The following is a 72,089-nucleotide window of genomic DNA, read 5'->3' as shown; positions in this document are numbered from 1 at the left end:
GAGGGGCAGAGAGAGAGAGAGAGAGAGAGAGAGAGAGAGAGAATCCCAAGCAGGCTCTGTGCCATCAGCGCAAAGACCCATGAGGTGCTCGAACTCACGAACCGTGAGATCACGACCTGAGCTGAAGTTGGATGCTTAACTGACTGAGCTACCAAGGTGCCCCTAAATTACTTTTTAGTGGTCAGTTTTTAAAAAAGTAATCTACAGGGTTTAAAAAATTCTCAAGGTATAAAATTTTTGTTTGTTTAATTTTCAGATGCAAATAGAGTCAGCCAGAGGGTATCTAAAACTCTCGCTTATATGCTCTGATATGCTTTTTGGAAGGAAATTTCAGGGGATTTTAAATTATTTTTACAAAGTTATGGGGAGAGTAATTCACATATTTATAATACAAGGCAATTTTAAAAGGATTTCTGTTTTTCTTATTTTATTGAAACCTCACTGTGTCCCTAAGAATTATTTCTATTTTGTATAAGGAAGTCTAAGTGACTTGTCTAAGAGTATATAAAACAATTCTGGAGGAGCCAGAAATCGAGATCAATCAAGATCCTTTGACTTTAAAACCAGGCATTTTCCAATAGAATTCTTGGTGCCTCTGCTAACGAAACTTTAAGCAGCAAGCATAAAGTTATCACTAGGATAAGAAAGCTCAGAGAAAGAGAGGATTGGTGTCTCTGAATTCATATGCCAAGTTAGGTACGTTTGTTGGTTTCTTTTAGTTGTGGTTAAAAACACATAACATAAAATGTACCACCTTAGCCATTTTTAAGCACACAGTACAGTAGACAATGCATGCACACTGCTGTGCAACAGATCTCTAGAATATTTGCATCTTGCAAGATAGGAACTCTATATCCATGGAGGGACAACTCTCTGTTGTCCCCCTCACCTGCTCCCGGCAACCACAATTCTATTTTCTGTTTCTAAGAGTTTGATGACTTCTTATAAGTGGAATCATGAAGTATTTGTCTATTTGTGACTGGCTTATTTCACTTCATGTGAGGTCCTCAAGTTTCCTTCATGATGCAGTAAATGGAAGGATTTCCTTCCTTCTCATGGATGAATAATATTTCATTGCGTGTGTGTGTGTGTGTGTGTGTGTGTGTGTGTGTGTGTGTATCCATTCACCCATGGATAAACACTTGGGTTGCTTCTATATATCCTGGCTATCATGATCACTGCTGCAATGAACCTAGGAGTGCAAATATCTCTACGAGATCTGGTTTTCAATTATTTTATATATATATGCCCAGAATTGGGACTGCTGGATCATGTGGTAATTATATTTTTCATTTTTTTGAGGAAGCTCCATTACTGTCTTCCATAAAAGCTTCATTGTTTTACATTTCTGCCAGTAATACACAAAGTGTACAATTTCTACATCCTAGCAAACACTTTGTTAGTTTTTTCTTTGATAGCGGCCATCTATTTTCCATTTTTTGATAGTGAGGTAATATCTAATTATGGTTTTTATTTGCATTTCCCTGGTAATTAGTGATTCTGAGCATCTTCTCATATGCTTGTTGGCCATTTCTATATCTTCTTTGGAGACATGTTTATTTAGTCTATTACTCATTTGTCAATAGAATATTTGGGTTTTTTGATGAGCTGTAGGAGCTCTTAATATACTGTAGAAACTAACCCAATATCAGATATATGGCTTGCAAATATTTTCTTCCACTATGCAGGTTGCCTTTCCACTCTTTTGATTGTTTTGTAGGCTGCATAGAAGTTTTTAAGTTTGATGTAATCTCCGTTATTTTTCTTGTCTGTGTGTGTCATTTTCAATAACCCATTGCCAAATCCAATGTCATGCAGATTCTCCCCTATGTTTTCTTCTATGAGTTTTATATTTTTCAGGTTTTACCTTTACATCTATATTCCATTTTGAGTTGAATTGTATATATGGTTTAGGGTAAAAATCCAGCTTCATTCTTTTGCATGTTAATATCCAGTTTTCTTAACACACTTATTAACAGAAAATTATTTCCCCATTGTATCCCTTGGCCTCCTTGTCAAAGACCACTCGACCATGTATATGAAAGTTTATTTCGAAATCAGAACGTGTGAGGCCTCCAGCATTGATGTTCTTTCTCAAGATTGTTTTGGCTATTTTGGGGTCCTTTGTGACCCCATATGAATTTTAGGACTTTTTCTCTATTTCTAAAATAATGTCAATAAGATTTTGATAAGGATTTCGTTGAACCTACAGATCACTTTGGGGAGTATGCATATTTTAATAATGTTAAGCTTTCCAATCCATAAACATGGGATGCATTTTCATTTATTTGTTTTTTTTTCACTATCTTGCAGAAATGCTTTGCAGCTTTCAACGCACAAGGTTTTTGAATCCTTAGTTAAGTTTGTTTCTAAATATTTTATTCTTTTTGATGCTATTGTAAATGGAATTGTCTTCTTTTTTTTTTTAATTTTTTTTTACCTTTTATTTATTTTTGAGACAGAGAGAGACAGAGCATGAACGGGGGAGGGGCAGAGAGAGAGGAGACACAGAATCGGAAGCAGGCTCCAGGCTCTGAGCCATCAGCCCAGAGCCCGACGCGGGGCTCGAACTTACGGACCGCGAGATCGTGACTTGAGCTGAAGTCGGCCGTTTAACCGACTGAGCCACCCAGGCACCCCTGGAATTGTCTTCTTAATGTCCTTTTTTTGGATTGTTCGTTATTAGTGTATAAAAACACAACTGATAACGTGTGTCAATTCTGTCTCCTGCAACTTTGCTTAATTTATTAGCTCTAGCAGGTTTTTTTTGGTGGAATCTCCAGGGTTTCCTACCTATATCGTCTAGTAGAGATAGTTTTACTTCTTCATTCTCAACTTGGATACCTTTTATTTATTGTTCTTGCCTAATTGTTCTGGCTAGGACTTCAAGTACCATGTTTAATAGAATAGTAGAAGTGTTCATCCATGCCTTGTCCCTGACGTTAGAGGGAAAATTTATAGTTTTTCACCATTGAGTATAATATTAAATGTGGGCTTTTCATGTATGGCTTTTATTTTCCTGAGGTAATGTTCTGCTACTCCTAGTTTCTTGAGTGTTTTTATTATGAAAAGGTGTTGAATTCTGTCAATTTCTCTTTCTATATTAACTGAAATATGGATGCTATGGGTTTTAGTCTTATTCTGTTAATATGGCATATCACATTGACTGATTCTCATATTTTGAAATATTGTTGCATTCCAGAAATAAATCTCATTTGGTTATGGTTCATGACCCTCTAAAAGTGCTATTGAGTTCACTTTGCTAGTATTTGTTGAGGATTTTTGCACCAGTATTCAACAGGGACATTGGTCTGTAGTTTTCTTTCCTTGTAGTATCTTTGTCTGATTTTGGTATCAGGGTAATTCTGGCCTCAGAATGAGTTTGGAAGTGTTCGTTCTCTCCTCTTCAATTTTTTGGAAGAGCTTGAAAGAGATTAGTGTTAATTCTTCCTTAAATATTTGGTAGAATTCTCTAGTGAAGCCATCTGGTCTTGGATTTTCTTTATTGGGAGCTTTTTGATTACTGATTCAATCCTATTATGAGTCATATATCTGTTCAGATTCTTTATTTCTTCTTGATTAAGTCTTGGTAGATTGTATGTTTCTAAAATTTATCCATTTTTTTCAGGTTATTCAATTTGTCGGCATATAAATGTTCATAGTAGTCTCATGATCCTTTTTTTTCCTATGGCATCAATTTTAATGTAATTTCTTATATATTTTTTTATTTTATTTACTTAAATCTTCTTTTTCTTAGTCTAGCTAAGGGGTTTGTCAATTTTGTTAGTCCTTACCAGAAAAAAAAGCTACTCTTAATTTCATTGATTTTTCTACTATTCTGTTTTCTATCCCATTTATTTCTGCTTTAATAGTTATTTTATTCCTTCTGTTAATTTTGGGCTTAGTTTGTCCTTCTAGCTCCTTAAGGAAAGTTAGGTTACTTTTTTATTCAGTTATAATTACCACCATCAACTTTGCTCTTTATACTTTTTTGCCACAGCACATAAGTTTTGGTATGTTGTATTTTTGTTTTCATCTCTCTCAAGGTATTTTTTTATTTCTCTTGTGATTTCTTTTCTTACCTATCGTTTGTTCAAGAGTGTGTTGTCTAATTTCCACATATTTGCAAATTTTCCAGGTTTCCTTTTGCTGTTGATGTCTAGTTTCACTCCACTCTGGCCAGAAAATACACTTGGTATGATTTTAGTTTTAAATTTACTTGTTTTGTGGGATATACCCAGAGAAATATTCCATGTGCACTTGACAGACTGTGTATTCGGCTGTTGAATGGAGTATTCTGTGTAAGTATGTTGGTCTACGGTCTACCAGTTCTTGACTTAAAAGTCTATTTTGTCTGATAGAATTCTGGCCATTCCTGCTGTCTTTGGGTTACCATTTGCATCAACTATCTTTTACTATCTGTTTACTTTCAGCCTATTTTGTCTCTGTATCTAAAGTGAGTCTTTTGTAAATAATACATAGTATATGTCTGTTGTTGTTGTTATTGTCTTAATGCATCCAAACCACTCTGTTTTTTGATTGGAGAATTTAATCTATTTATATTCAAACTAGGGAAGGACTTAATGCCATTTGTTTATGACTTCCTCATGTCTTGCAGTTATTTTGTCCCTGTTTTGCTCTCTTATTGCTTTCCTGTGTGTGTGTGTGTGTGTGTGTGTGTGTGTGTGTGTGTGTGTGTAGCAGCATGCTTTGATTCATTCATTTTCTTATGTGTATCTTCTGTAAATGTTTTCTTTATGGTTACCATTGGGGATTTCATAAAACATAGTTACAAACATATATTTCTAACTGATAAAAACTTAACTTTGATCATATACAAACACTTTCCACCTTTATATCTCCACCCACATTGTGTTATCAATGTCACAGATTAAATCTTTCACGTTTCATAGCAATCTACATAGTTTTATAGTTACAGTTATCTTTATGCTTTTACCTTTTATATTCTATATCTGAATTACAAGTGATTTACATAGTGCTATTACAGTATTACATGACTTTGTAACTGTCTATATATTAACCTATACCAAAGAGCTTCATACTTTTGTATGTTTTCATGTTGCTGTGCAGCGTACTTCTGTCTGAGCTTGAAGGATTCCCTTTGTCAATTCTTTTAAGGCAGATATAGTGGTGATAAATTCCCCTAGGACTTGATTATCTGGGAAAGCCTGTATTTCTCCTCATTTTTGAAGACCAGTCCTGGGTTAACTGTTCTTTTCTTTTAGAACTTTGAATATAATATCCCATTCTCCTCTGGCCTGTAATCTTTCTGCTAGGAAATCCACTGGTAATCTTATGAAATCTCTTTTTTTAAACTTTTTAATCATTTATTTTGAGAGAGAGCAAATGCACAAGCAGAGGTGGGGGCAGAGAGAGAGGGAGGGAGAGAGAGAGAGAGTGAGAGAGAGAGAAAGAGAGAATCCCAAGCAGCATCCATGGTGTCAGCACAGAGCCCGATGTGGGGCTCAAATTCATGAACCATGAGATCATGACCTGAGTGGAAACCAAGAGTTGGACACTTAACCAACTGAGCCACTCGGTATCCCTTATGAAAACTCTTTTGTACATGAAGAGACACTTTCCCTTCCTTCTTTCAAGATGCTGTCTGTCTTTGGCTTTTGATAGTTGGATTAGGTTACAATGTGTCATGGTGCGGGCCTCTGGGTTCATTCTATTGGGAGGCCTGTAAACTTTTTATTTACATATTTTAAATAAAATTTTATGTATTTTTATGTGTCCTGCATGATGATTTGAAATACATATACACAGTAAAATGATTGCTACAGTCAAGTTAACTAGCATATCATCTCATGACATAGTTAACTTCTGTGTGTCTATGAAGAAGAACCTGAAAGCTACTCTCAGAACATTTTCAGTATCCAATACAGTATTATTAATGATTTTCATCATGCCTGCACTTTAGATCTCTAGTACTCTCTTATGATCCTTTGTATTTCTATTACATCAGTTCTAATATCTCCTCTTCCATTTCTGTTTTTATTCATTTAAATCTCATCACTTTTCTCTTGGTTTACCTGAAGGTGTGTTATTTTTTTTTTATCTTTTCAAAAAGCCAACTCTTAGTTTCACTGATCTTTTCTACTGTTTTTCTAGTCTCTATTTCTTTTCTGCTCTTTATTATGTCCTTCCTTCGTCTAACTTTGGACTTAATGCATTCTTTTCTAGTTCCCTGAGGTGAAAAGTTGCTTATTTGAGATCTTTCCTTTTTCTTATTGTAGGTATTTATCACTAGAAAATTTTCTCTTAAAATAGCTTTTGTTGCATCCCAGAAGTTTTATATCTTGTTTTTCCATTTTCATTTGTCTCAAGATATTTTTTGATTTCCTTGTGATTTCTTCTTTAACCCACTGGTTATTATTTTCCTGATTTTGTCCTCTGCCTTTATATGTTCTCTTGTAGCTCACTGAGTTTCATTCGCATGATTATTTTTAAATCTTTGTCAGGCAGTTCATAGATCTCCATTTCTTTATGGTCAGTTACTGGTAGTTCATTTGTTCCTTTGGTGGTATCATGTCTCCTTGATTATTTATGATCTTTGTGGCCTTGAGTTGATGTCTGTGCATTGGGGTATGCCAGGAGCCTTGGTGCATATGATTCAGACTGGGGTCAAAGGGGCTGAGCTGGTGCTGGATCAGGCTGTCAACTTGGGGGCATGGTAGCCAGTCTAGAACCTGAGACTTCAGGAGCTGCCCTGGGATGTTTTAAGCCTGGAGCCTGGAACCACAGTGGTAGTCTGCTGGGGTCAGCCTGAAGACAAGGCCCAGGGGTGTTTGGCACTGGTATTTACTGGGGTGGGCCTGGTGCTCACTTCACTCTTCTTCCCTCATGGGGAGCATCTTTCTCCACACTGGGCTGCCTGCCCAGGCAGGGGTCGCCAGGGGTAATGTGAAATTGTCCTTCCTACCCTCTTCAATAGATCTATTCTTATTTGTATTTTCCACTCAGGTGCTGCAATCTCTCACCTGGAATCTTTGGCTATTGAGAAAGGTTTTTTTTGTGTGTGGAAAGAGTTGTTAAAATTGATGTTGCTGTGAAGGGACAAGTGCTAGAAACTCCTATAATGTCATCTTGGTGATGTCACTCCTTTGAACATAAGGGACCATGAGTCCCTTAGGCTTTCTTCACTTTTCCTCATTCCTTTTTTATTTTTCTCTGACTCAATCACTCTAAATGACTTGTCTTTGAGTTTGTTGATTCTTTCTTCCACTTGATTATGTCTGACATCGAACCTCTCTGGTGAATTTTTTAACTCAGTTCTTCAATTCTTCAACTTCAGAATGTTTGCTTCTTTTCTATACTTCCTACTTGACATGTTCATTTGGTTGTCACGTTTATTTTGTCCATGCATCTTTTTCCTGATTTTGTGTAGTTGTCTATCTGTGTTCTCTCCTAGTGCATTGAGATTTTCAAGGTGATTATTTTGAATTCTTATTTCATAGATCTTTTTTTTTTTCTTTAGCCTCAGTTTCTAGAGATTTATTTTGCTCCTTTGATTGGGCCATGTTTCTGTTTCTTTGTGTGCCTTGTTATTTATTTGTTGTGATTTGTGGATTTGTAAAAAGAGCCAGTCTTTCTCCCAGTCTTTGTGGACTGGCATCCTACAAGGGAAGACTTTCACCAACCATCTGGCTGGAGATTCCTAGAGCCTTTCAAATCTTTTACGAGGAGTATGGGGTTGTATCTTTCTGGGCTTGTGAGTATAATTTCCCTATTTAAGAGGTTGCTGGTTAGTTTTCAGAAATTTATCAGCTCTTGCTGATTCTAGTATCTGTCTGTGGTCTCTGGGGCTCAAGGGCCAATAAGCTCTCTTTTCTCTTCTGTGACCCCCAAGCATCCAAAGTATGCCAGCTGAAGCAGCATCTGAGTCAGGTGGGACAGAAACTAAGTCTTCAAGAAGTTCCCTGAAAGCTGGACTGTGGGACATACATATTGCAGTCTTCTCTTTTCGTCCTGAGGTAGAAGCCGCACTGGGCAACTTTTCCTAATCCCTTTGAACTGTGCTAGCTTCTATCTGAAGTGGTTGGAGGCACTCTGATGCTGCAACAGGCCAATGAGCTCTCTTGTTCTCAACTGTCCCTAACCATCCAAAGTACACTGGTTCCCTCTCAGCATTCTAACCTCAGGTACGCAGAAACCAATCCTTGTGAAGCTGCCCAAAAGCCAGAATACTGGATAAATTTTACTCTCTTTCCCTCTCAAGAAAGAAGTTGTACATTGGGGTTTTTTTCTCCTGACTGTCCTGTGCTTTGCCAGCTTGAGGGAACGGCTGACGTGGTTTTGAATTAAAATGGTTTTTCTTACCAGTTTCAGTGCAATTGTTCATGGTTTTGAGCCTGCCTGAAGTATCGAGATTTCTTAACTGGTTTCTGGAATTCTAATAAGAACTTGTGTACCATGTATTGTTGTCAAGTCAGTATCCCTGTGGGGGAATGACATCTGGGGTGTCTTATTCCTCTATCTTGCAGATGTCACGCCCCAGCTTGCTGGTTTTTTAAAAGAGCATATCATTTTAGTTTTTAAAAATAACTTAATTTTTTGAGGTGCCTGGGTGGCTCAGTCGGTTAAGCGTCTGACTTCAGCTCAGGTCATGATCTTGCGGTTTGTGAGTTCGAGCCCCACATCGGGCTCTGTGCTGACAGCTCAGAGCCCGGAGCCTCCTTCAGATTCTGTGTCTCCCTCTCTCTCTGCCCCTCCCCCACTCACACTCTGTCTCTCTCTCCTTCAAAACTAAATAAACATTAAAAAAATTTAAAAATAACTTAAATTTTAATTTATTGTCTTAAAAGATGGATGTGATTTCACATAGTATATACTCCCTGGTCTCAGAGAATATAATTCTGTCTCACCTTCTATCCAGAAGGAAATCAGATCAACCCATTTTTCAGATATAAACATATGACTGATCAACAGAAATCCAATTTAATAGACTCACCTCACCTAGACGAGAACAAATGTGGGAGTGAAAGAGGAATACGGTCCTATTCTAAATAATCACAGAAGACTCCAGTCACTATGAATTCAATCAAACTCCACTTTAGCTTTTGTGTACCCTAAGAGAACACTTGCTTTGCCACTTACTGTGTGACCTTACACAAGTTATTTCACCTTTCCTAATCTCCATTGTCTTATCCATAAAATGAAGACGGTAGCAGTATCCACCTCAAAAGTGTATTGTGAAGATTAACTAAGATAATGAATGAGTAGGAAGTAATGAGTGTTCAAAAATATTACCTATTATTATTAAATGTGCTATATAAATATGAGTATCTTCATTACCAGATGCCACCACTTACGCCACATGATAAGAATAATTTCTAATAGACCAATTCTCCTCCTTTCTACTAACCTGCACGGTCATGTGTGTCCTGTCTCAGAATTATGCTAATTAACACATGTTTACCCAAATGATTCTCCCGGTAATTCTGCTCACTAAAGCCTCGACCTTTGAAAATGTTTTCTGTGTGTTTTAATACTCAAATATGTTTTATTCCAAAAATATGAGTGACGTTACATCTCTTTTAACACCCCTTTAAGTAGTCTTTGCTAGTATTGCTAAAACAAACAAAACAAAACAAACAAACAAAAAAAAAACCACTTCTGCTTTTGTTCTAAATTAACAAAACAAAGGAAAAGAAATGAATTCTGGATTATGTAGCCTCTGTACATAAGCCATAAGAAAGTAAAGCAGGGAATTTGGCTATCAGTAAGTTAACTTAATCAACGAAGACAGCGAAACTGAGTAGCATTAAAAAGAGCATTTTCTTTGAAGCCGAGTAATCTAGCTTATCTAAATTGATTAAATTATCTGGAGATCTTGCCTATTCTTCCTTTATGGGCCAGGTGGAAGCAAACACAGTGAGTTTCTTGGAAAAGAGATGTATTTGTTATTCTACATAACATATACTAATCATCTTACCCCTGGATAAAAAATTACCCCAGAATTTAGCAGCTTTAAATGACAAATACTTATCGCACAACTTCTGCTGGTCAGGAGTTCAGGCACAGTTTAGCTGGAATAAGTCACAAGGCTACAATCCAGGTGCTGACTGCCCTGTAGTCATCTCAATGCTTGACAGGTGGTAGGATACGTTCTCCGCCTTCCCCATGAGATTGTTAATAAGTCCCAAGTCTTTTCCCGCTGTTGACCAGAGATCCCAATTCCTTGTTATGTCAGCCTCTCCACAGGGCAGCTCAGAATGCAGCAGCTGGCTGATTCTTTAGGGCCCCAAAGAAGGAGAGAGGGTGCTTCAGTTGGAAACCACAGGTCTTTTGCAACCTAATCTTAGAAGTGACATCCCATCACTTTTGCCACATGCTCTCCACTGGAAAAAAAGTCACGAGATCCAGTGCCTACGCAAGGGTAGGTAAGTACCCAAGGGTGTTGACACCAGGAGGCCAGATCACTGGGGACTTTTTAAGAGGCTCTCACACATAGATCAATAGGAAATGAGCAGGAAGGAGTCTTTGAAAATACTGAGTAAGGTAAATTGGGATCTTTGCTTTCTGGATCTTTTACTCCTAATGCTGGCCAGAGAGTAAGAGAATATGAATTGTTTTCAAGTGAAGAGTTTCCACTGCCTTTTATGATGCCAAGTTTAGAAGTGCAGGATTTTAAGAGGGATTCTTCAAGAGGAACAGCTCAGCACCAGCCGAGGCTAATGAGCGAACACCATGATACTATTTCTAGAAATGTCACTTTTCTGGTGATCTTTTTCTTTAAAATGCCCCCGGAGGTCTGCATTTATGTCCTTTGACTAGGGAATGTGCAGTAGCTCACTGCAGAAAGATGGGGTCCCACAGGAGGAAAACTTCTACAAGATATTATTTATTCTCTTCCTCCCTACTTATTCAAAAAGGAAGGGAAATTGAAATCGAGGAAGCTTTTGAACACAGCATGAATGCAGAGCTTGTAACTGTCGTGTTACTTTTAGTTTAAACTTAAGCCTCTCTTAATTCTTCCAGAAGACCCTTTGAAACTGCTGCTGTCAATGCAGAGGAGACCACGTTATTTTGGAGTGACTACTTTTCAAGCAAACACTGCCTCTAACTTAATTAAAATGCCTACGTTGTTTTCCTTCTCAAACCTTAACAGCTTTGAGGAAAAAGCAGACAATTCAACTGCCAGGGGGCAAAAAGTAAAGTCAAACAAATTGACAAAAAAATCATGGGCTGAATGTAATCATCACCACATCCTTCAAATTGTACATTTCTTTTACTGGGCCATTGTTTTCAACTTGTTCCTTCTGTAGCATTCTGATGACCAACCAGCCTATTTACCTCTGGGTTTTAATGATCACGTCGTTATCAATTACAATGCTTTGGGGCTCACTTCCTTTCTAGGAGGCCACTGGGCTGCTGCTGGGAACTCTGTTGGGTCCAGAAGTGAGAAGAGTGAGCCCTACCAGCTAGCCCCATGCATCGGCAGAGCACAGGGTCACAGGATGTCATAGAAGCAAAGCAACCTATTAAAGTATTTAAATTCATAGTGTTGAAAGTGTTAAATTCATATAGTCAGGACTCTTCTTTGCTGTTGGCTAGTCCCTTCTTTGCAAACACTGTAGAGAGAGATGAACTCATATAGATACAGGTAATTTGATGTGAAGTCACTAATCAGGTTGATTTTCTTTGGCATTGGAATGACAAAGAAAATAAAAGATCACAGACCAATTATAGAGACTGTACTACAATCCCATTTCTCTCTCCTCTTCCTTTACCCCCTCAGGACAACCAGTAAGAGTCTATTAGACATGATAATATGGTAACATAGCAACCACGGGTGGTTCAAATCTGTGCTGGAAGCTGAACTGTTCTCACCTGTGACAATTAGTTTTATGTGTCAATCCGGATCGGCTGTAGTCCTCAATTACTTTTTCAGACACTAATCTAGGTATTGCTATACAAGTATTTCGGTGATGGAATTAACATCTACAGTCAACTGACTGTACATAAAGGAGATTATACTGGATACTGGGCGGGCCTCATCCAATCGGCTGAAAGGATACAAAAGCAAAAACTAACATTTCCCAGAAAAGAAATTCTACCTTGAGATTGCAGCATAAAGACAGGGGAAAAAGTATGTGTGTGTATATATATATATTTTGGAAATCTTTCTTCTCTTTCATTCCCTTATCCAATCCAATCAGCTCTGCTTCATAAATATTTCTGAAATGACGGTAACAGGAAGGTAGAAAGAAGTGACAGAGTTTGAGTCTACAACATGTGGTCACCAACAAAATGTGTTAAATGGGGGAAAAGGAGCAGAGGATGAGTCCCAGGTTGTTCTATTAGATAACTGAATTTACAGAAATGTCTCTCGTTGAGACAAAAAAGATAGAGGAAAATAGTTTTTCAGAAAAGGTGGGTTTAATTGTGAAACTCTGATTTTGAGATATCTGTTGAGACTGTCAGGAGAAAAGGCATGAGAATGGCTAGACTTAGGAGCTCAGTGCTCGGAGTACTCTTGGTCAGGAATAGAGAGATAGGAGCCCATCAGCCTGTGTGCTCACCCAGGAAATTCAAGAGGCAAAAAAATGATGATGGGATGCTAGGAAACAAGAAAACACGGTGTCAAGATGATCAGAAGACCTATAAGAAATCAAGAAGGAACAGTTCAGAGAACCTAGAAAGTCATTTATTTTCTCCCTTCTCCCCACAAAAAGGCTCAATGCTGACGAGAAGAAAAAGTAAGGTAAAGGTTTTAAAAGGGTCCGTTAGTATCAAAAACTAGGAAGCTATTTGGTGACCTGACCAAGAGCAACTTCAATGGAATAGAAGCCAGAAGGCAGCTGACTGAGCAAGAGATTGAAGCGTGGGTGACTAGAGAAAGTGAGTATACGGCTGAAGGGAAGAAGCGAAATGGAGTAGTAGGTGACCGATAACGAGTGTGGAGAGAGGAAGGCATTTTTTAACTACGCAAGACTCTAAAGCATTCAAATTAGGGGATAGTTTTGCGTTGTCTGTTTTAACTAAGGGAGAGTCTCTCTAGAATATATTTACATACTGATGAAAAAAGAAGAAACAGAACAGGTGTTCTTAACTTGAGAAGTGCCTGATGGTCTGAAGAAGATCCATAAATCCCAGAACCTATAGACAAAGACTGTGTATATACTAATCTGTGCAAGTCAGTTTCGCTGTGGATAAGATGGACACCCAGCTCTCGAGGTCTCTTGAAAATATACACATTTAAAAAACCGGTTGAAGGAACCAAGAGAGAAGCTAATAAGTATTTTATACTGAAATATTTCCATTAAAAACATAGAAGCTTTCAAAGATCCTAAAGTATACCACACGGGATATGTCCAGGCAATTCTCACATTAGCTGTGAGATGGCTAAGCTACAGGGGAGAACGGCCAAAACAAATCTGGTTTTCTGGTATATTTTCCAGCACCTAAAGTACTAGACAAACTATGCATCCCTTGAAGACAGCCCTTTATTTTTGACAAATAGAACTTTATTAATACTATTGATTTCTAACCCTTCCTCTCTCTTTTCTTATACATAACTCCGTATGCCAACCAAAAGTCTTTTGTTAAACAAACATTAAATAAATATTCTTGCTCCAGGAATGGTTTGAGAGAGGGCAGCTCAGCTTAGCTCATTGTTAGGGCTCAGTCTCTGAGAAGGTCAGGAGCAGAGGAGACGAGCTGCGCTTACTTTGAAAGAAATGCTCACAAGTATTTCTTTTAATGAGAGTCTGGAGAAATAGCTGAGGAGATACCCAAATGGGAGGTGTTCCGTCTTGGAAGGTTAACATAGAAGCAGGTGCTAAACCAAACAAACCACAAATATTTAAACTGTAAAATGAAAGGAAAGAAATACATATTCTAAATCTGTATTAAAAGTAATGCCACGTAGCTGTATAAAACTCTAGCAAGGGTTGCGGAATGAATCTTTAATGGCATCATTTATGCTTGTCCCAGCGCACTATGTTCACAATGAGAACAGCCTACAAATCTTGATGTCCCATTTTATTGCACAGAAAACTGGCCACCATCTCACAGAACAGCAATTGTAAATTAGAAATATATTCTGTTTGGTTTGAGCCAACAACACATTTGGAAATTTATGAAGTTACATAAAAGTACACAAAAGCATTTCTGAGACAGTTGTGGCTTTCTTCTGGTCTTGGGATTCGGAGAAGGGGAGTTGGGGGCTACTGCTTTATCAGGAGGCTCAGAGTGGCTCTACCTGAGTGTGGCCCCCTCCCACGTCCTCCAAATCCAGCTGGTAATGATCCCTGTCCTCCCCTGTCCTCACCCTGGAGCCCAGCAGAGACTACTCAATGACCATGAACATGTCTGAATTCTGAGAAACAGTAACTTACACTGCATGAGCATGGTTGGGTATGCCCCTGTCCCTCATGTTATTTGGTTACATTGTAAGTAAACAAGACCTTGTTGTAGATATCGAATACATGTCATGACAATTTCAGACATTAAGAAACTGCTAGATCCAAGTTTTCCTGACCAAAAACAAAACAACAAAAAACAAACAAACAAAACCATACTAGTATAAAAACTTACCACATTTTCAGTGATGTTTTTAACGTTTATTTTATTTTCTTACTTATTTTTGAGACAGAGAGAGACAGAGCACGAGCGGGGGAGGGGCAGAGGGAAAAGGAGATACAGAATCTGAAACAGGCTCCAGGCCTCTGAGCTGGCAGCACAGAGCCCCATGTGGGGCTCAAACCCACAAACAGAGATCATGACCTGACCCGAAGTTGGATACTTAACCGACTAAGCCACCCAGGGGCCCCTTCAGTGATTTTTTTTTAATGTTTATTTTAGTTTTGAGAGACAGCACCTGTGAGCGGGGGAGGGGCAGAGAGAGAAGGGGACAAAGGATCCAAAGCAGTCTGGGTACTGACAGCAGAGAGCCCAATGAGGGGCTCAAACCATCAGATGACTTGAGCCCAAGTCGGATGCTTAACCAACTGAGCCACGCGGCTTCCCTTCTTTTTTTTTTCCTGTTTTATCAAAGTATTAAAGGTATTTTTAAATATAATTTTTAAGCTTATTTATTTATTTTGAGAGAGACAGAGCTAGTGGGGGAGGGCAGACAGAGAGGGAGACAGAGTATCCCAAGCAGGCTCCACAGTGCAGGGGCCTGACCTGGGGCTGGAACTCACTAAACGGTGAGATCGTGACCTGAGCCACAACCAAGAGTCAGATGCTTAACTGACTGAGGCACCCAGGTGCCCCAAAGGTGTTTTTAAAAAATTAGAAAACAAGTGATTCCTCCTTCCCTTGTTCCATTTCGTTGGGACTGCTGCTGGATCCCAGATTAAATATTGATAAAAATCCTAAAAAATAGGTCTAACTTTCATTTCATCTTTTGAATATTCTTTGGGTTGATACTGTTCTATACCAAAATAGAATGCCAAATTTAGCCATTCAATTTCCAGATGTATGTTGATCACATGAACTCAGTTTCCAGAAGACAGGGAGTACTAGGTAAATAGGAATGATGGCTACATTTTGTTTTTACTAAGTTAAATCCAAATTCTCAAGGAAAGATATATCTATATTTAAATAGATTCAAGCCCTCACTTTCTTGTAATAGAAAACAGTTTTAAATAAATAATTAGAAACTGGTAGAGGACAGAAAAATTCTTAGCAATGATGAGAATGTCAAATAATTTAAAGGTAGGATTGGAAACATAAAAAGAGTACGTTATAACAGATATTTACAGTGGTCTGGAAGAATTCATTTCTACATATAGCCTGTACTAATTTGAGAGCCAGTAAGGACATAGTGCAGAAAACATAAGCTGAATGTTAACCAAAAAATATGCTAATAATTTCTTCTTCTATATAGACAAAATAGGTATCCTTGTTAATAATACAACCAAAATATGCCTGGCTATTACGGTGACCTTACTGAAACAAAGGAGAATTATTCATCAAATAATATCTCAGGAGGAAGTTGCTTATAGTGATCTGATGAAACATATTTGAATATAATACAACATAGCATAGGTAACATTAAAACATTATTGAAGTCTTGAGAACTCTGAAGATTTCCACTGCCAGAACTCTAGTAAAGATAGATGTCTGAACAAAATTGCAGATATGTTTTGGATATCATACTAAATAATGGCTGACAAAGCAGGCTTTGTTTGTAACATATGATAAACACTCTTGTCCTATTATACTGATTTCTCTCCTGAAGGATGATCCATCTTCAAAATACAAGATTTGGGGCTATCACACATTTATTCATCATTGTCTATTCCTTCAGAATTACTATGGTCACTCAGTCCCTTGTGCAGAAGTGCAAAGAATATTTATTTTCGAGCAATGTTACTGTAAATCGAGAAATTATTTAAGAATGGAAAAGACAAGGAATCTCTTTGTTTTCCGGGGATTGAAAAACAGGGAAAGAAAAGGGAAAACTGATTGAAAGCGGTCGTAAGATGAAGTTAGATGACATACAAAATTTCCAATGACTTTAGTGGATATGTTTTAAAATACCCAAATCCTTATGTTACATATTTTATCTCGAATAAAACCTCCAGAGTAAACAGACTTGATTTTCTCTACAAATAAAGCCTCATTTAACATTATTTCAAGGAAAATCATGGGATCTTTCTCCTGATTGTACTTGGCAAAAATGTCTCATACATCCAAATGAGTTGTTGAATTCGATAATCTACTTCTCAAAGGCTTCAATTAGCTTTAATAAACAAAATAATCAAAGGATCATTAATTTTTTGATAGTGTTGAAAAAAAATTTGTTAGCATAAAAAGCCCAAATAAGTGGCTGCTTTAAAATGTATTACATATCTTCTGTGGTACAACTTCTAAGATGGCCTCCTTGACTCCTGTAGGTCCTGTGTCATCCTTGTCCTTTTTACGTGGACTGGACATAGTGACTCCTGTCCAATACACAGAATACAACAAAAGTGGTATGAGACATTTCTGCCATTAATTTTCAAAAGGTCGGTGGCTTCTGTCTTGTTTGCCCTCCCTTACTGTCTTGCTGTCTTGCTCTCAGGCAAGCCAGCCGCCATGTGACCACTTTCTGGAGAGGCCCACGTGGCAAGGAAGCGGCCCACAACCAGTGACGACCTGTGCCTGAAGTAGCCACTGAGTGAATACGGAAGCAGATCTTTCCCCACACGCGCCTTGACAGGACTGCAGCCGGGTCAACACCCGTGAGAAAACCTGAACCATAGACACCACATGTACCTACATTCGTGGGCCACAGAAACTCTGAAATAACGAATCTTTGTCATTTTAAGCCATTAAGCTTTGATATCATTTGTTACGCAGCAATACGTAACTAATGCATCATCTAAAATTTCACCCAATTCTGGCGCATGCTTAGGACGTTTTGGTATCTGGACGAAATTATATTTTGTATCCTTAGTGGAAACATTTCTACAAAATATCTGTGTACAAGTCACACCAGGATAAAGTCATAATCAAAGAAATTCTTTTTTTTGTAATTTTTTTTAATGCTTATTTTTGAGAGAGACAGAGTGCAAGTAGGGGAGGGGCAGAGAGAAAGGGAGACACAGAATCTGAAGCTGTCAGCATAGAGCCCATCCTGGGGCTCGAACCCACGAATTGTGAGATCATGACCTGAAGTCAGATGCTTAGTGAACTGAGCCACCCAGGCACCTCTCAAAGATATTCTTAGGAAAAATAATATACAAAAGGGTCATTTAAAAAAATTATTTTAATAATTGTCAACATCATTTGGCAATCATTTTATTTTTACCGTTTTTAAGTACTCAGACTTTTTTCTAATTAAGTGATATTTTAGTATTACATGGGAAGTTTTGAAGGAAAATTATATTGATGTCTTTAATCATTAATAAATAAATAAAAATTTCTAGAAAATATTTTTTTAATGTTTATTTATTTCTGAGACAGAGAGAGACAGAGCATGAGTGAGGGAGGGGCAGAGAGAGAGGGAGACACAGAATCAGAAGCAGGCTCCAGGCTCTGAGCTGTCAGCACAGAGCCCGACGCGGGGCTTGAACTCACAAACCATGAGATCATGACCTGAGCCGAAGTCGGTCTCTCAACCAACTGAGCCACCCAGGCGACCCTCTAGAAAATATTTTTTAAAATTCATGTAATTCAAGCAATACCACTGTTGACTTCTCTCTTGGAAACTCCTCCCTCAAAAGACCTTTCCATTTGGTCCAAATCACGTTTCCTCATCAATTTTTCCTCTTCTCTGTTAGAGATATTTTTTAAATTTTTTAAAGTTTTATTTATCTATTTGGGGAGAGAAACACAAGCAGGGGAGTGGCAGAGAGAAAGGGAGAGAGCAAATCCCAAGCTGGTTCCACACTATCAGCATAGAGCCAGATGCGGGGCTCAAACTCACGAACCTTGAGATCATGACCTGCATTGAAACCAAGGGTCAGACGCTTCACTGACTGAGCCACCCAGGCAGCCCTCTGTTGGAGATTTAACAGGAAATGAAAAGGGAAGGCAATCTGATCCGTGGGATAACTGAGGTAGCAGACCTAACAGTCAAAGGGCTCCCCAGTCTCAGTACCACATACTACCCCCGAGCTCGCTATGTTACGGTGCTTCCCATGAATGAATGTTTCTGCATATTCATAACCTCTTCTTTTTCTTACGCAAGATGTTGGTTATAATCTTCCCATTGTAAGTAAGCAAAGACAGATGTGTTTTAATTTGTATGCCAAGTGCCAAGTATCAGTTACTGGTATTGCCTGTGTTAAGGAATCTAAAGCTCAACGAGAAAGAACGTGAAGATCTTATTAATAGCTGCGTTTCCCTAGGAGGGAACAGTGGGCATACATTTTCACCAAATTGTTATCTCTAATGTGTGCTGTCCCCCCCTAAAGTTTTCTAGTGATGCAAGCACAATAAATGTTCCAATCCTGTCTGATGATGTTTGCATGTCACATACAGAGAAATTACAATTAATCTTTTTAATTAAAACAATTTTTTTTTTGATGTTTGCTTATTTTTGAGAGAGAGAGAGACAGAGCGTGAGCCGGGGGAGGGGCAGAGAGAGAGGGAGAGACAGAATCGGAAGCAGGAAGCAGGCTCCAGGCTCTGAGATAACAGCAGCAAGCCAGACCTGGACTTAACTGACTGAGCCACCTAGGTGGTGCCCCAATTATAACTAATTTTTAAGGGCTGAAGTCACTTCTACCTTTGCTGGTCCAAATGGATGCCTTTTTGGTTTTTTACCTTGGTAAAGTAGATCTAATCATTTAATCCAGATACAACAACAACAAAGTGTATTACACTAAGAAGGACTTCATTCATGACTCACTAATGTGAGGTCTAAGTGGGAGGGGAAAAACTTGAAACTTAAAATGTAGGTAAATCGCAATTGCAGGATGAACCAAAATTTTGTGTCAGGAAAATAACTCCTTCCATTTTCACCTTTCTGTGCTTTTAATATAAGTTTAACATGAAAATCTCCAGACATGAAATAAGATAGATAAAGTGAACAGGGCAGTGGGCACTTCAAAATTTCCAATATCTAACTGAAAAATCTTTGTCTTAATTAGCTACCTGCTATTATATGGCAGAGATTCATAGGATATAATAATGACCCTGCATCTTTTCACTCCTTATACTCTAGCCTCATATTGTCCCATTAGAGGGAGAGAAGCTGCTTAAGGGCTCTTAACAGCCAGGTATGCCCGATCTGGAGAAGCATCTATTAATTCTAGTGTCATTTATATTAAAACACCAAGTAAAAGGAATCTGATAGATTGGAACTAATGGATCCTGAATCCTCTGTTTCCCTAAAATATGTCAATATGCCCTGCATTTCCAAAATAAATGTTCAAAAGTATTTTTTAATTCATATTGAATATATCATATTGCATATAGAAAGAAATTTAAGAAAACTTTCTCAAAATACACAATTCTCACAAAATTCACAGAATCCCTGGCATTTTAAACTTCAAGTTAATTAAATATCTGCTACCGCAGAGCCTGATTTTACTTTTTTACTTTTTTCCCATATCGCAAAGTTCATACAACTCCTTCTCACTATGATTTCCTGGATTATTCATTTATTTACTTAAATTTTTTTTTGCACTGAAGACTTTCTGTTGACTCATAGTCTCACAGGGTCTCTTCAGAGATTCAGAATAAATGGGCATTTTTATAAGGAAAGCTTTGGAAATCTTCCATTATTTTTGTAATGCAACATGGATGAGAGACAAAACTTCATAATCTTCAAGAACACTTCTCCAGCCCCACCTCCAATCTCAAAGTTCTGGAGCTTTAGATCCACATCTCACCATCCCATTCCACGGTGACCTTCAACAAGCAACCCCAGAGCCAGAGTGCCCCTTCTCCCCTCTCAAAAGAAAGGAGAGCTTTTTCCTTCACTTGTATGCAACTGGAAGGAGGTAGTGATTAAGACTAAACTCTTAGAAGTCCAAAGAAAAAGATTTTCTAAAAAAGTAATAATACTACTCAGAGAGAAGGAACTATGAAGATCGTATGTGTGCTGTGTCTTTCCTTTGAGATGCATCTCTGGATGGGACAGACTTGTACCTGATTAAAACAGGCACTTAAAGTTCTCACAGACTCATAAGTTAGAGGAAAGACTTATTCAGGAGACAAAATAATTCCTCAGTTTATAAAAATAATAATAATAATAAAACTGTAAGTCCCTTTAAGTATTTGTTTGCCGATTATTAAGAACTTCATATAGTGATAAACTCAATGCTGAATTGTTTCAAGTGACTCTTAAATATCAGAAAGTATAAAGAAAATTAAAAATTATAGTAATAAAATAACACATGTTCAATTTCAGTTTTAGTTTTTAATTTAGTAGGCAATTAAAAGCCTACTTATCAAACTGCTGACTCCTCCTGTTTACCTTCCATGGCCTTGCCCTTCGTCACCATGACAATCATTTCCTCTTTAATAGATGGATAGATGGATAGATGGATAGATGGATGAATGGGTGGATGGATGATAGATCTTTCTCCGTGTATCTTTCCTTCATTTCTATACCACCTACCTAGTCCAAGCTTCATCATTTCCCTCTGACCTCCTTCTGCCATGGCCTCAGAACAAACCCTTCTAACTTTTCTCCAAAACACCCTTTCCACACTCATCACATACCATGCTCATCAATTTTCTTGCTCTCTATGCTCCATCCATACTCTCCTCCCTGCATTTCTATCAATTCCCCATGGTTACTGCCAATATAGAACCTATACATTTCTCTTCCCACTATCTCTCATGCTATTTCCAGTTTCTTTTCTTATTTAGTACCAATTCTTTCTTTACTTCACCAATCCCCAAAAGTGTTTTATTGTACCCACATCAGTAAAATTTTTGCACTTGCAGCCTAATTAAAGTGTGTACAGACACACACACACAGGGACACACTCATGAACACACACACACATTATATATGGTTATAAATATGCTATGTATGTGAAAAAATGTACATGAAAATAGAAAATGTAAAGGATATTCCAAGGATAAAATTTAAAAATTGTTTTTCAATAGTACTTACTAAAGACACTAAGAAGCTCCTTAGTTCAATATTATTGAAAACTAAAAAATGTCTTCAATGATATTTTTATGAGAAATGAAATTAAATATGCTGTGACTTGAAAGTCTGCTGCTTCTACATTCTGTTCATTTTATATACATAGAGTTATTATATATAGTGTCAAACAAATTAAAGTATATATATTTTATCTATAGAAATATATATTTATCTATTATATATAATATATATACACATATGTATACATGTACATATACATATACATATATATATAATAGCTGAAAAAAGGTACCTCACAAAAGTATATAGACAGAATTCAATAATTGTCTCTAGAATCAGACTGACCAGAGTAGCTTGGCCTATGTTCCAGTGTTATGATCTTCAGGAGGTTTATGAACTTCTCTATGCCTCAGTTTCCTAAGCTGAGAAAAGACACTGTAACTGTATCACCCTCCAAGAGTTTTGATGACTAAATGAGTTAATATGGAAGTCACTAAAGAATAGACTCTGGCTCAGGGGAAGTTTGTATTAATGCCATCTAACATTATCGTTGTATTTATAAACCCAGAGATTTACCATAGCGTTTTGCATACTTCTGACTTCAACTCCTCTGCTATGAATTATCACAGAATGAAAAAAAAATTTAGGTTATTTATTTATTTATTTTGAGAGAGACAGAGTGCACGTGTGAGTGGGGGAAGGGCAGAGAGGGAGAGAGAGAATCTCTAGCTCAGTCTCACAAACTGTGAGATCATGATCTGTGCCAAAATCAAGAGCTGACACTTAACCAACTGAGCCACCCGGGTGCCTGGAATGAAAATATTTTAAATGTGCTGCTAACTCTGTGCCTTTGCTCCATAATCGGTCATAAATGTCAGCCAAGCTGCCACTATATAAGAGTTTATACCTACATAATTTGTCTGTAAAATGTCTGCATTTAAGTATAAGTCCAGTACATCTTTTTCTTTAGTCAAGTGGCTCACAAAAATAATTACTTTTATATTTCATTATTAAAACAAAATCTTGCAGATACCATAAGCTCAGGCGTGTTAGAAACATCTGTTCCTTCAACCAACTGCACAGCAAACCTCCCACATTGTGAATTTGTTCTAATACTTGCTTCTTCAAATATTAAACAGTATTTTCTCTGTGCCAGTATTTACTGCCAAAGGGATGTATTTTAGTTTCTATCGTACAGTTCTCTATTCTAGTTTCAGCCATTTTTATTATACTATGAAAACCAAGTGGCATTTTGAATTCTGTTAATAGACAGGACATCTCAGAGGTTTTCAAACATGTGTCTTTATGCTTAGTGAAGACACAGAGTGCTGCATTAGGTATCACAAAAATGTTAAGCATAATTGAAAACGTTATAGAACTTTGTCCTCCTCTTTTAGTGTCCTAGGCTTCCTAGTAACATCAGCTAATTTCCCAAGGCATTCTGTGAACTCTCTGAGTAGATCGTAATTGCTTTACTTCACAATGTGTCCTAGGAAGGGCTCAAACCAGGAATGGGAGACTCAGCTCTGCCATTTTCTTGTTCACTCTCCTTGCATTATTATTAGTGTGTTCTTCAGTTGGGACCTCCATATGGTCACTATTTTTTCAAACAATCTGTTCATTTGGTGACAATTGACGTGGTTGACAATATAATCTTATACAATATGACCTGTGCAAAAGTGTATTGTGATATATCTCCATATACGTTGAACCAACAGAAGAGTGAACATTGGCTGCCTCTCAGTAGAGAACTTCCACTCCTGAACATGGCTCAGGTCTGACCATAGAGATCAATTTAGGGTACCCATGTGTGTCCACATACTATTAAATAATGGTCAAATGTGCTTTCTTTCTAATTTGTAGATAAATACACATATGTAACATCTATTACTATCTTAGTGCTCCACAAATGGAATGTTTTGTACATTGGTGCTTCAGGGTATGTCATCTCTACTTTGTTTTGGGGGGATTTTGTGTGTGGGGTGATGTGGGGGAGAGTTACTTTTGTGCTGTTGTTGTTTTTGTTTTTGTTTTTCTATTGCCATTCTGATTTTGTTTGTTTATGTATTTATTTGAGTATAGTTGACACATGTCATCTTCACTTTGGAGGCTACTTCATTAGCTCTTTTCTCAATCATCACTTCTTCAGGAGAGCATGTCAGGGCCATGAGTGACTGAGGAGAAGTGATAGCCTTATCTATTGACTCCCTATGGCAATATATCTTTTCAAGGGGTCATCATGTTGCTTTGATACTCTCGACAAAAACAAAGTCAACATGAAGATTGTGTGGACTGGTCTAACAATGTACCTTATTCCATATGGTAAAGGGAAAAAAATACATTGGTTTTAATACGTCATTCTGGCCACTCATCAGTACAAATACTCCCTGAGTTTGATTTTGTGGCAACATACATCATTTATTTTTATTTTCTTTTTTAATAGGCTTTGATGTTTTCCAAATTATATCTCTTGGCTTCATTTTGAGTCTCTTATTCTAAAATTCACAAGTTCCTCTCATATTGAATTGGAAGATGCCAGGAAAACTGGGTCTGAAAAGAGATGGTCACAGAACATAAAACCTAGAAATGAAAATTAAAAATAATTCAGCAAAGAAGAAAAATTACATAAACGGGTTTCATTTATGAATCCCTCAAAGAGAAGTGACTATACGCGCGCGCGCACACACACACACACACACACACACACACACACACATATAATCATTGGCTAAGTAGTAATTAAGGTCGACAGACCTGAGAACTTCTACAAATGTTGTAAGGCATGCACATTAAGGAGTGAGAAAATTTTTCAAGCAGAATTCAAAGCATGAAATTAATAGATGGTAAAATGCATGCTTTTTGGAAATACTTTTCACAGTAGAGACTTTTCAAATAAGAAGTAAAGGTCCCTAAACCCTCAAGAAAGTAGGGATAGAAGGAACATGCCTCAACATCATAAAAGCCATATAGGAAAGCCCCACAGCTAATATCATCCTCAATGGGGGAAAAACTAACATCTTTCCCCCTAAGGTCAGGAATATAACAGGGATGTCCACTCTCACCACTGTTGTTCAACATAGCACCGGAAGTCCTAGCCTCAGCAATCAGACAAGAAGAAATAAAAGGCATACAAATTGGCAAAGAAGTCAAACTTTCACTCTTCACAGATGATGTGATACTCTACATGGAAAACCCGAAAGACTCCACCAACAATCTGCTAGAACTGATATAGGAATTCAGCAAAGTCGCAGGATATAAAATCAATGTACAGAAATAAGTTGCATTTCTATATACCAATAATGAAACAGCAGAAAGAGAAATCAAGGAATCGATCCTGTTTACATTTGCACAAAAACCGTAAGATACTTAGGAATAAACCTAACCAAAGAGATAAAAGATCTGTATGCTGAAAATTATAGAAAGCTTATGAAAGAAATTGAAGAAGACACAAAGAAATGGAAAAACATTCCATGCTCATGGATGAGAAGAACAAATATTGTTAAAATGTCGATACTACCCAAAGCAATCTACACATGCAATGCAACCCCTATCAAAATAACACCAGCATTCTCCACAGAGCTAGAACAAATAATCCTAAAATTTGTATGGAACCAAAAAGGCCCTAAATAGACAAAGAAATGTTGAAAAAGAAAAGCAAAGCTGTAGGCATCACAATTCCAGACTTTAAGCTATATCACAAAGCTGTAATCATCAGGACAGTATGGTACTGGCACAAAAACAGACACATAGATCAATGGGACAGAATAGAGAACCTAGAAATGGACCCAAAAATGTATGGCCAACTAATACTTGACAAAGAAGCAAAGAGTATCCAATGGAAAAAAGACAAGTCTCTTTAGCAAAGAGCGCTGGGAAAACTGGACAGCAACATGCAGAAGAATGAAACTGGACTACTGTCTCACACCATACACAAAAACTCAAAATGGGTCAAAGTCCTAAATGTGAGACAGGAAACCATCAAAATCCTAGAGGGGAGAACAGGCAACAACTCCATTTCTTCACTGGATTTGACCTTACCCCCACTGCAACAACTTCTTACTAGACATGTCTCTGGAGGCAAGGGAAACAAAAGCAAAACTGAACTATTGGGACCTCATCAAGATAAAAAGCTTCTTCACCAAAAAAATACACAACCAACAAAACTAAAAGGCAATTGACAGAATGGAAGAAGATGTTTGCAAATGACATATTGGATAAAGGGTTAGTATCCAAACTCTATAAAGAACCTATCAAACTCATCACCCAAAAAAACAAATAATCCAGTGAAGAAATGGGTAGAAGACATGAATAGACACTTTACCAAAGAAGACATCAAGATGGCAAACAGACACATGAAAAGATGCTCAACATCACTTATCATCAGGGAAATAGATTTCAAAACCACAGTGAGATACCACCTCACAGCAGACAGAATGGCTAACATTAACAACTCAGGCAAAAACAGATGTTGGCAAGGATAACGAGAAAGGGGAACACTTTTGCACTGTTGGTGGGAATGTAAACTGGTGCAGCTACTTTGGAGAATAGTATGGAGGTTCCTCAAAAAAATTAAAAATAGAACTATCCCATGAGTCAGCAATTGCACCTCCAAGGTATATATCCAAGATACAAAAGTGCTGATTCAAAGGGGCACATGCATCCCAGTGTTTGTGGGAGCACTATAAACAATAGCTAAATTATGGAAAGAACTAAATGTCCATAGACAGATGGATGGATAAAAAAGATGTGGTATATATATAAGGAATACTACTGGCCAATCCAAAAGAATGAAATCTTGCCCTCTTGCCATTTGCAACAACGTGGATGGAACTAGACTGTATTATGCTAAACGGACTTAAGTCAATCAGAGAGAGACAAATAAATGATTTCACTCGTGTGAAGTTTAAGAAACAAAAAAGATAAAGATTGGGGAAGGGAAAGAAAAATAAGATAAAAACACAGAGAGAGGCAAACCATTAGAGACTCTTAAATACACAGAACAATCTGTGGGTTCCTGGAGTGAGGTGAGTGGGAAGATGAGCCAAATGGGTGATGGGCATTAAGGAGGGCGCTTGTTGGAATGAGCACTGGGTGTTATGTGTAAGTGATGAATTACTGGGTTCTACTCATGAAACCAATACTACACTGTATGTTAATTAACTTGAAGTTAAATAAATACTTAAAAATAAAAATAAAATTCTTAAAATTTGAAAAAAAAAGGGAAAAGAAAGAGTTTTCTCAAGGAAAAAGGTAAAGAAATAATAATCACCTGTTGCTCCTAACCACATAGGAAAAACATTCCTGAGGGTATGCAGTGAAGAAAAGTTCTGAAACGCCAAAACAAGCTATTGAATTGGTTGAATTACTAGATTTTTCCACATCTGATTTTTCAAATTCAATTTCCTACCAGCTTTTCTACTTTGCCATCTGTTTCTAAAGGAAAACTTAACACAAGTCTGTGGAGGATGAGGTTTGTTTTATTTCTTTTCAATCTAAGTTTTAGTGAATCATGTCTAGGCTAAATTCCAGGTTGAATGGATCATCAAAATCCAGCATCATACCCACATGTTTTCTTAAATTCAGGGCAGAGCATGTTGTCTTTCTCGATACATTACATTTGAACCACAGAAATAGATTTATTATGCTAAAAAGCATCCAAAGAGCACGTGCAGTAAAGAGATAGTTAACAAGCATTTCAGTACTGTTCATCTCTACTGAGAACCTAATTCTTCACTGTTCTTAATGCAGTCTTAAACTCTGTTTATTTTAAATCTGATAGTTCCTATGCTAATGAATTTTACATACACTGTGTAGGATAATCTGGCACATGCTGACACGTAAGGATCAACAACCTTCACACATTTACCATTCTGATTATGTTCTAGATGATCCTGAGTTCAAATTTATCCCACTGGAGTATAAGAATTCATGATCACATCACAATAAATTTCCAGACAACAGCAATTCTTTCTGTGGATAAAGAATGCATTTGCCCTTGAAGTTTGGAAGAAAATAAATTGAAAACACTGTGCATAAACAAAGACCAAAAATCTATGCCAATATAGCAATCTCTAATAACCGGGGCAAAAATAATATGAAGCTCGATTGAGAAACAATACATGAGAAATGGTTGGTATATACAAGTTACTCAATAAATATAAGTTGTTATTATTACTAGACTTAAAACAACTCTATAACACCCTGATTTTTAGTTTCTAAAGGAATACACGAGGCAATGAATTGCTGTTCTTTTGCACACTAAAATCATGACATATTCAGGAAAAAAGAAAATCCATTTCCAGGCTAACAGTAACCCAATTGCATACTCTTATATCGAATATAAGGACTTAACACAGAAGTGTGTGCAAGAAATAACAGGTATGCACTGAGGTGTAGAAAAAGATCCTTGGGTGTCAATTCTGTTTTTACTGAAGTGCCACTCAAGTGCTGAGCAAATTGTTTAACTGGTGTACGTAGATGAGACCTGAGAGTTTGCAGGTACAAAAGAAGTTTTGCTAGAAGAGGAAAACACTCCTACAAACCACCTCGCAAAAATGTGAACTCAGCTGATTACCATTAAAACCTGCATCCTTTCCGGTACTGAATTTGCTCCACTTCAAAGTATTTGTGTATGACTAAGTTGTTGATTTCTAGAAATGCATTCTGAAATTTTAAATGGAAATTGGTGCCCTTTAATAGATTATAGACTTCTTAAGGGCAGGGGGAATTTCCTTGACCTTCTTTGTTAAATACAAATGGTTGATGACCTTACAGATTTTATTTTTCATAACTGTAATGACAATGTTCAAAATAAGATAGATGGGGGAAAATAATGCGATTTAATATCATTTTAGGCCCTGAATCTTTATTTTGTTTTTAACAGCTTTACTGAGAGTTGACACACAATGCACACATGAAACTGAACAATTTGGTAAGATTTAACCATGTACACACCACCCATAAAACTATCATGGCAATCAAGATAATTAGCATATCCATGCCCCTAAGTGTCTCTCCATGCTGCAATCCCTCCCTCTGCCCTCTCTTCACTGCCCCCTCCCTGTCCACCCAGGCAGTGGATCTTTCTTCCGCTAATACTAATTAAATTGCATTTACAAAAATTTTATAGAAATGGATTCATATAGGAAGTAAACTTTTCTGCCCCTTTTACATTTCATACTGAGTAATACAGTAATCATACTGAGATTCCTCTTCATCGTATACAGTTCATGCCTGAGTAATATTTCATAAATTCAGTATACCACAATTCGATAATCCTTTCACCTGTTGATGGTTGGTTGAGTTGTTTCCATTCTTTAGCTATTACAAACAAAGCAACTGTGAACATTTATGTGCATGTCTTTATATGGACATATGCTATCGCTTCTTTTGGACAAATACCTAGGAGTGGAATGGGTGCGTCAAACATCGGATGAATGTTCAGCTTTAAAGAAACTATCGAACCATTATCCAAAGTGTTTGCATCTTTTACATTCCCAGCAGCAGGGTATGAGCTTTAGTTGTTTCATACCCTCACCACTTTATATGGTCAGGGTGTTTATTTGCTTTTTTTTTTTTATTTTTAGCCATTCTTAAGAGAGGTATAGGGATACTTCATTAAGTTTTAACCTTTCATTTCCCTAATAACTAGCAAGGTAGAAAATATTTTCATATTTTCTATTTGTCATCTGTATCTCTTTCTTGCTGAAGTGGCCATTAAAATTTGTTGCCCATTTTTATTGGACTATTTTCTTATTATTGGCTTTCAATGTTATTTATATATATTTGACATACAAGTCATTTTACCAGATAAATGATTTTCAAATACTTTCCCATGCCTATAGTTTTTTTTTTGTTATTTTATCATTGCCTTTTGAAAAGTAGAACTATTAATTTTAATGAGGTTCGATTTATCAATTTATTCTTTACTGTATCATGTTCGAAGGGTTTTATCTAAGAAATCTTACTTAACCTAAGGTTACAAGATTTTCTTCTATGTTTCTCCTAAAACATTTATAGTTTGAGAATTTACATTTAGGCCTGTGTTATTTTTATACACAGTGTAAGTTATGTGGAGAGGTTAATTTTTTGCATATAGATGTTTAATTTTTATAGCTCCATTTGTTGTAAAAAATAATTCTCTCTATTGAATTGCCTTTTGTCAGGAATCAATGACCATATATACGTGGCTGTGTTTCAGGACTCTCCATTTTGTTGTGTTAATTTATTTGTCTCTGTTGACATGAACACCACACTTTATTGGATACTGTAGCCTTAGAGTAAGTCATAAAATCATGTACCATTAGTCCTACTGTTTTGTTCTTTTTCAATGTTGTTTTACTTATTCCATGCACTCAAATATGAATTTTAGAATTCATTTGTAAATTTCTAACTAAAGTCAGCTGAAATTTTGATGGGATTTTATTGAATCCATAAGTCTATTTGGAAAATATTGACATCTTAAGAGTATAGACGATTTTGACCAATAAGTACAATATAGCCCTCCATAGATTCACTAATTCTTTAATTTTTTTCAACAGTATTTTCTAGTTTTCAGAGTATACATCTTTCACATACTCAAATTTATCCCTATTTCTTTTGTTACCTACTTCACAAATGGCACTCTTAAAAATTTTCTGGTAATTTCTTGCTTAATTGGAATAGTATTTTGGTACATAAATCTTGTATACTGTGAATGTGCTAAACTCATTCACTAGATTTTTATACATTCTGTTGGATTTGCTACATAGATGATTATGTCACATTGAAATACAGTTTTGCTTCTTCTTTTCCATTCTAGATGCCTTTTATCTCCGTTTCTTGCCTTGTTACATGACTAGAACTTAGAGTACAATAATGAATAAAAGTGATGAAAGTGAACAATCACGGTTTTTTCCTAATTTTAGGGGGAAATTTTTCAATCTTTCACCATTAAGTATTATGTTAGTTGTACATTTTCTATAGATGTTGTTTATTGGTTTTGTCTATTCCTAATTTACTCAGAGTTATATCACAAATGAGTGTTGAATTTTGATTAATGATATTTCTGCAACTACTGAGATGATCATGTTTCCTTCTCTTTTACTGTTAACATGATGAATTGTTTTGATTACTTGTTTAAAAGTTAATGCAACCTTAAATCCAAATAGGGAGTCCAGAAATAGATATACGCATATATAGAACAATTGATTGTGTCCACACAATTCATTTAGGAAAAGCATGATCTTTTAAATAAATAATGATGGAACAAATGGATATTTATATTCTACATGGAAAAAAATTCTTGACCCTTACCTCATGCATACATAAAAATCAACCCAAAATAGTAATAGGCTTACTATTGTAAATGGTAAAGCCATTCATCTTTTTGAAGAATTCAGAGGAACAATTTTCACGACCTTGAGATTTCTTAGATATAAAACAATGAGTATGAACCATTTAAAAACACTTTATATTTGGGACTTTATCAAAATTCAAAAGGTAGCTCTTTAAAGGACACTGTTAATGTAACTCATAGGTAGGCCATGGATTGGAAAAATTATTTAAAATATATGTATTTCAAAAGCCTCGTATTCAGGATAACTTAAAATTTTCACAACACGATAATGTGAGAAAAATTACTAAGTAAAAAATAGGAAATTCTGAACAGGCACTTCAGAAAAAAAGATATGTGACTGGGCAAAAAGCACATGAAAAGGCATCCAACAACATCAGTCATCAAGGAAATGTAAATTAAAACCACATTGAGATTTCACTACACCAAAATTGATCTATAGTTTTAATGCCATCATAATTAAAACAACAGGGATTTTTTTATAGAAAATGGCAAGATAATTCTAAAATGTGTATGTAAAAACAAATGATTGAGAGAATCTAAACAACTTTTAAGAAGAACAGCAAAGTTCGAAGACTTCTAATACCCAATTTAAGGCTTACTATAAAGCTACAGTAACAGAGTCCATATGATTGGAATAATAATTAGTATAGATTAATAGAATAAAATAGAATCCAGAAACAGACACACATATCTCAGATCAACTGTTTTCAACAAAAAGTGCAAAGGTAATTCAATAGATAAAAATATTCGTTTACAAAATTGTGCTAGAAAAAATGGACGTCCATGTGGGGGAAAATATGAACCTGGATGAAGGCATAGAATTGTTATCATTTCCGAAACTTAATTCAAAGGGAATCAAACAAATAGACAAAAAAGCAGAATCATGCCTATGAAACGGAGAACAAACTGATGATTGCCAGAGGGGAGGAGGTGAGGGGATGAGCAAAATATGTGAAAGGGAGTGGGAGGTACAGGCTTCTAGCTATGGAATGAGTAAGTCATGCGAATAAAAGGCACAGCATAGGCCACACAGTCAATGATATGTAATAGCGTTGTATGGTGACAGATGGCAGCTACACTTGTGGTGAGTTTAACATATAAAGAAGTTGAATCACTATGTTGTATGCCTGAAACTAATGTAATATTGTGTGTCAACTACTCTTGAATTTTTTTAAAAAAAAGAATCACAAAAGCATTCTGAAAGTAAAACCGAAAATCATAAAAGTTTTGGACAAAAACATAGGAGAAAATCTTTGTAACCAGAGCTTTAGCAAAGAATATTTAGATAAGACACCAAGAGCACAAGCCATAAAAGAAAATAAGTGAAAAGGTGAATTTCATCAAAGATTTTAAAAATAGGGGCACCCAGGTGGCTTGGTTGGTTAAGCGTCCGACTTTGGCTCAGGTCATGATCTCACAGTTTGTGGGTTCGAGGCCCACATCAGGCTCTGTGCTGACAGCTCAGAGCCTGGAGCCTGCTTCAGATTCTGTGTCTCATTCTCTCTCTGCCCCTGCCCCATGTGTGCTCTGTCTCTCTCTGTCTCTCAAAAATAAATAAAAATGTAAAAAATTTTTTTAATAAAAATAAATAAAAAATAAATTTAAAAAATTTAAAAATTAAGGCCATTGTTAAGAAAATGAAAACATAAACAGAAGGACAGCACATTCTGATAAAGGATTTGTGCTGAAAAAAAATATATATATATGATAAGAAATAACAAACATTACAGTGTGTGTGTGTGTGTGTGTGCGCATGTGTGTCTGTGTATCTAAAGAGAAACTATAATAAAACACCAGGATAACACCATCTAACTTTGTTTTAAACCAGTGCCTAATCCCTATCTATTCAAAGTTACTCCTTGAACAAACGCCCTTGATATCACCTTGTAACTTACCATAAACAGCATCTTGCACCCCATTCTAAAGCAACTAAATCAAAATCTGTATTTTTAAACATTTGCAAATGACTGAAATTCACATTTATATTTGAAAATTTCTGGAATCCTTTTCCAAGCCAGAATCTTCCTACACTGCTCAGAGCTTATCTTGTCAATTTCACAAGGTGTTAAGACCCCTGAAGTCTTTACTCTCCAAATAGAGAATCTTAACCATGAATATTTTTAATTCTAAGAAGAGTTAATGTCCTTCCCTGAACCTTTGCCTAGTTATGCGTATTTTTAGGAATCTGTATCTCTCTTACTTTTAAACCATGAGAAAAGTGGAAATCTATCCAAATCCTACATGTGCTTTAGATTTCATTACAACCCTACGACCGTCCTTTCTCCTAATCAGAAAGGAATCACTTTGTTACCTGCCTGCCTTGCTCTCACCTAAGCTCTTTGTCCTTTGAAGCTATAGTTTTCATATGTATAATTTGCAATGAATAATTTCTGATTATACCTTAAATACTGCCTTTAGTAGCCCTCAAGTTTTACACACCAATTTTTTAAACCAATCTCATTTTTTAAAGGTTATTTATTTATTTGGAGAGAGAGAGAGAATGCACACATGCAAGTGGTAAGGGGGAAAGAAAGAAGGAGAGAATCCCAAACAAGCTCCACAGTCAGTACGGAGCCCAACGCAGGACCAGATCCTAGTACCTCAAGATCATGACCTGAGCTGATAATGAGTCAGACGCTCAACCGACTGAGCCACCCCCAGGCACCCCAGAACTAATCTCATTTTTAAAGCCCTTCTGTTTTGGTCCCTGAAAATACAATTTGAAAATCATTTAGAGGTACCATAAACATGCTTTGATACAAAATGCAACATGATTTATTCAATGTATAGTACTTTGGTGATCATTTAGCCATATTAAAAAAAAAAAAAGAAAACATACATCCTTAATGAAAAGAATTAAAGGCGTTTTTAATTGTCAATAGGCTATCTGCATGCAATATAGCTGGAGGAAAGTAAAGAATAAAGGAATTCTTGTTCTTTTTTCTGTTTCTTTAAAGTCATGAGAGGTTAAGGGTAGAAAGGGTTGGGGAAAAAAACAAAATCAGAAATGATATACATTTAACTCTGGTTAAAACTACACCGAAAAGTAGATGAGATTACGGATGCCTAGTCTCCTCCAAATACATTAAACATAACATGGTATGTAACAGCTATGTGAAAGCAAGCTGCAGTGTAAAAATTCACTTGGGATTGATAAACCAGTAAATAATTAAAGATCATTTATTCATACCTAGGTATAAAATTACCTGGGACTTACACTGGAATTGCCAACATATGTATCACAGACAGTTTTTTTCATTCCAGATTATATAAGGTCCTAATTCTGTATGTTTTCTCTCTGCCTTACTAATTTTGAAAGTTAAAATATTAACTCATGTATATTTTTTTCAACAATGATTCCCAACTTGCAAAGTTGACTTTATAACTATTCTTTTTAATATATATCAAATTAGGTGTTAGCGATATAGAGTTTTATGTGCTTTTGTAGGCGTTATCAAATCCCACAGAAAAACTGGCTACTTAAATTTAACTCATCACCCCAAGATTTTTTTTCCTAATTCAGGTCAACGTTTGACATGGCTCAAATATAATGAGCTTTTGTGCCAAGGCCTGCATTGCAATGAATATATTTCTCATTTAAAACATGAGCTTTTGTGCCAAAGCCTGCATTTAAGATGAATATATTTCTCATTTGAAGCAGCAATATGATATAAAGTTTGCTGAAATAATAAAACCAAGTTCCTAAGTGAAAAACAAATAATTAAGAAGTAGTGAGAAATGCTTCACAAATAGAAATGTAATAAAGACACATCATTGGTTCACTTCTGGTTTCTTAGAAATATCATCTCTTGACCTTTTCTCTACTTGATTCTCTGAAGTTCTAACTACATTTTGCACTGATACAATTCAGTTCTCTTTTAACCCATTGGTGTCTTCCCCACTTTTGTACCTACTCTTAGCCTCCCTTGTCTTCTTCTACAGATTTCTGTAACAGCTATGAATAAGCAGGGCTTGGAAGACGCGAGAAAGATCAATTGATTAGGCAACGAGCTTTTGTTTTCCCTTGTCTGTTGCTTATCAAGGATTTAGCTGGTTTTGTCATTTCCCTCCATTTTATAAACCATAAAAACAAAACCTTTGGGGCGCCTGGGTGGCGCAGTCGGTTAAGCGTCCGACTTCAGCCAGGTCACGATCTCGCTGTCCGTGAGTTCGAGCCCCGCGTCGGGCTCTGGGCTGATGGCTCAGAGCCTGGAGCCTGTTTCCGATTCTGTGTCTCCCTCTCTCTCTGCCCCTCCCCCGTTCATGCTCTGTCTCTCTCTGTCCCAAAAATAAATAAACGTTGAAAAAAAAAAAAAAAAATTAAAAAAAAAAAACAAACAAAAAAAAAAAAAAAACAAAACCTTTAACGTTCAAATGCACAAACTTGGCCAGAGAAACAATAAATTGGCCAGTTTTGGTGAATTTGGTGAAGGTTAATTGCATCTCATAAGTTCAGTTTTCAATGGAAAGACACTTGGCACTGATTCTTTCCAGAACAGAAAGTTTTATCAGGACATTAACGAAAAGAAAGAGAGGATACTAACCCCTTGGACTTGACAGAAAAGTTCAAATCTTCTTTTCGGTGTCAGTTCACTGCCGGATGACTCCTTGGGCTTTCATATGTTGAGAGAGAATTTTCCAAGGGTCTCTTGTATTTCTGCACATTTTGCAAGTAGATTCACTGAAAAGTTCTGTACTGGACTAGCTTTTCAAGGATATTTTTATAGAGAAGAGCTATTGGAAATTGAGAACTATCTTTCTATAGAGGAGAATATGGATTTGTTTGTTCTCCAGCATTATAAAGATAATATCTCCTTTTGTGACAAAGGTTAAACAGGTTTGCTTATGGCTTATTATAAAAGACTGGGGTTTCCTAATCTTGGGGTTTCTCAGTGAGATACAAACACACTGCCTGAATCAACCTGTGTTTCCCTGTGTAAATTGGGAAGCATAAGGAACCAGTGGAGATATGAAGATTATGCACTTTGTTCCATCATGAGTAATAAAGTCCTCTGTCTCTGACCCAAGAGTCTCATGTTTTCTGCCAGCATCTATGAGTCTGTGGCAAACTAACTTGTTAACTTGAAAGCACAGTAGACTCTCAGACCTTTCACATTTCCATACTCTAAGTCATTTCTGAACATTCGATGCACCTACCTTCCTCAAGTTCATTGATATTTGAAACATGTCCCCTAGGAGGTATTGACACAAATGTTTAGGCCAAAATGCTGATTTATTCTTGAGTTGTTCATAGTATTTAATCCACATAAACATCACCAACAAAACATTTTTAAGGGCTTGGGGCTCCTGTGTAGCTCAGTTGGTTAAGATTCCAACTCTTGATCTCAGCTCAAGTCATAATCAGGGTTCATAAGATAGAGAGCCCCATGTCAGGCTCTGTGCTGACAGTATGGAGCCTGCTTGGGATTCTCTCTCCTCCTCTCTGCCCCTCCCCCTCCACTAGGAAAAGTACCTGACTGGGGTTTATCACGGTAGTTAATGAACTCTTCCCATTCATAAATGGGCCAGAGGGAAGATGAAGAGGTGACTGGCCACCATGCTGACCCTCAGCTGATCACAGAGTACGAACGTACCAGTTGCCTAGGACTGCATTGGTTGCATTACAGACACCATTGTTTACGGCTAGCTCCCCCTCTGACAAGTCATACATCCATTCTTTCTTTTGTCTCTGCTACCACAGTGCTTTTTTTCTTGTCCTGGGTAGGACAGTCAGGATAAGGCATATAATGTTGAGATTGCTTCCAACAATATTTTATCCAAACAAACTCTCTCACAGTGTACTGAGAAACAAGGAAGTATCAAAAACTGGCAAAAAAAAAACAAAACCCAAAAACGTTGCTAGAATGGGTTACCAAGAGCAATCCGAAGAATTTCTGTGAAAGGGAACTTACTACTTATTATGAAATTGAGGTTGTATGCAGTAGACTCAAAATAATCAAAAGCTGCTAAATTATGCCAATATTAGAAGAAACGGGTAGATATATGGAAAAACTTAAGAATAAGAGACTAGTAGACTAGTTTCTGTTCCAAACTGGCAAATTATTTCTAGTATTCAATGACTCAAAGAACAAAATGATCTTAAGCATCGAAATAACAACTAAAAGGTACAAGCTATGTGACAAACAAAGATAAATGCAATCACAACATTCTTCAACAAAGTTATTATTGACCTAAATCTGCAAGTGGAGGCTGGTGCCTCCCAAAGACTAAGCTCAAGGAACTAACAAAGGACAAAGCATAAGTTTTCAGTCAGTTTTCTCTAATTCTAAAGCCACATTAGTTTGACCATTTTTAGTTCAAATATCCACAGCATTGTGAGGATTTCAAAAGAAAACAGGGTAGGGGCACCTGGGTGGCTCAGTCAGTTAAGCATCCGACTTCAGCTCAGGTCATGATCTCCTGGTTCCTGAGTTTGAGCCCCACATTGGGCTCTGTGTTGACAGCTCAGAGCCTGGACCTGCTTCAGAATCTGTGACTTCCTCTCTCTCTCTTCCCTCTCCCACTCATGCTCTGTCACTCTCTGTCTCCCAAAAAATAAATAAATGTTCAAAAAAAAATTTAATGAAAAAAAAAGAGACAACAGGGTAAATGGAGCACAGTGTCAGACACATAATAAATAACTGAATGCTGTTATTGTTGATAATTTTAATAAGTTAGAAAAATGTGGGCAGGATTCAATAGTCAAATTTTGTTTTAACACAAGAAGGCTGGCTCATTAATCCAACAAATAGTTTTCAAATATTTATTCCCATTGAGACATTGGAATGTTGTGTCCTGGATGAACAAAACTAGGTCTTCACTGTCAGGGAGCTTACAGTGCAGTTGGAGACAAGCAAGTGCCCTAGCAATTTCAAGGCCATATTTTAAGGGAGGTTTCGGTGAGGTTAGCACAAGTGTTGTAGAAGAACATAGAAAACACACCTTCCCGCTATTGGAGATTTTAGGATCAAGACATTTTCCCCAGTGGCTCCATTTTAGTGAGACATACTTACTGAGCAGACCTGGTTCCTATATATGCCAGCTTGTTCTACAGAAGTATCTGCCTTCTGGGGTGTCTGGGAGGCTCAGTCAATTGAGCATCCAACTCTTGATTTCAGCTCAGGTCATGATCTCGTGGTTCATGAGTTTGACCCCACATCAAACTCAGAGCCGACAGTATAGAGCCTGCTTGGGACTCTCTGTCTCCCTCCCTCTCTCTCTGTCCCTGCCCCACTCTCACACCCTGTCTTTCTCTCTCTCTCTCTCAAAAAGTAAACTTTAAAAATATCTGCCTTCTGGGGCAGATTAATGTCTCTAAGGATTCTTGCAGACCGAATACCTGGGAACAGCAACAACCAGAGAAATCAGCAACATCAATGCATGTTTTGAGTCCTGTTATCTGACACTACCAAAGTCAGAAGAAACTTCTTTAACTGATGTGTCTCCTGCTCGTCTCTAGCAATGAACCAAATGTGATATTTTCCTCCTTGAGTTTGTCAAAAGTCAGAAACTAAAGGTCAAGCTATACTATTATTCCTAAAGTATTATCCATATGTCCAAATGGAACTAAAAAAGAATAATTTCAAGGAATGTACTCCCTGTGCAATCAAATTTGAAGGAAAGCAATTTTTGACTTCAAAAACCTCCTAACTCTTTTAGGACTAAGTAAACATGTTGTAAGTCAGATAGTTTAAGCTACTTATTATGCTCTGAAGGCACATTACAAATTCCCTTGAGCTTTTCTGCCTGTAATACCTGCATATAGTTTGGAGCCAAACCACATAGAACAAATTCCCCAGAGACCAATGAATTTGGAGAGAATGCTAATTATCACGGGGAAGAAGAAAAGGTTCCAAAGCTACATTTTCATCCTTTCTGATTCTCTACAATCCTTCCTAAAAGGGAAATTTGAAAATGGGCACCTCCCTGTACATTGTCCACTTTTTGAACTGGAACAACTGTCAGAGTTTGCTGAGGATTGAAATAGCAAGAAACGGAGAAGGGATACGCCGACCGTTAAGTCTTTTATTGCTACAAAAGCCACTCTGGGAAACCCCATCCCGCATCCCCGCAGTGTACAACTGCAAGTTCAGGAAATAAAACTCACAGGTGGACTAAATCTGAGCCTCTGCGGATACTCAACGCCAGCCCCCATCCTTCCACAAACAAGTAAGTACCCCACGGTCCTGCAGCTGGGGCCAACACTTGCTTGGCTTCTGCAGATACCCGACACTTCCCCCAACAAAGAGATAACCAAAGAAGTTTGGCCCACGGATGTTCGAACTGCCAGCCGGAAATTACTTCAGAATTTCAGAAGTACTTTTCTTATAATTCTAGAATATCCATGAATGAAGGTTTATAGAAGTAGCAAAACTAGATACCCAGATAATGCTATCCGTATTTCATACATCTGATTTTTTTCCCGTCTCTTAAAAAAAAAAGAAACAAAAGCAAGATTAGTTCTGTCTGCTTCGAGGCAGCAAAAATTATAAACGTCTGCTCACTTGGCCTGGTATCTCGGAGTAAAGCATTTGATCTTGTGAGCAGGAGGAGAGGCTGAAGGGAACTCTATGCACTTGGACAGAGAAGATGAATTGTGCCCCAATCAGTGCCTACCAGTCACCTCCAATGATTTACGTCCCTGAATGTTTGGCTCTTCAAACCAGGTGAGTAGATGAATATCTGTGTTTACCTTCGAGGTTTATACCACAGGATTCCTGAAGGGAAATGGGACATTGGAAATGAAACCTGATTAATTCTGATGTGAGAGGCATTCTATGCAATGGAAATTAAATTCGGAGCCTTGGGGATTGCTAGTTTCTTTAGCTCTTGAATAAAATGGGAAGTTGCAGAAGCTTTTGTGAAGTATAGTCTTTAACTTTTCAAGAAAAAGGTTAAACACTTTGTTTCTTTTTTTCTTCAACAGCTTTTCTTTTAATAATCCTAGACTTTTCACAGGAATTTTCTTGAGAAGCTTTCATTTCCTTGATACGTATGGAAATGTGCTCTTTAAAAACGTAAAATGTTCTCTGCATGCTTGTCTATGCAAGAGAAACACATCCTTTCGGGGAAGAAGATAGGCTCTCTGCATAAAGGAAGGAAACCAACACTGAAGAGAAGACATTGTGTGTCCTAGATTCTCACGTTTACGTCGTGTCCTCGGTACATATATTAACCTCGATACCCTCATAAATGTAATATTGATGATGTAAATATGGATGCGGAATATACCAGCTTGCTAATTTCAAATGATCATGCTTTAGAACTCGTCTGGTTGCCGTTATTATTTTTATGGTTGCTGTCATTAGTTGTAGTGGGAGTGGTAATAACAGTGGCAGTATTTGGGCGTCTATGATGTCTCAACTCTATGGGATAGGCACGTTACATAAAGGACTTCTAATCTTTACAATGACTGTGATGTATATTATTCTCACTTTATAGACGGTGATACGGAGTTTAAGCAAGGGGTTGAGATCTTCCTGTAAAGCTCAACTTGAGCAATGATGCTCCACGAGGAGAAAAAGTCAGGAGGGAGGACAGTTGGGAGAATTGGAATGACTATCTCCCAAGAGGCCACAGCAGCCAGAGGCCTATAAATCTTAAGTCTGTAAATTTAAGTATGCAAGCAGTGGAACTGTGTTTTTCCAAAACTAAGCTGAATTTTTACTAGAAATATAGAGAAAGGACTCAATTTCACTAGTGCCAGATATTTAATCTCTGTCTATTAGGTAGAGTTTCGGCTAAGATCGGAAAGATGTTTCTGTGGTGAGAAAGCCTAAGAGAGAGGGAGGAAGTGCCCAGGCCCTGGTAGATCAGCCCTCTGAGTCGGTATTCACTAAGACATGGCTATTCCTTTCGGTCATTGACTAGAAACCTATATGGGCAAAGATTTAACACCCAGGCCTGAGCAGCCAAGGTCTGCTGACTCTCTGGGCTCTATCCATTCTGCTCCTGGGTGAATGTGAATCATCCTTTTTTGCCCTTCACATGATGCAAAGACCCTGTGGGGCTATTTTAGGCCTGCCTTCACACCATCCCCACGAGATATTTCTTCTAACCTCCACGATGGGAACAATCCTAGACTCTCAACTTCTCTGGGCAACATGGTTAAGGAAAACCAGTATCATCATGGAGAAGCCGCTGGCCTGGTCTCATCCTCTGTGAACCTGATACAGGTGCAAGACACCATCTGATAATGGAAACAGTCCTCCTCCCCCAGACAATAATATTAAAAAAGTAAATTTCTGTTCTAGCTAGAACTGGTGTAGAATTGAATGTGAATAAGAATGCAGGCATAACGCCTTATACCGACTGGCTCTAGACAATGAAGAAAGGGCATGAAGACGCTTTGAGGAATACTTTGTAGAACATTCTGGCAAGTGCCAACTTTGAGGTGAGAGTCAAGACCAATTCCTGCACCTACTACCTTCTAGCTGGTCTGCCTATGAAAAGCATCTCAACCTCTTGATACCTCAGGGCCCTCGTTACAAAGCGGCACGATAACAACTTCATTACGCGAGTTTTGTGGGGCGCCTGGGTGGCTCAGTTGGTTAAGCATCCGACTCTCAATTTTGGCTCAGGTTGCAGTCTCATGGTTCATGCTACAGCGTGCAGCCTGCTTGGTATTCTCTCTCTCCCTGTCTCTCCACCCCTCCCCAGCTTTTGCACACTTGCTCCCTTTCCCTAAATAAATAAACAAATAAACAAAACAAGTAAATAAAAAATTTACAAGAGTCTTGTGAAGATTCACTAGGAAGCAAACCTAAAGCTGGTAAAGAGCTTTCACGTTGTCTGGCACCATCGGCAGGGCTTTGTGCATAGAAGCTCATTTAATCCTCACCCCGACCACACAGACGGACGTCATCATCCCCGCTTTACAGTAACCACAGTCCAAGATATTGAGGAATTTGTCCAAGGTCACGTGACCATTGAGTGATAGAGCTGAGATTTTTCCCTCCCGGAGCTTTGTGCTAGAGTCTGTGTTTCTACCTTCTCTCCTACAATGCCCTTCCACTAAGACTGGAGGTGAGTTGTCCTAGAACTAGTCACCCAAATCAGGATCCTTCTGGGTAAAAGTGGCACTGAAATAATGACACTGGGACAAGCTGTGTACACAGAGCTTCTCCCAGGGGAACTGGACCGTGGGTACACCTTAACCATGTGTCCCCATGGAGGGCTTTGATCTCTAAAATAGAGAAAGAAGCCATTGAACACGACCTAGAGCAGAAGCCACACTTCCCTGTATTCTACCAAAGCCTAAGCATGGCCAGAGTTTCAAAAAAAAAAAAAAATTAAGCAATATCTTCACGTGAACTATGTCTAACCACCATATCAAAATTCTCTTCTCTTCTATTACCAACCAGCAATCCCTTCCCCCTCTCCTAGCCTCACTCACCATCAGTCTGCTCGGGGTCTACCTCAGCATCTCTGCAAATCACACCAGTAATCTCCCTATAGAGAAATCAATCCAGACCCTCACTTGAAACTGACGGCAATTGGTTAGCCTCCTCTTCCAAAGGCATTCCCATTGAAGACTCTCCTTCATTTCTCCCTGCAGCATTACTCATCTTCCAACTGGGAAGCTCCTCTCTCTCGGTAATTAGAAGTCTGTGGCAGGTGGGACAAGTAGAGCTACCCAGTGAGAGGCTGAATGGCTCTTTTTGGTCCTCGCTGCTGAATTGCTATTTTTTTTCAGGCACAACTCACATTTATTTAAGCGATATTGCAACACTGATGACTCACGGTCTGTCTGGAATTCAAAATAAATCAACCGACATCAATCAATGAATACGTATTGAACACCTATTTTAAGCGCACAGGGAGCCTGACCTTCATTCTTACACAGCCAATTATTCCCCATTGTGCTGATGAAGGGTTACTTTTCTTCCTAGGCCTGCTGCTCTGTCCTTGCCCGTGTTGACCTTCATTTGGGTTGTCTTGACTTCCTGCCCAGATCAACAAGGGCACTTCGAATTTTGATCCAGGCTTACTGGATGTTGGCCACTCTCCCACATCGTGATGCAAATAGAAAATGAAACGAAAATTTTCCTTACTGAGTCTTGGTATCTCCCAGTAACTATGCACAATCCTAAATCCAGGAATGAAGGGTCCAGCACATTGCGATGTACCCAACACAGGTATATTAGTTATCTTCTGTTGCGAAACAAAGTACTCTAAAACATAATGGCTTAAAGACAATTAAGTGTTTGTTTTTTCATGTATTTTCTATGGTTTAGGAATCTGGGAGCAGTTTTGTTGAACGGTTCTGGTTCAGGATCTTTCATGAAGTCAGAGTGATGATGTCAGTCAGGGTTTCAGTCTTCTGAAGGCCTGACAGGGGCTGTCGGGTCCACTTCCGGTATGGCTCTCATGGCTGTTAGCTGGAGCTGCCTCAGTTCCTCACCATAGAACATCTTTATACACGGCACTTGTTTCCCCTCGAGAAAGTGATCTAAGAGAGGAAACTGAATAAAGGCATAGTGTCTTTTATCACCTTGCATACACTGTCTCTCCCACTGTATTCCATTCATTAGAAGCAAGTCACTAAGTTCAAGGGAGAGGGGAACTAGACCCCACGTTTTGGAGGGAAGAATGTCAAAGAATTGTGACTGTATTTCAAGATCACCTCAGTAAGTGTATTAGTCAGGGTTCTCTAGAAAAAAAGAACCAGTATGGCATATATCTGTCTGTCTGTCTATCTATCTATCCATCTATTTATCTATCTATCTATGCATCTACCTACCTATCTACTTACCTACCTACCTACCTACCCACCTATCTATTATAAGGAATTGGTTCACAAAATTATGGAGGCTGGCAAGTTCACATTCAGAAAAGCCAATGGTTCAGTTCTAGCCCAAAGATCAGAAAGTGCTGTAGAACCAGGAAGAGCTGATATCCCAGTTTGAAGACCCTCAGTCAGAATTCTCATTTACTCAGGGGAGGGTCAGCCTTTTATTCCATTCAGGCCTTTAATTGATTGGCTCACCCACATTACGGGAGACAATCTCCTTTACTCAAGTCTGTTGATTTAAATATTAATGTCAACCAAATAAATTCTCACAGAAACACTAGAATAAAGTGTGATCAACTATCTGGGGATTCCATGCCCAGTCTGGTTGACACAGAAAATGGACCATCACAGCAGGCATTTAACACTGTTTATTAATAATGACGTATTTGTGTTGTTACTCTAGAATTTCATCAATTTACTGACCCATTCTCTGGAAAACAATGACTCTTGTTTGAATAGAATACGGCAATTTGCAAACCACTTCTCCGAAGCTTTAGTAATTTTAAATTTCACAACATCTCTGATTGAAAAACTAAGGTCCAAAGAGGTTAAGTAACTTGTTCAAGAACTCACAGATAACTGGAAAAACAAAAATCAAAAATCAAAGGAGAGGTTTTCTGAGTCCATATCTATGGAATTTCCCTTCACATAGCCTTTTTTTAAGCAACTGTACCTTCTCTTCATATTTGTGCTGACAAGATCAGTGTTTCTTTACATCGTCAATAGCAGTTGATTCCTTTCGTAAATGAAGTTTCATAAAGAATGTAATGTGTTAAAGGAGAAGAATGGATCTGCTCAGGTGATGACAAGTGAGGCTGAAACAGATGGAGCTCTGTCTGCTCTGTCTCTCCTTCTCTCCCCTTGTGGGCCTTTCGGTATCAAGGATCTGAGGGACCTGGTTTGAAATCCACTGGCCTAGATCGTATTGGCCTCTGTCTTTTTTTTTTTTTTTAATGTTATTTTATTTTTGAGAGAGAGAGACAGAGCGTGAGCAGGAGAGGAACAGAGAGAGAGGGAGAACAGAATCTGAATCAGGCTCCAGGCTCTGACCTGCCAGCACAGAGCCTGACACGGGGCTCAAACCCATGAACCATGAGATCATGACCTGAGCCGAAGTCAGACACTTAACCGACTGAGCCACTGAGGCGCCCAGATTGGCCTCTGTCTTGAGAATGAGACTTTGTGGGAGGAACGGAAAGTTTAAGACAGGATGGATGCCTGAGTTGTTACCGTTATTTTATCTTCAGCCAGATGGACAGGTAGCTCTAGCATTCTAGAGGGTTTTTCCAGGAGGAAAAACTTGAGTTTAGGTTCGAAAGGTAGGGTATTATATTGTGATTCATCTTGGGCCACTTGTACTCACACCCTTAAATTTGTTCAGAGTTAACTCACTGAAGGCAGACTCTCAGTTTTCTGTGTCGTAAAAAGAGAATCAAAAAAAAAAAAAAAAGGATGCCAGAGCAAAATGGTTTCAAAAGGCACTTGGCAAAGTGAATGGGAACATAATTTAGAATGTCTGACTACATTACTTTTTATAATTAGAATATTTCATGATTATAAATGGTTGATTATAAAACCTCAGCCAGCCTGTCAGTCAGACACCTCTGGAAGCTCTAAAAAGAACACTTTTTCATCCCGAATAAAGCCCCACCTCCACAATAAAGTAAGATAAAATAACATTCCCAAGTCCCCAATGAGGAAAAACAAAACAGCGGTCACTGAAGGGTCAAGCTTAAAATCTCTGCTCCTACTGGATACCACAGATTCACTGAGAGATAGAGTTAGATAGAGTTAGAGAGCTAACTCTCTAACTTCCTCCAGCTCAGACTCACCGAATCACTTCATGTCTCTGCCAGTCTCCCAACGCACAACTCCCCATTGCCTACAACACGTTTCAATTCTTGACCCAGCATATTAGACGCATCAAGATTCCACAGCTATATGTATTTGCAACTAAATTCAATTAAAATACACTTGACAAACATTAGTTGAGAGTGAATAGGTTCCATGCTGGTTGAGGGGATATAAACAAAGAAACAAAAAAAGGCACAACCTTGAGAAGCTCTCAACTTAAAGAGGACTGACTAACAAGTACACAGGTAACAGATACACCATGATACTGCAATCATGGATATGATAACAAGGGACACAGAAAGGTGTGATAAAGTTCGAGACTCCCATATGTAACAATCTCCTGCTAGATGTTGAAAAGCACATGGTTTTTATTAGAAATAGAAGACACAGCCAAGTGGGAGGCAGGGCAGGTGGAGGGAGGGAGGGTGAGTTCCAGGTACAGGGAATAGCCTGTCTAAAGCTTTGTGGAGAGATTGCCAGAGGTTTTCATTCCCCGGGAGCTTCTGGGGTATTTTCAGAGCATCTGTGGGAGAGGATCCTTTTAGCTTTCTGCTCAGTGGCAGCAGCAGACTGCCAGCACTACCCAGGGCACTGGGAGCGCCCCCCTGCACGCTGGCCGCTGAATTCCTAGCCTTCAGGCCAAGGGGGAAGCAGTCCCCAATTTTGAATAACCACTTGCTTTTCTCTTTTGCTCTTTTGATCCTCCCAATATATATTTCCCCCAGTTTTAGTGACCAATAATTAACAGGGAACACTGTATTAGTCTAAAATGCGCAATATAATATATGCATATATCATGAAATGATCATCACAATAAGTTTAGTTAACAACAATCACCTCACATAGTTACAAAATTTTGTTTTCTTCTGATGAGAACTTTTAAGATTTGCTCTCTTGGCATTTTGTAAATATACAATACAGCATCACTGTATTGTATCCCCACTGACAGGGGATGTACGTTACATCCCCAGGACTTATTTATCTTATAACTGGAAGTCTGTACCTTTTGACCACCTTCACCCATTTTACTTCCTTCTCTTCCCCCACCTCTGGCTATCACCAATCTGTCTTCTATATCTATGATTTTGGTTTATTCAGATTCCACATACAAGTGAGATCATAACCTCTTTTGTCTTTTTCTGTTTGCCTTATGCCCTTCAGTAAAATGCCTTCAAGATCCATCCATGTTGTTACAAATGACAGGATTTCCTTCTTTTATACAGCTGAATAATATTTCATTGTGTATGTGTCTATGTATACACACATATACACATATGTGCACACATATATAATACAGGCATATCACATTTTCTTTGTCAATTCATCTATGAATGGACACTTAGGTTGTTTCATGCATTGGCTTCTGTAAATAATGTTGCAATGAACATCCAATATGTCTTTTAACTTATTTCCTGTGTTGAATTGTCTCTGCTTGAAATGCCTAGAGTAACTCATGTTACCCTGGCTGGACACCGACTAATATAAGCTCCTAGTACAGAGTTACTACTGAATAATAAAATAAATAACGAGGATGTGCTTATTCTTAAATTATCTAGTTTTGGCAAAGAAGTCGTGCTTTTACAGTGATATCATGATGGAAGTATAGCATCATCAAGGAATGGAGAATTTCCTAAGGTTCTTAAAGAGAAAAGGGAATGACCACAGCCTCATTAGAACAATATTAAGCTACACTGGAGCTTTTATAATCCTCTATCATCATTCTCCAACAAATAAGAGGGAAGAAAATTAGATATCATTTTGGATTTGGGTATTATGAATTACAAAGAACACCCTATTTTCTGTTGAAAAATGCAAGTCCCGATGGAAAGGTTTTATACTTTTCTTTAAAAGCTTCCTTAATCCCTAGGTTTACTTTGGATGTATTTTCATACAGCCATTGGAGATGAAATTAGAGTTATCTGCAAACAGTTTTCATTTTCAATGAGGCCATAAAGTTTAAAATGTACAGAAAATCATGTATTGACTATACAGCATTTGAGGCTATTATAGCTAAAGAGAATAGACTATACTTTTCTGCAAGGGGACAATTTTGTCAGTAAGCTCTGGCAAGCAAAGATCAGACAGGGGAATTAGAGGGACAGTTTGATTTCTTAGGGAGATCAATGAATATGACAGGTTAATAGATGGCACACAGCTGGTGTCAGGTTAGAAGAAGTGATGACAAGGGACAAAGGAGAGGACAAGATGAGCATTTATAGAACCAGAGTCCAGTTCTGTCTGGAAAATCAGAATGCCCTGGGGAAGACAGGGGTTAGCAGCTAGTGTTCCTGAGATAAGCAGAGCAATCAAAACATCTCAGACATTCAGAGGGTCCCCTAAGAACCCAGCTACTTTCTCCCTGATGCCACAGAGACTTCTCCAAACAGCGATCTATGAAGTATAGACATCAGCCATGGTTTCTGGATTAGTGTCCCCTGTGTGACATGCTCCCCGAGGGGAGACAGGAAGGGGTTCCCACCTGGTGAAGGTCGAAAGCAGGGAAACATTTTTCTTTGTAGCCATTCCCACTTATGGGAGATAGTGTAACTGAACCAGAAGGAAATAGTCTTAGAAATCAAATATACCTGCATTGAAATTCAATCTCTACCATGCTAGTCACTCAGCCTCCATTAACCTCAATTTCCTCGGCCTTAAAACGCGGAGAATAATATCTCCATCCAACGATCATTGAAGGCTTTAAATGAGACAATGATGGTGATGATGAAAATGATAAAAGCAAATATTTGTGTTCAATTTACAAGCAGACACTGTTCTGAGTGCTTTACATGCCAAGTCAGATACATATTTAAGACACAAAAGGTTTATAAAGTGCCTGTACAACATCTTGCACATTATGAGTGCCTAATAAATGGCAGCAATCTTGCTGATGTCAGGTGGTGGTGGCAATGGTAGTGCCGTTATCATTCCTTCCCCTTGAGATACAACCCAAGGCCACGAGTGTATTAAACTGAATGTGCCTCCTCAGGTTCATGTTCATATGACTTACATCGATACCAATTCTTATCTGAGGACAATGTGATCTTAGCAGAATTGAGACCACCTGCAAAAAAGTAAAACCTCTCCATTGACATTATTCTCAACATACTCATTCTTAGTCGTGTAGTTAAAAAACTAAGAGTACCATCAGGAGGGTAATTTGGGGCATGGTGAATATTGAACTCTGAGAGAAAAATTCTTAAAAACCAGTAGTCCAAGTTTTTGGAAGTGCACGTTAAAAATAAAAGTGCACAAGGAGATGCTAACTGGACAGGCGGGGGGTGGGGGGGAGTATAAGTAATAGGATGCAAGGGAGGTTATTTACGGAAGATAATTGAAATGACAATCTAATAGTAATTGAGGGTGATGAATGTATCCAAGAAGAATCAGAGGTTCATACCATATATCAAAATGTCACATAGAACATGAAGACAAAATCAGAGAAAGCATCAATCTCTAGAGAATATACGCTATGATCATTTTTGTAAATAATGTTTAGAAAGCACATACACAAATATTTACACAATTAGTGCAACGGTGCCCCGGCACTAGAGTTGGGCTCTTAGCGTCTGGCAAGTTGCCTAACATGCCTCAATTCTCCTGCCTTTGTCTGCTAGATGGAAATATTAATATCTGAGTCACAGAGCCAGGTCTGGTTAACAAAGTAATGTATGTGAAATGCTGATCTCTACAAAGCAGGCATGCAATAAATGCTAGTTCTTTCCCAACTTAAAATCTGTAAGTTCCTCAATACTAATGGTTGGATGAAACATTTCCAAATCATGGGATTAAAAATACTAATTTGTGAGCTTTTTCTAAGAAGCATGCGATCAACTTTATAGCACTTGGGGGAGAGGCAAATATTTGGAATTTTGTATTATATGAGTAATGATTGTTATAATTAGACAAATCGTTAGAATAGTCAAAATTTAGAATCAACTTTTTTCATCAAGTCTCTCTAGAGCTCAGAGTATTTTTACTGGTCTTTAATAGGCTTACTAGGAAGATGAACAAAATATCAAAATTAAAGAACTAGACCACAATACTTTGAGAACAACCCTTAGCAATTAATTAACTGCCTTAAGAATACCAAGGAAAAGAGGACTCTAGAAAAGGACATTGTCTGGGGCGCCTGGGTGGCTCAGTCGGCTAAGCGTCCGACTTCAGCTCAGGTCATGATCTTGCAGTCTGTGAGTTCGAACCCCGCGTCGGGCTCTGGGCTGATGGCTCAGAGCCTGGAGCCTGTTTCAGATTCTGTGTCTCCCTCTCTCTCTGACCCTCCCCCGTTCATGCTCTGTCTCTCTCTGTCTCAAAAATAAATAAACGTTAAAAATTTTTTTTTTAAAAAAGAAAAGGACATTGTCCATAGGTAATCGATATGTCACTGTCACAATAAGAAACAACACTGTAATTGGTACATACTATGGAATATGTATATATTCCATAATATATAATTATCAGATATAATTATAACATATAGTAAGTATATCTGGAATATATACTTCTGTAAAAATAACATTATAAATGAGAACTAATAAAACTCATATGAATACATTTCACCAATATTTCATTAGGTAAGTAATTGTGTATTATCCAAAGAGAAATTCAAATGACAGCTAAAAGCCAGTAAGTGGGAATTTGGGAGGTGATGGTAGACGCTGGTCTAAGAAATGCAGTATAAAATGGTGTGCGAGGAGGCCTTTGTGCAATCTCTGGCCATCACTTAGTCTCATCTGGGACAGTTCACTTGTACCTACGCTAGACATCTCAGGTAGAGCATTAAGGGGAAGGCAGAAAGGCTCCCCGTGGGGTGTCAGCTACACTGGCGACAGAAGTGCTTTTCTAAGACTTCTCTCTGATTGTGAAGAACACATTTTCTGTACAACAGAAGAACCTGCAGTTTCCTTCTCTCTTCTCTCAGCACCCTGATTAGTAGTGCTGGGAGGCTGTAGGACAACATCTCAAGTACCATGGGTATGTTTCCGGCCCAAATATTCTCAACTTGGGCTTTCTGAATTGCCCAATTTAAAGCTGACCGGAGTTAGACAGGTGTCTATGTCCACCCACTGACTTTATAAGGAGAAAGTTTCATTCCATTGAAGGGTTGCTTTGTGTATATGTGTGTGTGTGTGTGTGTGTGTGTGTGTGTGTGTGCACATGCGCAGGTGGGGGTGTGTTTTAACAATAAAGTGTTTCCTATTTTTCTAATACATTTACCATGAATCATTTTAAATAGCAAGTACTTTCTCTAGATCCTTTCCATGTAGGTAGCAATAACTTTATATTAAATATGATTTTATACTGTGCACATTTTGAATACAGAGAAAAGAGAAGGACTGACTGACCTTTAGCTACTTATATGTCATACGTCTAGCTATACAATCAAAATGCCCCGATAGTTCCCTTCACCTTTCTACATGAGATATTTATTGAGCAGTTATTGTGTTCTCACATTGCCAGATGTTAAATGATTGAAACAGTTAAAATCCACCCCATTTCCCAAATCTCTATAAAGAGCAAATGAAAATATGTGGGAGCTGTAAGAAAATGATTAAGTGATAAATATTACTTTTTGATCATAAATCAAACCTCTATTGGTCATATATTATATGAGGCATCACAGTATATATTTAATCATAAGGAAACCTAATGCAATTTATCTGTCTCACAACCCCACACAAATGCACGTGTGCACGCACACACACACACACACACACACACACGGAATTAGAAGTCAGAGAACCAGAGGTTTGAATTCAGGCTCTGTCAACGTACTAGCTGCTAATTTGAACAATTTATTTAACTTCTTTAAGCTTTAGATTCCTTATTTATAAAATGAGGATAATAATATCACAAATTATATATATAAGATTTATATATATAAGATAATATATATAATTTATAATAATAAATATATTAATATATAATACATAATGTATTTTTATATGTAAATATATAATTTTATATAAGATTATATACACATGTGTATCTGTATATAAGATACATATATAAGATTTATATATAAGATTATATATAAATATAAATATATATAAATACACACATGTATGTATATAAATAAGATAAGGTCCACAACAATTGCTCAGGAAATACATGCACCTTTCACCCTGTCCAGAGTTCTGTCCCAAAAGCAAGGCTAGGGTTTGACCACTGAAGAGAATTAAAAAGATTTTATAATGTGTTCTATTTTTATTCTCTAGGAACTCCCACGTCAGGAGAGCAAGAAAGATGTTCATTCGTGAAAAGTGAACTCATGATATCTTAGTACATAGAGGTTTATGGTGGGATGCCTATAGAAAAAAAGGCAGATTTTATATCTGAAATTAAACAAGTAAAATCATACCCCAAATGGATGAGATGTGCTCTCTGTTGAGGGGGTTCAATACTAAGGAGAATCGGCACATGTGAACCTGAGGAGGCTTGGGAAAAACCCAAATTCTAACAAAAATGCCAGGCCAGATTTGTGGTTGTGATGAGACAGGTGTCTAGGAAGCCGTCAGTGGTCAAACTCATGTTCTGACCAGTCAACTCAACAGCTGTGACGATTGACAGACCTTTCTTTGTTCTGATACCAGGCTCATAAAACAGCTTTTTTTTTTTAATCATAATATGACTTCCTATGTGGTCTTTCATCCTGGGGAAAGGACTTGCCAACCTGTGAACACATGCTTTCCTTTCTCTTTGGAAGTTCTATTTTCATTTGAAACTTCATACTGTAAACTAACAAATACCGTAAGTTGCCATAAGTCTCAACAACCAAAATCGTCTCCCTTGAGCCTGCTCATCTCTGGGCACAAAGACAAAACTGAATGAGACTCTGGACTATCAAACCACAACCAGATCCTAACTCACATAAGGAGGCATACTTTTGCGGTCTCAGTAAATATTAAGAAGTGTGGTTGATGTTCCAGATTTGTGCTTGAAAATTAAAATCCAGAAGAAAACACAACTAGAAAGAAACACTCTCGTTTCATGTTGAGACCACTGGAAATGTAAAACAGCAGATAAAACTTCAAATAATACAACAATGATTCTCTACTGTGGTCATACAAAACCACTGGTTTTGGTTTTGGGGTATCTGTGTACGTGTGTTATGTATATATACATGTGTCTATGTATATACATGTGTGTATGTATATACATACACACACATACACACACAGACACGTATACACTACTAGACCGATAAATCCCAAATCTAACATTGGGACCCAATATTAAGTAGGTCTGAGTTTTCATACTTTTTCAAATTGTCCAGCTAAAACTCTAGTGTATAGCCAAAGTTTCTAAATCCACAGCCTATGGAAATTGATGTAAATGAGTAAAAGTGGGCCAGGTGAGAGTATAGGTAATTGTAGACTATAAATCCAACCTATAAGGGCAAACCTTACTCCTCTATAACTATTTCCTTGTGCAGCTGCAGGGCTCACTGTCAAAGGATCTTTGGCATGTTTAAAAAAAGAATCTGAAATCGGGAATTTTTGACAAGTTTCCCAATTTTTAACTGTTGATAAATAATTCAAAGCTTTAAATACTATTCTGTAAATCCCACAGAGCATATTTCCGGGCCACAAGCTTGTGTCTTCTCACTATAAACCGAGAAAGGCTATGTGACATACAGAGCCAACACAGAGGTTTAAATAAACAAGTCCTTAAAAAACAAGGAAAAATTAACACATACTGATTCTGTTGTTTGACAGATAAAAGGATCAATCAACTGGTGAGCTATTTTGCTTTTTCTATTGACATTTTATCTTGACTTCAGTCAGGAGCTTAAGTATCTTGAAGACAGGAATTAGATTTTATTTTCTTTATGTTAGTTTCCCTTCCCTAGTCCTGAACACATCCTTGAGTACTGATATACTTTTTAACACATTGTAAATGTGATGTATGAAATGTGTTATAGATTAAACTAGTCTTCTTTTTTATGTTTACTTGGAAAAAAATATGCAGTGAATCAGCAAGTATCCAGGAATGTAATTAATAGTCAAAGCCAGTCTGTTAATCGCAATATCAAGAATCTCTCTCTTTCCTTCTCAGTCTCTTCCTCCGCCCACCTTGTCTCTCTCCCCTCTTCCCTGCGTGTCTTCCTCCCTCACTCTCATTGTCCATCTCTTTCTCCCTCAAAAGCCTGGATCCACCCAATCTTGAAAATGGCACTTTTTCATGTACAAGCAACCTGTAGAGAAACTGAAGATATACTATTTAATATGAAATTTATTGTCAAATTGGTTTCCAGATAACACCCAGTGCTCATCCCAACAGAGGCCCTCCTCAATGCCCATCAAAACTGAAGATACTAAGTCTTCTTAAGACTAACAGTGAACAACCATGGACAGACCAGAAGATTGACCATGAAAGATTTTAATTACACTATAATGACTGGGACAATGGCAATTTAATTATAGAAAAGAATAAAAGTTCTGTCCTCAAGTCACATTGGTTTTGTTTCTAAGAGTTTCTTTGCTTAGTCTTCATGGAGAGAAGTTTGGGAGGGAGGGGGTTGTTTTTTATTTATTTAATTTTTTTTCCTGGAACTTTTCCTAAAAATTCAGCCAAGTATGATAAATCATATTGAAGCTGGGGAGCATCTCAAATCTAGTTATCAACTTATTATTTGATTTGAAATGCTCAAGAGAGTATGCTGCTTATGAAGAGAAACAATGCAAGCATTTCTGACTTGGGGAAAGGAGACTTTGAAGACTTTGAAAGAATGCAAAGTGCCCTGAGGAATGCTGATTGGAATTCTAGAAGGTGTGAGAAATTTACTGCACATAAGTAAGGAATTGAGCATTTAGGAAATAATTGGAAAGGCTAGCATTGGAATTCAACTGAGACAAGTAGTAATCACAGCACTGAATTCAGAATAAAAGAGTTGAATATGAAATAAAATACAAGAATGCTCACTAAGAGACCATGAAAGGCAGTGCTTTAGTTGAGGGGGTCCTAAAATACTTTCTTGTCCATGACAGCTTATCTTAAAACATCATGTACTTCAAATTTGCAATGAGGTGAATGCTTTATTATATTGTAGTATTAGAGACTGTAAACACATAGCCTCTGATTAATCACTTCTTTTAGTGAAACTTACCTACTCAAGGGAAATCGAAGTAGAACACCTGGATCTTCGAAAAGATTGGGCTAATCTAAAAAACTCTTCGTAACTGCAAGTAACAACCTTTATTATGAGATTTTTTTAAAAACTAGCCGATTAATTGGTCATCATTGGATGGAACTGAGATGTTTTTCTATTATGAATTTGTAAAGTTTTAGTGGCATTTGTTAGAATAGATTTGATCCATGTGAGACTAAATATATGGTTACAGTTATGTATTAGTGTGTGTGTGTATATATATATATATATATATATATATATATATAGTATGTATATATTATAACTTATATAATTATATTAAGCTATATTAAATTATGATATATATATAGTTATAATAGAAATATAAATACATGCAGGGCATGACAATTCTTGAGGAAAAACACAACATAAAATATTTTAATATCTAAAAGTTCAGAACCTTCCTTCCCCCTTTAGCTCTTTCTACCTTTTAAACCTCACCGTATATTTTGAATTCCCTCTTTATTCCTTAAGTCATTTTAAGTATGTGTATTTTATAATATCCTTCAGATTTTTTTTTTTTACCTAAGTTCGTGATAGGTAACTTGTGGACCTCCACAGTGGACTGCTTCCTCCCGTGGTTTATAATGTTTACCAAGGATGGTTTTAACTCTAGGAGTTCTCTATAGCCTGGGTTATAGAAAAGTCCCTACAGAATGATGATGCATTTGCTTCTACAGAGAGATGCATGTGTTTTACCAGTGAGAACTAATTTTTACAATAAATTTCCTGGCTTGGGGATTTCCACATCATGCCCAAATATAAATGGGGTGACATATCGAAACATGATGCCACGGATGGCTTTGCTAGCTCATGGGAAGCTTCATACCTCCAGAGCTTTAGGCAGGATACACAGAATTTCCCCAAGCAGAAAGCACTTCCAGGGCCCAGCCTTATGCAAGCATCTTAATTCAAGTTACTCAAATTATACAAGCCAAGGCTCCTATCTCCTATCCTCATATGGTTGTTAGAAACTCAGCCCCTGAGCTCCTATAACCAGGAGTGTTAGGTCCCAGGTTGCTCTGACATCAGCTGGGATGCTTGCTACTCTGATTTTCATCACTGGTGTGGGCATTTGGGTTTTCCTTTTCTTTTTTTTTCAAGCTTAGTGTTTACATATATAAATTTTGTATATATTCCATTTTGTTCATATGCATTTAGATTTTATTGCTACCAGGAAGAAGGCTATGTTAAAACAAGTCTCCAGTGTTGCTAAAATCAGAAGCCTCCTGATAATGGGGAGAACAGTTTTTCATGAAAAAGCTGTCAAGAGGAAATAAAAAGTCCCCAAGATTTTACTCAAAGTTGTCATGGCATAAGCATTTAAACCCCTTCAAAATTATAAGAAAATGTGAGTATGAGAAAATCTTATCTAAAAAAGGCTTATTTAGATCGAGTACCAACTATATACCCAACATATTTTTCTTCTACCAAGAAAGTAAAGACATCAGTGCTGTGGAAACGTAAAGATGTGAATTGTTGGTGTAATTTTAGTTCACTCCAAGATCTGGACTAAAACGAGAGAGTTTCACCGTTCTTACCAAGTGCCTATCATAAATCCCATAACCCAAGAGAGGCCAGAATGCCAAAATGAAATGAGGTGGGGAGGTGGCAGCAAAGAATTACAAGATACTAGATCAGGATATGGCCCCTTTTTAATCGAAGCTGTTCGAGAGTAGAGAGCTACAACCATCCACCCACCACCAAATATGTCAATGAAACACCCCATCTATGCCACAGAACCACCCAGAGGCAACACCAGCAAATCAAAGTGCCCGGCAGGCAAATGGAAGCCAGAGTCTGATACCAGGCATGAGTGACAAAGCAGCGAGCCACGAGGCACAGGAAAGCATCTAGGAGGCAAGCCTGTTCTGACAGCATTTTGGGGATGGGAATAATTCCTGAAGTTCTAATCCAGTCTCTGGCTCCATCCAATTCTCAGGATGAGATGTGCCCGATTTGGGGGCATAGCCGTAACTTGCCTCAACAACACTGGCTCTATTGCCTTCACAAGATCTCCACCAAAGTGCAGGCACCCAAAATGTACATCAGCAGGATTTCCGTAGTTTATTGCATAGGAAAGCCCTTTTCCTAAGACTGACTGAAAGAGAGCCGGGCTTCTGTCCGACAAGTTTTCCATTATAATTAAATACATCACCTCTAGTAATCAATCATACATACGTGTGTAACCCTCACTGTATGTATGAATAAATGAACATATGTACACCAAAGCTTCAAGTTAGAAGAAACCTTATGCAGCATATTTTCAAACACCTGAATCTATAAAGAAGGAAATTCAGTTCGAAAACGAAATGAGGCTTGGTCGACTTTGTACTGCTAGCCTGTAGCATGGCAAATATGGCAGAAAATATACTAGAATTGAGTTTCCTGACTCTCAGGTCAGTAGTCTTCTCAGCAGGGCAACACTGTATATATAATTCTTGTATACGTATGAAGAGGGTTGAGTTAATCATAATTCCATAATCCTCAGCTATTAGTACACTGTCATTCTTGGTCCATATAATGTCTTTGATTATTATTATTTTAATTTAAAAAAGAATGTTTTCCCTTTATTCTTGACCCCCACTCTATTTCCCTTCCTCCACACAGGAACTCATTCAAATGTGACCAATAAGTGATCTTGAATATGTACATTTCCTTTGTCCATTGTACATGACCTTCAGTGTGTATGAATGTGTTTTTAAGTTCCTTAAAGGTTATGGATACAGGTGGAGTTCTTACTCCTCTTCCTAAAATCTACATTTAAGAACAGAGTGTTGTGCTGCATGTACAACCAATACATTGCTTCTAACCCTTGCACAGTGTTATAATAATTTTCTATTAATGTCTCATTTCCCACCTGAAATTCAATCACTACAATCTACAGTCAAATTCCATCATCCAATAGGACAGGTTTCCTTACAATGTATAAGGTAGATGTCTTTTGAGCTTCCTGTTTGCAACTTATGGAATCTTTTGCTCGGTTTATATTTCCTAAATATATAACTAGTGGATAATAGTTTGGGGAAAATGTCAGTGGTTACAGGAATTTGGGCTATGAACATATCGTATCCAAATGGTGTGGGATAGAAGTTTTCTATAAGATTCGAAATGTGCCTTGTGGTAAACTTGTGTCAATTAGCACTAAATTTATTGGTTGACCATAGAAAATAGCTTTAAAATGTGTGGGAACATTATTTGCCAATTAAAATTCTAAAAACATAAGTCAACTGATGACTTCAGTCACAAATAAATAATGAGAAAGTATTCACAGTACAGTGTGTGGGAGCAAATATTCAAAACAAACAAAAAATTATTAGTGATTCAGTATCTCAAAGATTAAATATTGCTAAATGCTACCACAGGTCCCCAACATGAAAAGAAAAAGTTTGATCCTCTTAGTTAGGATACCTATTCAAATCTGATCATGTATTCTGTCCAATACATATAAGGCACTTTTTACTTATACTTCTAAACTGGAACTTAAAGAAGGAATGATAGGACATCAAGTATGCAAGAGATTGAGATGGATGGAGATTCCGGACAAGCAAAGCAGCATGGCAAGCTAAGAATTATGTCATACACATTTAAGAAGTACATTAAAATTCTGCATGAACCCAAGCACTGACTGTCAGAAAAGCTGAGTTCTAAATGGAACACCTTGTTTAATTGATGTACGACTTTAGATTAGTCATCCAACCTCCCAAGAATAACCTGATCCTTGATTAAAGAGAGAAGGAACATGTCTACTTCACATAACATGTTGTGATCATAAAACCCAGTGACGTTAAAGGACTTAGAGTAAAACGAACTTCAGTATTTTAATAGTCACATAGAATGATTCAGCACTGAAGCTGATGTGCTGACCACCAAGAAGGAAACATGAATAATATGGAAACTGGTGTTATAGGCTTTTGACAATTTCCCTTTGTAGCTAAGTTTCCTTTTATTGAAGTTGATGTGTTAGGGCTTGAGAGCAATTTAGGATAGGAGAGTATTTAAAAGACAGAAGAAAATTATTTAACATGATTATCAGGCTAATAGACACCAAGTAGTTAATCAAGAAACGTTACTGGCTACTGCTGGAATATAGTGTGCTGTGTGCACAGTCACAGAAGTGGGAAATACTCCATTGAAGTGTCAGCAAGGGGCAGAGTAAGCTGAGGCTGCCTACATTAAAAGAATACCTCCACACCACCCATCCTTCAAAGCACAAACACATACACACACAATCACAAGCACACACACACACACACACACACACACACACACAGACGCACACAAACACACACAAGAATCAGGGAACAAAAATTAATTTCAAAACAACACCTTAAAAGAACAGAGGGAAAAATGATGGCAATAAAAATGACGTGAGAAAAGGTGAAAGGCTTGGAGAACAGATCCAGGAGATACAGGGTGCATTACAACGGATTTCAAAAGAGAAGCAAGAAGCAACGAACATATAGCAATGAACAAATAGTACAAAAAAAACCTACCAGTAAAATGAAGAATTGAATTTGCAAGTTTAAAAGAATTTTTCCAAGAAGAATTCAAGATAGAATACCCATTTCTAAATCTATCTTGGCAAAACTTTTGAATTATCTTTTTAAAAAATTCAATAACCATAAAAATAAGAAAAAACTAAAAAACTTACTTTCAAAAAGTTGAGTAGCAGGCCATAAAAAATAAGACAAGAAGAAAGAAAGTATATGAATTAATGGGATACCTGGGTGGCTCAGTCAGTTAAGCGTCTGACTTCGGCTCACTCAGATCGTGATTTCATAGTTCGTGAGTTCGAGCCCCGTATCAGGCTCTGTGCTGACAGCTCAGAGCCTGGAGCCTGCTTCAGATTCTGTGTCTCCCTCTCTTACTGCCCCTCCCCTGCTCACACCCTGTCTCTCTCTCTCAAAAATAAATAAACATTTAAAAAAAATTTTAAAAAGAAAGTATATGAGTTTTCTATCTTGCACTGGGTATGTGAAATAGCCATTTTACCACTTACAGTTAGAAAAATACAAATTGGGGCACCTGGATGGCTCAGTCAGATAAGCATCTGACTCTTGATTTCAGCTCAGGTCATGATCTCATGTTTCATGAGTTCAAGTCCCCCATCGGGCTCTGTGCTGACAGTGCGGAACCTGTTTGGGATTCTCTCTCTCTCCTGTTCTCTGTCTCTCCCCTGCTCATGCTCACATGCTCCCTCCATCCCCTCCTCTCTCTCTCTCTCTCAAAATAAGTAAACTTTAAAAAATATATATACATATAGAAAAACACAAATTCAGAAAAGTTTTTCACTTACAGATCATAATAAATAGAATAAAAATAAGTTGCATGGCATCCAAATCACTAGCAACAAAAAGAGGAAACAAATATCATCAGACAAAAAGGAAAGCATGAAAATTTAGCAAAATGGGAGAAATGACACAAAAGTATTAGAATGGCATCAGACTGCTCTCCTGCAATATTGAAACATAGAAAAAAAGGTGAAATAGCAGGTACAAATTAAGAATACAGCAACTCAAACTTCCTCCATCAAGCCTAAAAAGAATTTGTCTGTTAGAATGAAAGAAAGCTATTCGACACTGGATGGATGGATGGATAGATAGATAGATAGATAAATATTAGGTTGTTAATATGGGGTATATTCATGTAGGGATGTGTTGTAGGTAGAGGTAATAGGAAAGAAAAACAATGGATGGCATCTTTTTTTTTTTTTTTTTTTGAGAGAGAGGGAAAGAGCATGCATACAAGTGGGGGAGGGGCAGAGAGAGAGAGAGAGAGAGAGAGAGAGAGAATATCCCAAGCAGGCCCCAGGCTCAGCATGGAGCCCGATGCAGGGTTGCATCCCATGACCCTGGGATCATGACCCGAGCTGAAATCAAGAGTCATATGTTCAACCAACTGAGCCACCCATGTGACCCTAGATGGCATCTTCTTAAAACACACATACACAATTATATTTCTCTATGAAGAAAGATTATATTTGCATGCACATGTATAATTTAGCACATAGATGGGGCGCCTGGGTGGCTCAGTCGGTTAAGCAGCAGACTTCGGCTCAGGTCATGATCTCACGGTCCGTGAGTTCGAGCCCCGCGTCGGGCTCTGTGCTGACAGCTCGGAGCCTGAAGCCTGTTTCAGATTCTGTGTCTCCCTCTCTCTGACCCTCCCCCATTCATGTTCTGTCTCTCTCTGTCTCAAAAATAAATAAACATTAAAAAAAAATAAATAAATTAGCACATAGAAACTTCAATCAAAAGAAAATTTTCTGGAAAAGAATTAATTCCTAAAATTGTCTCAAGAAATAAAAAACATGAATAGATCTATAACCAAAAATTAACTTGAAAGATGTTGTAGAAGAATTACCTAGGAAGAAGGCCTCAAAATATAAAAAGCTAAAATTCTAAAAATTCCTGAAACATACAGAAGATTAGCACAGCATCTTTGTGGTAGATACAAAAAATACTGAGAAAACAGAAAAAAATTATAAATGAGAATTCTTCAAATTAAAAACTTCAGCTCATCAAAGGCCACTGTTAAGAAAACAAACAAACAGGGGCACCTGGGTGGCTCAGTGGGTTGAGCATCCAACTTCCTCTCAGGTCATTATCTCATTGGTCGTGAGTTTGAGCCCTGCATCGGGCTCTGTGCTGGCAGCTCAGAGCCTGGAGCTTGCTTGGGATTCTGTGTGTCTGTCTCTCTCTGCACCTCACCTACTCATGCTCTGTCTCTCTGTCTCTCTCAAAAATAAATATTAAAAAAAAAAAGAAAATGAACAAAAGACACAGACAGGGAATAAATATAGATATCTGAGAAAGGACTTGTATCAAGAATATATAAAGGACAGCATTAAATCAATGATAATAAGAAAACACAAATAAGTGGGCAAAAGCTTGGTAAGACACTTCACAAAAGAGCATAAGTGAATATCCAACAAGCATATCAAAGGTGATGGGCATCCATAGTCATCAGAGAAATGCAAGTTAAAACCACAATGAGATTTCACTTCACACTCCCTAGAATGACAAGAAGACCGATAATACCAAGTGGTCATGATGATGTGTAAGAATTGCCTTTCTTACTCATTGCTCGTGGAAATGTACAATGGTACAATCGCTTTGGAAAAAGCTTTGGTAGTTTCTGATAAAGCTTCAGTTATGGGCCAGTAACCACACTTTTAAGTGTATATAAAAAAGTAATGAAACTATCTTTCTATGAAAATGGATGAGCACAAACCTCGCAAATGCTTTACTCTCTGGAGACAAAAACCAGAAATAGTCTAAATGTCTATTAAGTCATACATAAAGAAACTGTAACGTATCTATACAATAGAATACTACTCAGTAATAAAAAGAAAGGATTACTAATATGAGCAAAAACATGGATGAAACGTTGAATCACTATATTTAGTGGGAAAAGCCAGAGACAAAAGGAAACATACTGAATAATTTCATTCATATGAAGTTCAAGAATGAGCTTGAAAGTGACATGAGGGCATTCTTTGAGGTAACAGAACTGTTCTACTGGGGTGGTAGTTGTAAGAATGCATTCATTTGTCTAAATTCATCAGACATTATACTTAAGATCTGAACACTTTCCAAAATTTTAATTATACCTCGATAAAACTGAGTTTAGGAAAAGATCACATATAAAAAAATGAGAAAGTAAAACTGGCACATAATATTAATGCTAGAAAAAAATTTAAAGAACGTTTTAGGGTTTAGAAAATTGAATCTGTAAGACTTGAAGTGGTAAAATTAACAATGGTTTTAGCTATCTTTTATTAAGTGCCTTCTCTGTACCAAGTGCTGACCTATTCCTTTTCAACATAAACCTTTTTAATTTTTTTTAAGTTTATTTACTTGGAGAAAGAAAGAGAGAGAGAGAGCAGAGGAGGGGCATAGAGAGAGGGAGAGAGAGAATCTCAAGCAGGTTCCACACTGCCAGCATAGACTTCATCTCAGGAACCGTGAGATTATGACCTGCACCAAAATCATGACTCGGACACTTAACCAACTGAACCACCCAGGAACCCCTCCCTGTTAATCCTAAAAAAGACAAGGACACTAATGGTTCTGTACCCCATTCTTTCCTGCCAAGATTCTGGGGGGTTTTTGTACAAGTCCCCACCCCTTCCCATAGAGCGATGTGCTTCAGGGCATCGTGACTCCACTTCTGCCACCCCAGGGTGGCCCAAGGTCTATCTGATTCTCCCTGACAATGACCGGTTCAGGAACGGACAAGTGGTCAATTCTGACCAATGAGATATGAAAGAAAATCCAGGGACATGCTTCCAGGAAACCATCTTCACTGTAAAGCAAGTCATATGAAATCATTACCTCTCTTCTTCCTCTTGACATCGTCATGCCTGGATGCAACGTCTGGATTTGCTGCAGCCATCTTGCCATCTTGAAGCCCTTCTGTAGTTATTTGCACACAAAGACAGCCTACGTGACAGTTATTCATAGTCCAGTTAACAAAGGAAGAAATTAAGAGTTCAGAGTCAATCAAGCTCAGAGGTTTGAGAACTTGCCTGCGGTGACACAGTAAGTGGTGATAAAAGGATATATCTTTATCTCTATCTCATTCTGAAACTACTGCTCTCCGATAGTCCTTATTGTCTCTATTCAAGTTTACGTTAGAGCTAACGTATATTTACATGTTCATAAGGCTTTACAAATTCTAGTCTGTTGTTTATGTTACTACATCAGGGTGTAAAATATTCTTGTTACTGCATTCGGGTTTTTTTTCCTCATGTTTGTTTATTTATTTCGAGAGAGAGTGATAGAGAGCAAGCAGGGGAGGGCAGAGAGAGAGAGGGGGAGACCGAGGATTCCAAGCAGGCTCTGCACTGCCAGTGCGGAGCCCGACACGGGGCTCAAATTCACAAACCATGAAATCATGACCTGAGCTGCAATCAAGAGTTGGATGCTTAACCAAGTGAGCCACCCCGGCACCCCAGGGGAAGGGGAGATTAATTTACAGCTGCTTTTCTGATCTTTTCCTTATGGTCCATCTCTTAATGCCCTTTGTACGATCAGCAAACCTAAGGTCAAATGCCTCTCGTGGCAAGTCTTTCTTGATCTGTGCTGGGTTAAGCTTTCCCTATTTTGTCTTCCTTACCTCAAATACACATCTGCCCCCTCTGAGCTGCTGTTTTAGTCCTCTTTTTTTATTCCAGCAAAAGTGTCATGCCTGGTGTATCACAGATGATTAATGATAATGGAGAAGAAGTCCTTATACTCCATAGCACATACACTTCAATATTTAATACTTATTTATAACAGCTTTATAACATTTACTGTTTAATGACTATAGTCTAGCCTCTTCAAAAAGGCTGCAAGTCTGAAACGAGACCCTGGAATACATGATCTCTGGCCCATACTGTCTTTGAGGGTCTATTTCTGTGTTTCTATTCAACAACGAAGATGGACGTTTTCTTTCACAGTGTCTACCAAGGTGCCTGGCACAGGAAATATTTGTCAATCACTTGAATATTTGAAAGAAAAAGTAATGTTCATGTTGTCACATCTTGACATTTTTAATGCCTCAGAAAAGTCATTCTGTAGTGATGGAAATTATGAAAGGAAAATGAGGATGACACTTTGTCCAATTTGGTTCATTGCATCAGTGCAAAGCAGAGGTAAAAGAATATATGTATTAAGACACAAATTCACACATAATCCTTCAGAGTCACCCAGAAAATAGAAGAATTAGAAGCATTAAAAAGTATTAAAAGCAGTATTATAAGGATAAGTTTGACGAAAGAACATAGACAACATAGGCAGAAACTTTGAAAGTGATCATAACTTTGCCAGATCCCCAAGCTCCAGAAAAATGGATAAACAGGGGTGGGCTGGAGAGGGCGATGTCAAAAACTACGCCTCACAACGCCAGCTACCTAGTCTTGTAAATAAAGATGCATTGAAAGACAGACACAGCCAGTTGTTCCCTTCTTGCCTATGGCTGCTTTTGAGCTACAAAGGCGGAGTTGAGTAGTTGCAACAAGGACCGTACAGCCCGCGAGCCTCAACACTTGCTATCTCGCCCTTTAAGACAAAGGTTGCAGATCCCTTGTCTAAACTACATACAAGCATCAAATTCTTCTGGGGGTGCTCCATCACGGTTAAGACACATTTTAGAAGATGTGCCAGAGTGATGTTTGACATGGTTAGCATCAGTCAGAACCTTCCACTAGCTTCGAGAGACAATTCTAAGGGCATAGAGAGAGTAGGCAAAGCATAAGCATTTATTGGATTACCCCAAATGGAAATTCGTCTTTAAAATGCCAAGCGGCCTGTTTTTCTTCATTGGAAAACAGTCGCTGCCACATGTACAGTATGGATTCATCACAGCCACAACATTCTAATTGCAGGCTGTGAAGAGTTCTAATTGAAATAAGATTAATGAGGAGCCACGCCAGCCTCCTACAATATCACCATCCGTATGAACACTTAGCTTCTATGAGTCATCTTCCTCCCCAAAATAACTCGGATTAAACAGCAACTTCCAAACTAATGGCAACATTTCCGGCCAGATTTCTTTTTATGTCTTGCATCATGTTCCAGGATACAGCACGCGGGGCAGCACACATCTTCTGCCATCAGCTAATGTTGTTAAATGTCAGGCATTTAATAAAGTTAAAGGGCAAAAAAGTTTTAAAGAATTTGTTCTGCCTAGCAATCAGCCCTTGAGAAGACTCCGGAAAACTCGTTGCTTTATTGACTGGATCAGAATGAGAAATTTTCTCATCAGCGTCTGAAAACATGATTCAATGCCCCTCGATATTCTAAAGCTCTATGAATGATGCTCCTATGAGGTATATACATGCATATTTACATATGTACGTATTTAGGAACATTAATGAAATACAATAAGTATACTCTTGTGTCTACCAAATGTAGAGTTGGCATAACAGCAAAGTGGGTTTAATTCAGGTGTTTGAGAGCCCGGGCGCAACTCCTAATAAGAGCTGTGGGTATATTCCCCTCGCCTGAACATCGGCCAGTGGGTGGGAGACAGCAGAGCCCTGCAAACTGCAAACTGGGATGAAGGGTCTGTCATTGTCATTTCTCCAGCGTCCTTCAAGGAAGGAAGCCCCCTCAATCTTCCCTTTCTATTCTACCCCTGGACTTGGAAACGAAAAGATGAGGTTGTTCTCCTTTTATGGCCTCAAGTTCCTATTTAAGTACGTCGTGAGGGGGACGGAACTGGTTGATACCGAGAAGAAAATAACAGTTTCAAGATGCCATTTGGAGCCTAAAACATCAAATTTGCTATGAAAAGGGGGTAGAAAGTGTGGGTAAGTCAAACCGCCTACCCTAATTGAGTTCCATTCTAAGACAGACATTAAAGTACTTCAGTATAAGTATGTGCAGTTAAATTTTACATTTTGGACATCCTCCTTGGTTTAAGTATATACCGTACGACTGATATCTCTATCAGCTCTCTTAAAATAGAAATTCTGTAAGGGACAGGCTTATGTTAATGAAGTATGCATAGTGAACAAAACAGCACTGACTGACTACCTTTCTACTCTAGTAGCAAATTTAAAAGGGAAAATATATACACAGAGCTGTTTCCAAAGCCTCCAGAGCAAGATGCCACAAGCCTGAGAAATTGTTTCCTCTGATCTCTTGTGTTTTAATGACTAGCTAGCAGCATTCAATTACAAACTGGTCATTAACAAGAAATCTAATTGCAATTAGCAGACAGGTAAACAACTCATACAGGCATCGCAACGTGCATGGAGGGCCATTTTATAGCGTCAAGTGAAATGAAGGTTTCCTTATGAAAAATAAATAAATGACATCACTGTATTTATAAAGTGGCATTGTCTCAGCTCTTCATACATAGAGTAATAGAAGAGTAGCTGTAAACAATGAACTATATGATACCTTATTTTTTAAGTACAGTGCAACAAATCCTATTCTCCAAGAATTAAATACCTACCATCATTTAGAGTTTCAAAAACTCAAGCCACTAGTGAAAACCTGCCTTTTGACAAAGGTGATCAGGAAAGACTTTATGTAGGATCATGTTAGATTATTTAAAATATAAATATACATATATATTAAATTACATTGTCAATATATATGTATATATTATACAACTTTATTAAACCAGAAAAAAAAGGAAAGTATTAAAAAATGTCATGGAGAAAACGTGAGTTTAAGATAACAAAATACCCTATATTTTTATTTCAACACAGTTTCAAATTCTTACCTTCTTTAAAAAGGTCCAGATTGGTGTCTTTGCCTGGAGTGCCAAAACTACTCTTTATCTACGTGGAGTCACCCAAACTGATTTTGTGTCACTTTATAGTTTATCGGTTAGGACTTAAAAACACACAACACCCTTACAGACTCATCAAACACCTTCCTGAATCTTTTTGTCTCTAGGTAGAAGAATTACAGCTGTCAGTTTCAACTTGCCAGGAAAATTTTATCCTAAGACTCATTAGGAACCCTAGTAAAACAGAAAAGAGATCTAATATTACAAGCACTTTCTTTATCTACATATTAACCCTATATCATTCATATCAGGTGGCAGGATAGACATACCTAGAAGTTCCCTAATAATTTAAGACTCCTACAGCATTCTTCTGCAATCGAGTCTTAGTGAGAAACTGAGTCCCAGTGAAGGAAAAGGTAAGTATTAAAATTCCATTTTCAGCATCATGATCAGGTTTGAAAAAAGCAATTTTTACCTAGACTTATTTTTTAAACAATAGACTTCTATTACATTAGAGAGGATCTGAAAGAAATCAGGAGAGGCACGCAGTGCCAAAGGCATCTCAGTGTTCCTAATAACTGCGTCCTCCATATTGCATACATTTGGCCCAGAGGGAGGAGTGGACCGACCAGATGACATCCACTCAAGAAAAGTCCACAGATCCCCCAGACACACAAGTTACTTCTTTCAACATTTAATGGCCCCACAGTGAAGAAAATATATAATAATCAAGTTCTCTCTTGTCTCCAGTCTAAGTCCTTGTCAGTTTGCAAATTCATTTTCTGTTTTCCTCTTCGGAGACAGAGAACAGCTGGTTGTCATCTTCCAAATACTGTAACAGTCCCTTATATCTTTGAAGATAGTAATTAAGTCATCCTCACAGCCTTCTCTTTTGAGAAACTAAAATTCCTTTTTAACACGAATTATCAAAAAAAAAAAAAAAAAAAAACCAAAACAAAACAAACTGCCACAGCCTTGGACATGAAAATTATTATCGCACAGACTTTCTCCGGAAACCCCACTTGGTTTCTGGAATCACTCCTCCAAAAGCAAAAGCAGAAGCACTCTGCCTTGATGAATTTGACTGCTGCTGTCTGTCTTCCTCCCTCTTTCCACATAACGTCACTAGTGAACTTGGGTTCTCCATTAACTTCCCACGAACACTTTGCAATTCTCAGGTAAACTTGTGTGACTCTTAACCCCCCAGTCACCTTTCACTCCCTGCCTCCACCCCCTCACATTCTAAAATGAGAGTCTTCATAAAGAGCAGGATCTTGACAAGCCATGACAATAGTGTAGCTCCAAATATTACATAGGCTACTTGAACCAACTGTACCATTTCAGCCCAGTGAGCTTTCTTCATAGGGTATTGGTATGCTAAGAAGAGTTCAAAACAAGCAATGCTTTCCCATACCCATTTAAAAAAATTAAAAGCACTCATTACACAGAGATAGGAAAGAAAAAGAACAGAGTTACTGACTGTGTGATTTTAGGCAAATTATTTAATCTCACGTTTTTGTCATGTAAAATGGGAATAGCGATCACCCCCAGGGTTGTGTTAAGGGATGAATGAAATAGTCTTGTTACCCACCACACTGCCTGACAAAATCCCTTTCTCTGGCACTTGTGTGGTATTTTCATACCTTGGTGTCGTGTTCTCCATGAAAATACAGTGGATTAGTGAATCAGTTCTCTGGGGGCATATATTTGTATTTAAAGAAGGGCTTTCTGGAGTTTTGATTTAAAAAAGAAAAAAAAAGGTGACTCAGATGATAAGCAAGCATTCCAAGTAGCAAGTCAGGTTTGTAAGGACGGTGTTTTCAAACAGGAATAACCCCCAAGTAAGGCAAGCCAACTCATGTGATGTCATGGAATCAATCATGTGATTCCAACATGAGGCAGAAACATGTTTATTTAAAGCCAAATATCCTCAACCTCAATGATCCCAAGTTGCTTCTAATAAGATTTTCTCTGAGATACCAAACCATATATTTCACCTTGGGTTATTTCACTGGGAAAGAGGATAGCCCTAACTTGGGAAAGATGTGACATGCCAATGTATCCATAATAGAGATCTCACTATTAAAGTACCAACCTTTTACTTCATTTTGCTTTGGATGAAGTAGGACAATTACTCTGCTTGAGGATAGAATATTTCAGATGTGAAAAGTTGAAAATATTTTTTTATTTTTCTTATATGACTACAATTAACTGTTTATATTACCCCTGTCTCTCCCTCCCTCACTCCCACCCTCTCCCTCTAAAACCTGAATATAAGTTGAACAGGTAAACTAAAGATCTATCCTCCATAAATATTTTAATTAACAATCATCTGAGAAGGGTTTGACCACCTACTTACCTGGAGTTAATGGATAAGTTTTGGAGTTTCATAATGCCGTGATTTACCTGTTTCCTAGTGTCCACAGATAATGATTGATGACCTGTTCAGTAATTAATTTCACTTAAATCTACAGGTTGTAGAGAAGAAGTGGGAGGAAAAGCGTCTCATGTAGGAAACAGTTATTTCTGTTAGAAAAAAAAAAAGAACAAAATTAATTTTCTAAGCAGTCACACTAAATGGCTCAATCAGTTACTCAACAAAACTTCCTTACCTAATATAAGCCTCTTAAATGTCAGCCAACAAAATTCATCACTTACCTGGAAAGTTTACCTTTTCTGTGTTTTTAAGAAAGCTGCCTCCACAATGGGGGTGTATGGGCAAGTGTGTGTGTGTGTGTGTGTGTGTGTGTGTGTGTGTGTGTGTGTGTTTAATGTCTGTGAGGTGAGGGTGTATGGATGGATTATTTAGGTAGCAGTTTGACCATTTGTTTTATTTGGTCCCTGTCTCATTAATACCATTTAAAGGCTCCATTCTGCCTTCCATAGTTCCCTTGGCCATTCAACCCCTCTTCTGTTAGTTGGCACTTTTTATTGATTTTTAAATATTACATGTAATTTAGTTATGATTCCAAAGGTTACAGTAGCAAGAAAAATAGCCTCTAGGACTTCCAATGTGATCTTCTATGATTTATTTTTAAAATTAAGTTTTGCAACAGCCTCACTCAGTCAGTGTGCCCTTTCTTCCTTGTCTTCTACTCTTTCAGGTTTTGATTTCCTCAATAAGATTTTATTCTTTTGTTCATATGACTCAACTTCTAATTTTTAAACTCACCATTTTTCCTTGCTAAATATAGTCACTAGGATATTAGTAAAGCACTGGTTTTGTATCTTAACTGAATCTTTCAGAATTATACATACCAATTTCATTCAAACTTTCACTCACTCATTCCACAAACCATTAAAAACATACCTGAGCTATACTGGCCAGTAAGGAGGCAAGTCACAGGTTAACTTATCAGGAAAGTTCATGAAAAATCTCTATCCATGCACATAAGCTACAGTCTACACAGCACTACTGCCTGCATCTAGAGCAGCCTCCCCTCAACACCCATAAAAATGTTATAATAACATGCTTCCCAATATTCTTCCCAAGAGCAAAGGAAGGAGATGGGAAATAGAAGAGAATCGGTCACAGTATTTCAGGGTAAGAGTGGAGCAAAATGACGGTATCCGAAACACAGGCTAGTGAAGAGAAATCATGAAAGCAATAATCAAGTGCTCATTGCTTATTGGAGAAAATTATTAACATTGGCCATGTGTCAAGCTGAAGGGCAAAGGATGTGTAAAATGGTGAGTTCCTTAAGGAGATAGTTCATATGCCCAAAAGTCAAGAGAACAAGCCTAAATAGAAGGAGACAGATTTAGCGAGCAATTTGTTCTGGAAATTGTTGCTATGAACACAAAGGTAAATAGGAATCTTCCTAAGCAAGCAAAGAAGAAAGGAAAGAAGAAACTTCAGTCAGAAAAAGGTAAACGTAGACAAATATGAGAAACTTTAAGGGACATGTGTTCTTAATAAGGAGAAGAAAATTAAAAATCCAGAACCGTGTTAGCAGCGCAATTATCATACACACACACACACACACACACACACACACACACACACACAAACACACACATATAGATGTGGAAGGGAAAGAGAACACAGAAATTTCTTCATCACTGAATACACAATGTGAACTATTATTGAATTAAATTTTGTGGAATTTATACATCCGGGCTGTAAGCGAACCTGATCAGATTCATGGCTTGAGGGAACGGTGGACTACTGCCGATATGTGATATTGAATTGCTTTTAAATTATTTTTATATTCAGATAATTTTGCAAAAAAAAATACACCAATGAATAAGTAAAAGAAGCAAATGAGAGCATCTCAACAAATCCATCATGACCTGGTTATGGTGTACAGGCAAAGATTTCACTTTATGAAGCATATGTCCAATTCAGCATAGCTCTTTCAAATCTCCAATCCTAAATCTTTCTAAGCAACATTTTTCAGAAAGAGCTTTAATTTCTGCAAGAGTTAAATCCACAAAAATGCCAAACTTGGAAGGGAATGGTGTACAATTACAAAAATAAAGGGATAATTAGGTATAATATTCTAGAATACTTAGAACTGTTTACTTCTTGCAGGCAGTGGTTTTTCCAAATAACAGCTCGGGGTGAATTAATTGTTGTAAAATAAATACACAATCAAGCAAATAACATTTTATAATTCTGAAACAAGCATATAATAGAAACTGTTCCAAAGATGCCTAATCCAAAGGAACTGGCAAGTGGAAGTAGATTTGTGAATTAGCAAACGTGATGATCTGGCAGTCAACATCTCCGGTTCCCAGTGTTTGAATGCATGCTATAGAATGAATGAAAAGCACACAGGAAATTAAATATATGCAGTGTATGAAAAATTAAGCAGGTGGAGGGACAGAGAAGGGGAATCAGTAAACTAGTCTAGAGGGGAATAGGAAAGCAGGGAAACTGGAGAAGGAAGAAGAGAGGGAAATGAAAAACATTTGACTATTCAGAAAAGCTGTTTATCTTCTTTGTTCAGCATCTTCTATCGATCACCATCAGGGCTGGCAAGTAGCTAGAAGCTGTGATCCTGAATTGATATTTAATTAAAATCCAGTTCTATTTTAATAATATGGTAAACACATCACAATTCTGTATGTAAATAACATCAGCAGATGAAGAAGAATCAAAACTAAGTACTAGGAAGTTTACAAAGAAGGCAAAGAGCGAATCATGCAAAGAAAAACAATAATTAAAGTCAGCCTCCAATTTATTGTT

Source organism: Leopardus geoffroyi, chromosome A1 (genome assembly GCF_018350155.1).
Source record: "Leopardus geoffroyi isolate Oge1 chromosome A1, O.geoffroyi_Oge1_pat1.0, whole genome shotgun sequence".
In the NCBI taxonomy this organism is placed as follows: Eukaryota; Metazoa; Chordata; class Mammalia; order Carnivora; family Felidae; genus Leopardus; species Leopardus geoffroyi.
Note: the sequence above shows the minus strand (reverse complement) of the source record.